This window comes from Nicotiana tabacum, chromosome 21 (genome assembly GCF_000715075.1).
Source record: "Nicotiana tabacum cultivar K326 chromosome 21, ASM71507v2, whole genome shotgun sequence".
Lineage (NCBI taxonomy): Eukaryota > Viridiplantae > Streptophyta > Magnoliopsida > Solanales > Solanaceae > Nicotiana > Nicotiana tabacum.
In genome coordinates this window covers 92,639,099-92,711,187 of record NC_134100.1, presented here as the reverse complement: position 1 = coordinate 92,711,187, position 72,089 = coordinate 92,639,099, and the positions used below count along the sequence as shown (strand labels likewise).

Here is a 72,089-nt window from a genome sequence, read left to right as displayed (position 1 = left end):
GGAATCAACCCTGCGTGAGCTAGAGTTCCAAACATTCTCAAAAACTGGGCAAGAGTCTCCTGAAGTGTATGGGTAGTAACAAGCGTCTCAGGTGCCTGCTCTCCAACTGGAGCTACTGGTGGCTCTGCTGCAGCTAAGGGTGGCAAGTGGGCCGGTCCAGGCCCGGGAGCGGCCCAGGACCGCGGGCCAAATGGGCTAAACGGGCCAGGACCGTTTGGCCTGGTTTTAGCGGGCCTAGGCCGATCTCGTGGGCCGGTCCTATAATTTGGGCCCGTCAGGCCCGGGACCGTTTAGCCCGCCAGGGCCCGGGACCGGCCCGGTCCCTTAGCGGGCCAAACGGTCCCAACGGCTATTTTTAAAAAAAAAAAATATATAGTCGTTGGGCTGTCAAAAATAGCCGTTGGCTATTTATAAAATAGCCATTTAACCCCCCCAACTTTGTTTTAATCCCAAACTTTTTATAATTATACTTTTTCCCTATTTTCAACTATAAATACCCCATCATTCTTTTATTTTTTCTTACAAAATCATCAATCTATCACAATCTCTCTCTAATTTTCTTCTATAATTGCTACTATTGCTTACTTTATTGTTACAATTTGTGAAACAATTGTGAAGTTGGTGAATTGAAGTCTTCAACGATAATCAATTTCCAACAAGTTGTTCGTCAATTCGGTAAACTCGTTCCAAATCTTAAGTTTTAATATTATAATTTTGTTTGTGTTTATTTATTTTCTATTACTTTATTAATTAAGATGGCTTCCTTAAAAAAACTTTTTGGTAAAAATAAGGGAAAATCCAAGAGTGACGAATGTAGTGCTCAATCTGTTCCTCCCCCACTGCCCCGGGCTCCCCGAACTAAACTCCATATACGTCCTACACATGCTATTCTTGATAGCGATAATAGTTTATTGCAATTTACTGAAAGTTAATTTTGCCATAATATTATGTCTGGTGAACAATTAGACCATGAATTAATGAATGCTCTTTATTCTAATCCAATTATTGATGAAAATGATGACGAGGAAATAGATTTTGATGAAACTCAACCGGATGATGATACACCAACTAGTCCTGCTCCTGATATTAACCGAACTAGTGGTAACCCTACTAATCCAAATGATGCCCCATTTGATACTCCTGTTACTACCCCTACTTTTTCTAGACAACCTAGCAAACAGACGAAAACATCTCCCGTTTGGCCATTTTTTCTCAACTAATTCTAGAAAATAAGGCTAAGTGTAAAACTTGTGGCACGGAGTTAGTTTTAAATATTTTGGATCGCGGGGGGGGGGAGGGGGGAACTTTGGCTAGACACATAATGAAACACCCTCAAGATAAAGTGAGATATCTTCGTCTGAAAGCTTTGGCCGAGGGGAAAAGTCTACCTACTCCTAGTCAGGTTGACCCTAGTACCGGTTCAAATCAATTTCAATCGGGAATTAACACTGTTATAGGTGGTATTTTATATTATGATCCAACAAAAGATCGGGAAGAATTGGCAAAAATGGTAACTGTTATGTGTTTACCCTATAGTTTTCCTTCTGATCCTAACTTTGTGCATTATATTAGAAATTTTTTTAATCCTACTTATAAAGGTTTTCCTCGCACAACCGTAAAGAGCGATATTTATAAATATAAACATGAATATGAACAATATTTGCGCTATTTATTTACTCATATAAATTATCGTGTTGCTATTACAACTGATATTGGTAGAAGTGGTAACGACTGTGATTACCTTACTGTTACCAGTCATTGGATTGATGAGGATTGGATAATGCAAAAGCGCATTATTTCTTATAGAATAATTAATTAACGTCACACAGGGCAGTTTATTGCTAGCACAGTTACAGATATTTGTAGATATTTTTGCATTAGTGATAAAATAATGTCAATTTTAATAGATAATGCTACTAGTAACACAAATGCTATAGCCTTACTTACCACTACGCTAAATCCTACATTTAGTGATATTTTTCATGTTAGATGTATTTGTCATATTTACCATTTAATTGTGGGTGATGGTATGAGAATTTTAAATATTGAAATTGAAAAGGTTAAAATGGCTCTTAACTGGCTTTTTTATTCAAAACGTAGAAGTAGACTTAGAGAATATTTTAAAAGATGCGATGAATTTGGCCTAAGAGAAAGAAAGGTTCCTAAACCTTGTCCAACTAGATGGAATTACATGTATGAAAGTTTGGTTGTTTCATATGAATATAGAAACCCCATAAACTCAACATTTAATGTACATGTAAGTGATGATGGTGAGCACCTTACAAATGGGGATTGGGCTAATGTTAGGAAGTGAATGCCGACGGTTCCTTTAATCTTTTGGAATGGTGGAAGGACAAAGAAAAATACTTTCCGATTCTTTCAAGGATGGCCTGAGACATTTTAACTATTCAAGCTTCAACAGTGGCATCAGAGAGCGCTTTCAGTCAAGCAAGACTTCAACTCGGTGATTATAGAGTATCTATGAGGGAGAGTTTGGAAAAATCAGTACTTTTCAGAGATTGGATCCAGTCGGAAAAAAGAAATTTTGGACTTGCTGAATCACAACCAGATAAAGACGAAGCTTACGAAGAAATGTTAGATGAACTTGCGGAGGATGTTGCTTCGCCAGGAAGTGGCGATGACCAAGCAACTTTTCCGCTGCCACCAACAGAAATTCCTCCGGACCTTGATAGATTTATGAAGTTTATAAGAGATACCGTGTAACTTGTATGAATAAAAATTAGTATGTATTATGTAACTTATATTTTGGCACATCTTGATTAGTTTCTTTTTCTTCTCAATGGTGGTATTAGCACCTTGTTGTGCTCATTCCATAGGGGGATGAAGACTAAGAAAGATATTGCCATATTTTTTAATGCTATAATAAAATTATAAGGCATATCTCTTTACAATATTTTTGTCTTTAGACTTAGATATTATTTTTAACATCCTTTTGTCTTTAGACTAATATATATACTATAATATACTATATATACATCTTATATATAGTATATAAGTTGTATATATAGCTTATCGAATATAGCTTTATATATATATATATATATATATACATCTTATATCGATATACTATATATACATCTTATATATATTTTATACATATATATATATATATATATATATATATATATAAGCTATATTCGATAAGCTATATATACATCTTATATACTATATATAAGATGTATATATAGTATAGTATATATATTAAATGTATATATATAGTATATAAGATATATATATAGTATATCGATATAAGATGTATATATATATATATATATATATATATATATATATATATATATATATACATCTTATATCGATATACTATATATATATCTTATATACTATATATATACATTTAATATATATACTATACTATATATACATCTTATATATAGTATATAAGATGTATATATAGCTTATATCGATATATATATATATATATATATATATATATATATATATATATATATATATATATATATATATATATATATATATCGATATACTATATATACATCTTATATACTATATATAAGATGTATATATTATAAATATTGAATATTAAAATTTAGGATGTTAAATAAAATTTAGGTCACAATTCTATAATAAAATTTACAAAGCATTACCTTAGATATTTTTTTTAACATCCTTTTGTCTCTAATATCTATTTAATTTTTTTATAAAAAAAAAAATATGTTGGGCCCACTTAGCCCGTGGGCCAGGACCGTTTAGCCCGGGACCAAACGGTCCCGATCCCGGGCCGGGCCATACAAAAAGCCCGTTTAGGCCTAGGCTCGTTTGGCCCGTTTAATTTGGGACCGGCCCACTTGCCAACCCTAGCTGCAGCAGCTCGTGCAGGTGCTATGGCTGCACCACATGGTCTTCATCGGCCTCTGGCTCGATATCTGCCCCGGCCCCGGCCTCTTACGGCTCCAACTGGGGGCATGGGTGTCTGATCATCGGATCCAGTTGTGCGTGTCATCACCATCTGTGAGAGAATAAAAAGATAAGGGTTTAGAATTTCGAAGTCAACAAATTCGCACGATAAGGAATCAAAGAAATGAACATTTTCCTAATGGTTCCATAGCCTCCCGAAGATAAGTACAAACGTCTCCGTACCGATCCGCGAGACTCTACTAAACCTGCTCGTGACTCATAACACCTATGAACCTAGAGCGCTGATACCAACTTGTCACGATCCCGAATTCACCCTCCGTAGGATGTCGTGATGGCACCTAGTCTCTAAGACTAGGTAAGCCTAACAATATTTGCGAAAATACATAAGATAAAACTGAAGCCAAATTCTTAACATATGAAATAAATATAAAACTGCAATCCAATAATTTCAACTCCCAAAACCCGGTAGAAATAAGTCACAAAGCTTCTAAGAATTTATTCTGAGTGTCTCAATACATCATAGTCTGAAGAGAAATCAGGAAGACAACATAATAAGGATAGAGGGGGACTCTGAGGTCTACGGACGCTGGCAGATATACCTTAAAGTCTTTGTGTACAGCTAGTTCACTGATACCTGGTATGACAGGAAGTATATGGATCTGCACAAAAAGATGTGCAGAAGCGTAGTATGAGTACACCACAGCGGTACCCAGTAAGTGTCAAGCCTAACCTCGGTAGAGTAGTGACAAGGTCAAGTCAGGTCATACTGAAAATAATAATAAATAAGGCAGAAATTTATAATAGGGTAATGAAGTGACTGAGAAATAAACAAAATTTACAGAAGATAACAACACAACAATTAGAGGTAAACAACAGAGGCGCTCCCGAGGCACCACCTCGTAGTCCCAAAAGTAAATCTGCAGTATATGGGATCTCCCAAGAAACCGCCTTGTAGACCCAAAAGTAAATATACAGTACAAGGGATCTCCCGAGGTTTCGCCTATTAGTCCCAAAAGTAAATATACAGTACAGAAAAATCTCCCGAGGAACCGCCTCGTAGTCCTAAAAGTAAATATGCAGTACAAGCGATCTCCCGAGGAACCGCCTCGTAGTCCCAAAAGTAAATATGCAGCAGGAAGTCGGAGGAACAACAACATTTCAGCAAGAAATCTAATAGTTAAAGATTTAAATCAAATCAAGGAAGGAGGTAATTCAGCTAAGCATGTTACACTTACTGCACGTAAGAGTTAAGGCACGTAGACATGTGATACTAGGCTAAACATGATCACTACATATACTAAATCAACTCAGTTAAAGAATTTAAAAGAAGACTACTCAGCAAGAATCGATATTTCCAAATTTAGCCCGTGTATGCACTCGTCACCTCACGTACACGACTCTCACATATCACAAAATGTTACAACAGTATCAAATCCTAAGGGAATTTTCCCCACACAGGGTTAGACAAGCCACTTACCTCGAATCTTGCTCAATCAGTCAAGTAGTGCGTCTTTCCCTCGATTTTCCAACTTCGATCGGCTCGAATCTAGTTATAATTAATTCTATTCAATCAATACAAATTATAGGAATTAATTTCATATGAAAATACAGATTTTTCAACAAAAATCCAAAATTTATCTAAAAAATTGCATGTGGGGCCCACATCTCAGAATCCGATGAAACTTACAAAATCCGATAACCCATTAAATTACGATTCCAACCATACTAGTTTCACCAAATTCCGACATCAACTCGACCTCCAAATCTCAAATTCTTATTTTAAAATCCCTAGGCCCAAATCCTCTAATTTGACCTCAAAAATATGTAATCTAGTTGAAATACTCAATGATAATACAATATTATTGACTAACAATGATCACAAGTAAGTTACCTCAAGTTTTTCTGTGAATTCTCTCTGAAAATCATCCCAAAGCCGTGTTGAAAATGTCCAAAAATGATAAAAACTCGGAACCCTCTGTTTATAAAGTACAAAAATCTGACCTCCCATTTTGCTGACCGCACATTTTTATTGCGGTCCACACATTTTCAAGTTTCGCGGCTACGGTCCAAATTGTGCGGTTGCACTATCAGGTTTTAGTAAATTAACCATAATATTTTTTACAAATGTCTAAATGATTAATGGAATACCTTTCTGGAAACTAAACGCAAAGGAATACAACTTTCGTTTTTGAATCATCTCCAAATATTTTGTAGATTAAAAGATATAAGCTTCCGAAGTCGGACCATCGAACTTGAAAATCTCCTTTCTGCGGCCGCGAGAGAAATTCAGCGGACCGCACAATATCAACTGCGGACATCACAACTTCAACTGCGGTCCGCATAATTACCACTCTCTCCGCACTTTGGGAGTTTGCGACCGCACATTCGCACTCCAAAATGTGCCCTCCGCACTTCAACGGTCCCAAAACATCATCAGAGTACCGAAATGCCCAGACTCGCTCAAAACTCACCCCGAAACATACCTGAGCCACTCGGGACCCTGTCTGAATGTATCAACAAGTCCTAAAACGTCATACAAACTTAATCAAAACCTCAAATCACATCAAACAACGCTAAAAATACGGATCATGCTCCAATTCAAGCTTAATGAAACTTAGAAATTTCAACTTCTACATTTGATACCGAAACCTATCAAATCAAGTCCGATTGACCTCAAATTTTGCATACAAGTCTTAAATGACATAACAGACCTATAAAAATTTTCAGAACTGGATTCCGACCCCGATATCAAAAAGTCAACTCCCCGATCAAACTTCCAAACATAAATTTCTATTTTAGCCATTTCATGCCTAATTTAACTACGGACTTCCAAAAATATTTTCGGACACGCTCCTAAGTCCAAAATCACCATACAGAGCTATTGGAATCATCAAAGTTCTATTTCGGGGTCGTTTACACATAAGTCAATATCCGGTCAATAATTTTCAACTTAAATTTTCATCCTTGAGACTAAGTGTCTCAATTCATTCTGAAACCTCACCGGACCCGAACTGACTATCCCGGCAAGTTACATAACAGTTATAAAGTACAGAATGAGCAGTAAATAAGGGAACGGGGCTACAACTCTCAAAACGACTGGTCGGGTCGTTACATGAGTCTTGATTCACAAGTCATCCCCAAGATGGGCAGTTTCTAGTACCTTGGGTCGGTTATACAGGGGGATGTGGAGATCAACGAGGATGTCACACACCGTATAAGGGCTGGGTGGATGAAGTGGAGGTAGCGTCTGGAGTCCTGTATGAGAAAAAAGTGTCACCGATTCTCAAAGGTAAATTTTATAGAGCGGTAGTTAGACCGGCCATGTTATATGGGGCTAAGTGTTCGCTAGTTAAGAACTCACATATCCAGAACATGAAAGTAGCTGAAATGAGGATGTTGAGGTGGATGTGCGGGCACACTAAGATAGATAAGATTAAGAATGAAGATATTCGGGAGAAGGTGGGCGTGGCCCCGTGGATGACAAGCTGCGGGAAGCAAGGCTCAGATGGTTCGGGGACATTCAGAGAGCGGCCTAAGAAGTATTGGGGAGAAGTGATCAGGCAGGACATGGCGTGGCTTCAGATTACCGAGGACATGGCTCTAGACAGGAAGTTGTGGAGGTCGATCATTAAGGTTGTAGGTTAGGAGGTAGTTGGGCATATATCTACGACGCTCTAGAGTGAGGCTAGTCTGTTAGGACTTGGTCTTAAACTGTCAGTGGTTAATGTTGAGTCCACACTACTCTTTCGTTCCTCTTAGTGCCAAGCTTTATCTACTGGTTATTGTTTTGCTTTTCATCTATTTTCAGGTTCTGGTGATGCTGTTCTTTGTTCTATGGTTTCTATTGATGGTACTGATATATTGTCTTTTTTCGTTTTCTTGAGCCGATGGTCTTTCTGATACAGCCTCTATATCCCCTAGGGATATGGGTAAGGTCTGTGTACACACTACATTCCCCAGACTGCACTAGTGGAATTTCACTGGATCGTTGTTGTTGTTGTTGTTGTATTCGTAACTGCGATTTATACATCTCATTTCTGTTGCGACTTTTCATCTCATTCACTGCTTGCACCTTTTCTATATAAAAAAAATTACGAGGTAGACAATCAGCAATAACCCAAGACTAGCAATTTGAAGAAGAAAAAGTTACAGAGTTGCTAAAGAAGGAGAAATATTGAAATCCGCTCTATTAATAGGGGAATAAGCACACAGGAGGTCAACCTGCTTGGCACTTCAAGGGTATTCTAGTAATTTCACATGAAATGGAGCAATTTAATTGGATAACAAGTCACTTTACTGTAGCTGCCATAGAGATAATTGAGTAACTAAAGACCGAATTGACCTTTGTTTTATCTCAACATACATCACCATTTAATTATCCCAAAGCTTCTTCTGAAGACGTGGGTCCCAACTAACTCTTATGTTTATCACTTTGCAAGTATACAAATCTTTGATAGACATGGGGCCCATTTGTTAGCCACGTCGCTAAAAAGTAATTACAGTTTTTATATTAGCATTGTAATTTATATATAGGTTGTTTTTGTCATACTACTACATTGATATTCCTATTTAATTTTATGGCTATTTGTGTTACTAACTTTATTTTTAATTTACATAACATAAAAAAATATAGTTTATTGTTGGCATTTGGACAAATATTTGACAAAGTTGAAAAATAAATTACTTAAAGGAAAAAAATATAATTGGAAGTTAAGTTGTGTTTGCACATAAATTCTACTATTTGAAAACAAAAAATTGAGTAATTATTATTTCAATTGAAATAATCCTCAAAAAGTGTTCAACATAACGGTTTGCCACCATCTCCATCGCACCCACTAAACTATGCAACAATATTTTAACTTGCAGCACCATTAATTACTGAAAATTGCTTGTTCAAATTTTTATTTGAATTCCTAAAATATTAATGTTTTTATACTGTTTTGTCTAGAAAATATATTTGTCATAAAAGATGGCAATCCGGATTATGCTCTTTTAATTTTTAAGAATAGAATATAAATTTGATAATATTTAAGTTAAAAGGTAAATATACAATAAAGGTTATTAGAATTTTAAAAAATATTTTAATCTTGTATATCATTTAAAAGAAAGGTAGAGAATGTGTAACAAAATATCAAAGCAACTTGGTATCCTCTTTTGACCAGATATAATCAGATAGTAACCAAAGAAACCAAATTTCAAGTAAATCAAAAGCTAACTACTGGAGAGAGAAAAACCAAGGGAAAGAAAAATAACACAAAATTCAAAATCCATCAAAAATCACAACCAAACCACTAAGAACACCAAAAAAGAAAGAATCCAAAAATCTAAATTTGAAGAAAATCAAAAGCTAACTAATGAGAAAACTAAATCCAACCCGGCCCCCTTAATAAACCCAACATCAAATAAAATCGCAAACTAACCATTTAACTCAGAAGGAAAAAATCAAGAAAGTCACATAACAAAAAAATCACAGTCTAACAAATTAAACTCAAAACGAAAAGAAATCTACAATAGGTTATAACAGGCAATTTCTCTTTTTAGTGTTGCACACGTATCAATCTTTTAACTTCTGCCTTTGCCTTGTAATTAATACGATGAATTAACACTATCTTTGAATTATGTGCTACATGTGACATTTGTACTAATTAATAAATGCATCGTTTTCGCGGTCTTTTGTTATTTTTGATAAAGGAAATTAGCATTCACTATGCAATACTAGACCATGCAACTTTGATTCAATAGGGACTAATTCAACCTATATATATATAGGCTTTTGAGGCATTACATGGTAGTTTTCATGAACTTCCCTATATATATATATAGATATAGATAGGCTTTTAAGGCATTACATGGTAGTTTTCATGGACTTCCCTATGATCAAAAATATATTTTATTTTAGCTAAATTAATTTGGCAAAAGTAATTATGACTTTGAAAATCCAAGAAGGCAATAATTAGTATTTTTTCAAACTATCCTTGAACCAATAAATGATCTACAAAATATGATGATATACAAAGACTAATTTAAAGAAGATATAAAGGATAACTGAGTTAAATAACGATTATATTAACGCTATTAAATGATTCTCTTAATGGGTGTGTCAAAACCTTAAAAACACTTATTTTGAATGATAGATAGCATCGTCTAAAAAACTATCCATAACTATTTTAATAACTTGATATTTTAAATAAAATTTTATATTACACGTGCATATAAATTAAGAAGAAAATTTACACATACTAATTAGCACAACCTAAGCATAGTGTTATGCATGGGCCGTCCCTTTCTAGTAATCAGTATAAGTCCAAAACAAACTCCTTTAACGCTAGCTGCATGCACCAAATATAAACTTTCACCAATCAGGTAAGATCAACCGTCAAAATAATCTAGAAAAAAAACTAAAAAATTTCTCTGCTTTTCTGATCTTATCAAAATATGGAAAAATGGGAGTAACAAACCGTGTTCCGTATTATTGATATATAAGTCGTATTTGTCAATTGTGATTTATAAATAACATTTAGCATTCGGTAATTATGAATTATACATCGCATTTCTGGTATGACTTTTCATCTCGCTCACTGCTTGCGCCTTTTCTATATCAAAAAGTTACGAGGTAGACAATTAACAATAACCCAAGACTAGCAATTTGGAAAATAAAATAAAATTGCGGAGTTATTAAAGAAGGAGAAGTATTGAAATAATCAGTATAACTCCAAAAACAAAAAAGCTCCTTTACGCTGGCTGCAATCAGGTAAGATCAACGGTCAAAATAATCTAGAAAATAACTACTAAAAGTTCTCTGATTTTCTAATCTATATCTATCTATACTATATTAAAAGCACGAAACCCCTTAACGGAATATTGTTCGTCTTTTTTGCCCTTTAAAAATAGGTTTCACGCTAGACAAAATAGTAATTCAATTATTTCTACAATATTTAGGACTTCAAAATTAATTAAATTTTTTGCTTATTAATTAATCTTCTTTATTTAAACTATATAGAAGGTCCTAATATTTAGGACTCTAAATTCAACTAAAATTTTATTTTAAATAATTTTTATTTCTTATTTGACCAACTTTTATAGTATGAACTTTAAAAGTGCTTTTGGAGTTTAATACGTGGCAGTTAATATATTTTTATTCTTAGTCTTTAAGGTGTATATTATTAATATCTTTCTCTCTAAATATTACCAATAATCATGATACATCAGTGATGCGCGTTTGATTTTTCTTTTAGCCTTTTAAGAGTTTTGATCTAATTTCAAGTATAAATTTCTAGAAGTTTCAACTAATATGGCAATATAAATTCAAAAAATAAATTAAGCTACAACAATACTATATAAAATTGCAATACAATTAATATTTTAAACTTTAGATAAACTAATATGTGTAAGAATTTGAAATAACTATAAATTTATTTTTTTCCTTCCTATTTTGAAAAATGATCCTTAGCAATGTGAACTCTTGAAATTTCGAAGTCGTCATTAGAACTCTTGAACGTGTCAAAAAGGGAATTAAACTTAAACTAATATGAATATAGGCAAACAAAAAATAGACAAGAAAAGGTCCGGTTAACGTGTAAACTATTATTTTGATGAACTTTTAATGAACATATAAGAATGCCTAAGTTGCGTAGAACAAATTACACATGTTAAAACCCAACATATAATACGATTCAATAAAGAGATGTTAGGTGTGGTATAACAACATAATATATTTGTATCTTTTATAATAAGATATCACTAACTACAAATACTATATAACTAATTCAGCTAATTAAATTCATCATATTTACATGTTTAGAAGATATTAAATTTAGCAATTGTTTCATGTAATAACATTCATTTTCATAAGTTAAACTAATATTATATTTAGTTTAATATCAATTGATATTTTCCAACAATATGTTGTTCTTGTATACGTTTTATATTATGTAACGAGATGTACACGTGCAATGCACGTACACTATAATTATAAGTTGCATTTGCTAATTGTCACTTGTAAGTCGCATTTTTTAATTGCAATCTATAATTCGCATTCAAAAATTGTTGTTTATAAGCCGCGTTCAGTAACTGCGATTAATACATCGGATTCTGTTGCGGCTTTTTATCTCATAAACTGCTTGCGCCTTTTCTATATCAAAAGGTTACGAGGTAGACAATTAGCAGTAACCCAAGACAATCAGCATTCAGTAATATTGCGATTTAGAACTGTGATGACCCGAAAAGTCATTTTTAAATTTAATATTTATTTCTGGGTTCTGAGACCTCAAATAGCATCATTCAACTTTCCTCGACTTGCATGCGCAGTCTGTAAATTTTTTCGGAAAAATATTTATGTGAAAAATTGATTAAAATGTAAAATAGTGCTTCAAAACTCATTTGAGTTGGCTTCAATCAACATTTTGAGCAAATAGACCCGGATTAGTGTTTTGACAGTTCCGGTAGGTCCGTATCGTGATTTGGGACTTGGGCATATGCCTGAAATTTAATTTGGAGGTCTGTAACTTGAGTTATCGCCATTTGTTGAAAATTGAAAGTTTGAAAGCTTATAGATTCCAAAGTTTGACCGCGGATTTGACTTTATTAATATCGGGGTCGGAACCCGATTCTGAAAATTTGAATAACTCCTTATGTCATTTATGACTTGTGCGCCAAATTTGAAGTCATTCGGGATTCGTTTAATACGTTTCGGCACGAATTTTGTAAATAGAAAAGTTTGAAACTCCTAAGTCTGAATCGAGGTGTGAATTATAATTTCGATGTAATTTGATGTGATTTGAGACCCCGAGTAAGTCTGTATTATGTTACGTGACTTGTTGAAATATTCAGACGAGGTCCCGAGTGGCTCGGATGAATTTCGGACGAGCCATAGACCATTTGGAATATGCTTGTCACGGCCCAATTTCCCCTCCGTATGACGTCATGACGGCACCTAATCTCTACGACTAGATAAGCCTAACATTTGCGTATTAATGAAATGAATACATAAATTTAACAACTAACTATAGCAATAGCAACATAACTGGGTACCATGCCGCTTGGCATGTACAATAACTAACTATTCAAAAATATACAAAAAACTCAAAACCCGGAATATCGTGAATCACAAACTGCAGAAGAAAACTCTAGTGTCTCTATACATCAGAGTCCAACAAAAGAAAAAATACAGAAGATAATAGGCATGGGAAAGAGTAGAAGGGGACTCTGAGGTCTGCGGACGCGACAAATATACCTTGAAGTCTCCAAAGCTGTCCCGGCTCACTGATAGTGCGGCTGATAAGGAGCACCTGGATCTGCACATGAAAATATGTGCAAAAGAGTAGCATGAGTACACCGCAATCGATACCCAGTAAGTGCCAAGCCTAACCTCGGTCGAGTAGTGACGAGGTCAGGTCAGAACCCTATTGGTATAAATAATAATAAAGCAAGGCAAGAATGAAATATCACAGTAAAATAAAGACTGAAATTTAATAAGGAAGAATTCATAGAAGGTAACAACTCGGTATACAGAAATACAACAGGGGATCTCCCGAGATACCGTCTCGTAGTCCCAAAGTAAATATGCAGTACAGGGGGATCTCCCGGAATACTGTTCCGTAGTCCCAAAGTAAATATGCAGTACAGGGGGATCTCCCGGAATACCGTTCCGTAGTCCCAAAGTAAATATGCAGTACAGGGGGATCTCCCGGAATACCGTTTCGTAGTCCCAAAGTAAATATGCAGCCAAACAATAGAATTCAATAGTTACGGCACGAAATTCTACAGTTCAACCTAAGTACCAGTTAAGGAAAGACAAGTAAATTCACTAAATATGTTGCACGTAGTTCAAGTAAATAGTTAAGGCAAGTAGTCATGTTATTCTAGTCTTGCCGGATACTACACATGCTGATGGAACTCAAATCAGAAGGAAATCAGGTTATTACTTAGTAGAAAAATTGAGTTTTTACACCATTTGCCCGTGTACGTACTCGTCACCTCACGTACACGACGCTCATGTATCAAAAACAATACAAATTCTATGGGGAGTTCCCCCACACAAGGTTAGGCAACTCACTTACTTCGAACCAAGCTTAATCAATAAGTAAGAATACCTTTTTCACGAATATCCGACTCTGAATGGCCCAAATCTAGCCAAAACAATTACATATCATAATACAACTATAATAAGCTAATCTAATTAATGAAATCAAAATTTTAATAAAAATTCTGAAATTCATCCTAAAAAGTCGACCCGGACCCACATCTCGGAATCGGGTAAAAGTCACAAAATACGAACATCCATTCACTTACGAGTCTAACCATATAAAAATTACTCAAATCCGACCACAAATCCTCTTCCAAAACTCGAAATCTTTGTTGAAGAAGTTCTTCCAATTTTTTTCCAATTTCAATCCCAAATCCGAAAATAAAGAGGAAATTAATGATGGATTAGTGGAATATAACCATAAAGGAGTTAAGAATCGTTACTCAGTCGATATCTCTGAAAATCCCTCAAATTCTCGTCCAAATCCGAGCTCCCAACTCATGTTTTTGATAAAATAGCAAACCCCCCATTTTTTTTGGAAACTTTAATACTGCCCAGTGATTCCTTAATCGCGGTCGCGGAAATAGCCTCGCGATCGCGAAGAATAACTTTGCTGCCCCAGAAATTAACTCTACGCGATCGCGTAAAACACCACGCGAACGCGATGCTCTAGCTCTCAAACTCACGTGATCGCGAACGTCCTCACGCGTTCGCGATGAGCAAAGCGCGTGGCCCAGCTTTAGCCTCTTTAACTCTACGTGAACGCGACCTTGGCCACGCGTTCACGAAGCACCACTTCACACCACTACACGTTCGCATCCTTCTGCCCGCGAACGCGATGAACAAAACTTACTTTGCCCAGCTAAGCCTACGCGATCGCGAATCACTCCACGCGATCGCGTATAAGGAAACCAGAACTCAGACACCAGAAATCTTCAGCAACCTCCTAAGTCCAAAAATCGATCCGTTGGGCATCCGAAACTCACCCGAGTCCCCCTGAACCTCAACCAAACATACCAACCAATCCTAAAATACCATACGAACTTAGTCGAGCCATCAAACCACATCAAACAACGCTAAAATCATGAATCACCCTCCAATTCAAACTTAAAGAACTTGAAACTTCAAATTTCCACAACCGATGTCGAAACCTATCAAACCATGTCCGATTGACCCCAAATTTTTCACACAAGTCATATTCAACATTACGGACCTACTCCAACTTCCGAAATTGGAATCCGACCCCGATATTAATATTTTCACTACCGGTCCAAATCTCCAAAAAATTGACTTTCGTCATTTCAAGCCTAAATAAGCTACGAACCTCTAAAACATAATTCGGACATGCCCCAAAGCCCAAAATTACCTAACGGAGCTAACGGAACTGACGAAACTCCATTCCAGAGTCATCTTCACACAGTTTCGACTACAGTCCAAATCCTAAGGCTTAAACATCCATTTAGGGACTAAGTATCCCAAAATACTTCAAAAATCAAAATGAAACCTCCCGGCAAATCACAATAGCATAAATAAATATGGGAGAAGCAGTAAATAGGGGATCATGGATATTACTCTCAAAAATACCGGTCGGGTCATTACATCTGCCCCTATTAAAACAACTGTTCGTCCTCGACTGAGTATAGAGACATACCTGAAGTGGTGAAAAGATGAAGATAACGGTTGCGCATATCCTGCTCGGTCTCCCAAGTCGCTTTCTCGACCAGCTGTCCCCTCCACTGAATCTTCACGGAAGCAATGTTCTTTGATCTTATCTTTCTGACTTGCCTGTCTAAAATAGCCACTAGCTCCTCAACATAAGATATAACCTTGTCCAATTGGACTGAGTTGAAATCCAACACATGAGACGGATCGTCGTGATACTTCCGGAGCATCGAAACATGAAATACCGGATGAACTCCTACTAGGCTGGGAGGTAAGGCAAGCTCATAAGCAACCTCCCCAACATGCCGCAACACCTCAAAAGGACCAATGAACCTTGGGCTAAGCTTGCCCTTCTTTCCGAATCTCATAACGCCCTTCATGGGCGAAATTCAGAGCAAGACCCGCTCTCCAACCATGAATGAAAAATCACGAACCTTCCGGTCCGCATAGCTCTTCTGTATGGACTAGGCTGTGTGTAGTCGATCCTGAATCACCTTAACCTTCTCCAAGGCATCCTGAACCAAGTCTGTACCAAATAATCTAACCTCGCTCGGCTTAAACCATCCCACTGGAAATCGAAACTGCCTACCATACAGAGCCTCATACGGTGCCATCTGAATGATGGACTGATAACTATTGTTGTAAGCAAACTACGCAAGTGGTAAGAACTGGTCCCAAGCACCCCCAAAATCTATCACACACGCAAAGAAGCATATCCTCTAATATCTGAATAGTGCACTCGGACTGCCCGTCCATCTGAGGGTGAAATATTGTGATCAACTCAACCCGAGTACCCAACTCATACTGTACATCTCTCCAGAACCATCATGTAAACTGTGTATCCCGGTCAGAGATAATAGATACCAGTATGCCATGAAGCTTGACGATCTCACGGATGTAGATTCGAGCTAGCTGCTCGGAAGAATAGGTAGTCATCACAGGAATAAAATGAGTCGACTTGGTCAGCCTATCCACAATCACCCAAACTACATCAAACCTCCGCTGAGTCCGTGGGAGTCCAACAACGAAATCCATAGTGATCCGCTCCCATTTCCATTCTGGAATCTCCAACCTCTGAAGCAACCCACCTAGTCATTGATACTCATACTTCATATGCTGGCAATTTAAGCACCGAGCCCCATACTCCACTATGTCCTTCTTCATTCTCCTCCACCAGTAATGCTGGCTCAAGTCCTGATACATCTTCGCGGCACCTGGATGAATAGAGTACTGTGAGCTATGAGCCTCCTGAAGAATCAACTCACGTAAACTATCTACATTAGGCACACAAAGTTTGCCCTGCATCCTCAATACGCTATCATCCCCAATAGTGACCTCCTTAGCATCACCGTGTTGAACTGTGTCCTTAAGGACAAGCAGATGGTGGTCATCATACTGACGCTCCCTGATGCGATCATAAAGAGAAGACCGAGAGACCACACAAGCCAACATTCGACTCATCTCGGAAATAACCAATCTCACAAACTGGCTGGCTAAGGCTTGAACATCCAACGCCATGGGCCTCTCTGCTACTGGTAGATATGCTAAACTCCCCAAACTCTCTGTCTGATGACTCAAAGGATCAGCCACCACATTGGCCTTCCCCGGATGGTACAACATAGTGATATCATAGTCCTTAAGTAGCTCCAACCACCTCCGCTGACGCAAGTTAAGATCTTTTTGCTTGAACAGATGCTGCAAACTCCGATGATCGGTGTAAATATCACAAGGAACACCGTACAAATAATGCCGCCAAATCTTCAAGGCATGAACAATAGCTGCTAACACAAGGTCATGGATAGGATAGTTTTTTTCATGTACCTTCAGTTGTCTGGATGCGTAGGCAATCACCCTACCGTCCTGTATCAACACCGCGCCGAGACCAATCTACGATGCATCACAATATACATTATAAGACCCCGAACTTATAGGCAATACCAATACTGGGGGTGTAGTCAAAGCTGTCTTAAGCTTCTGAAAGCTTTTCTCACATTCCTCTGTCCAACTGAACGGAGCACCGTTCTAGGTCATCCTGGTCATAGTGCTGCAATAGATGCAAATCCCTCTATAAAGCGACGGTAATACCCCGCCAAACCAAGAAAACTACAGATCTCCATAGCCAATGACGTTCTAGTCTAACTCTATACTGCTTCCACCTTCTTCGGATCCACCTTGATCACATCACTCGATACTACATGACCCAAAAATGCCACTGAGTCTAGCCAAAACTCACACTTAGAAAAATTTTCATATAACTTCTTTTCTCTCAAGGTCTGAAGCACAGTCCTCAGATGCTGCTCATGATCCTCCTGACTCCGGGAGTATACCAGAATGTCGACAATAAACACAATGATGAATGAGTCGAGATAAGGCTGGAACACACTGTGCATCAAGTGCATAAAAGTTGTTGGGGGCATTGGTCAGCCCAAATGACATCGCAAGGAACTCGTAGTGACCATACCAAGTCCTGAAAGCAGTCTTCGGGATGTCTGGCTCCCGAATCTTCAACTGATAATAGCCTGAACATAAGTCAATCTTGGAAAAACACTATGGCACCCTGTAACTGATTAAATAAGTCATCAATACGAGGCAATAGATACCTGTTCTTCATTGTGACTTTGTTCAACTGGCGGTAATCAATACATCTCCGCATAGAACCATCCTTCTTCTTCACAAATAAGACAAGAGCACCCCAAGGTGACACACTGGGCCGAATGAAGCCCTTATCAAGCAACTCCTGTAACTGCTCCTTCAACTCTTTTAACTCAGGAGGAGCCATACGGTATGGAGGAATAGAGATAGGCTGAGTGCCGGGCAACAAATCAATGCCGAAATCAATATCTATATCGGGAGGCATGCCCGGAAGATCAGCTAGGAACACATCTGGAAAGTCCCTCACTACTGGAACTGACTCAACTGTAGGGTATCAATACTGACATCTCTCACATAAGCTAGATACGCGACACATCCCTTCTCAACCATTCGTTGAGCTTTAAGAAATGAAATAACTCTGCTGGGAGTATACTTTAAGGTACCTCTCCACTCTAATCGCGGTAAACCTGGCATAGCCAGCGTCACGGTCTTAGCGTGACAATCAAGAATAACATAATGGGGCGACAACAGTCCATGCCCAAAATAATATCAAAGTCCACCATACTGAGCAATAATAAATCAGCTATGGTCTCAAAACCACTAAGAGCAATTAAATATGACCGATACACGCGGTCCACAACAAGAGAATCTCCCACATGAGTAGACATATAAACAGGGGAACTCAAGGGATCCCGAGATACGCCCAAATACGGGGCAAAATAAGAGGACACATAAGAATATGTAGAGCCTGGGTCAAATAATACTGACACATCTCTATGACAGACCGGGACAATACCTGTAATGACAAAATCAGAAGCGACTACCTCTGTACGAGCAGGAAAGGCATAATATATGTCCTGGCCTCCCCCTCTAGGGCAACCTCTACCTCCCCGACCTCCACCCCGGGCTGGCTGAGCAGGTGGGGTGGTAGCTGGTGCTGTAATCATAGCATGAGGACCTGGTGGAGCACGCTACGGCTGAGAAGTCTATGGAGGTGCACCTCTCCTAAACCCTGGGCAATCCCTCACCATATGGCGAGTGTCGCCACACTCAAAACAAGCTCTGGGAGGGAGTGGCTGATGTGACTGGCTCGGGCCAGGTCTGTTGGACTGGCCGTTGGGAACACCCCGTGTAGGAGGCACACTAGATACTGGCGGTGCATAATAAGGCTCCTAGGGCCGAGAAAGAGCTGGAACACCGCTGGCGGCTAGAAGAGCTGAATGAACGGGGCGACTCACATAACCCTTACCATGGTGAGCTATTGGGGCACGAGTACCAGAATAAGAACCACTCTCTCGAGACCTCTTGGCCTCCCTCTCCTCTCTATCCCGGGCAAGCATGCCCTCCAATCTCCTAGCAATACTCATAACTTGCTGATAAGAAATATCAATCTCCAACTCCGTGGCCATACTAATCCGGATACTGGGGTGGAGTCCCTCAATAAACCGTCGAACCCTCTCTCGAGCTCTGGCAACCAAGGCCGGTGCATGTCGGGCAAAATCACTTAAGCGAACTGCATACTCTGACACAGTCATAGATCCCTGGTGCAGCTGCTCAAACTCCGCGTGACATAAGTCCCTGAGACTCTAAGGGACATACTCTCTCAAGAACATGTCCGAGAACTGAGTCCATGTAAGTGAAGCTGCCTCAGCCGGACTACTCAACTTATAAGCATGCCACCACTGATAGGCTGATCCTCTAAGCTGGAATGCAGTAAAAGAAACCCCGCTCATCTCTGCTACGCCCATAGTACAGAGAATACGATGACACTTCTCTAGAAATTCCTAAGCATTATTTGTAGCCAATCCGCTGAAAGTAGGTGGGTGGTACTTATTGTACCTCTCAAGTCTAAGTTGCTCCACCTCAGAAGTTGTTGCCCTAACCTCGGGCTGAGCTGGAGCTACCGGCTACATTGGTACAATCTCCGGAACCTGGTCTACCTGGACCCGCTGCTCTAGAGTACCGGCAACGGGAGTCTCCGCTCCTCCCCCGGCTTGAGATATGGCAGGAGCAAGTGGAATCAATCCAGCCTGAGCTAAGGTGCTGAACATGCTCAGAAACTGGGCTAGAGTCTCCTGGAGAGCTAGTGCATAAATAGGTACCTCGGGTGTCTGGACTCCAGCTGGAGCTATAGGGAGTTCCTCTGTAGTAGCTCATGCGGGTGCTCACCACGTGGACGTCCTCGGCCTCTACCCCGGCACCAGCCTCTCACGTCTCTAGCAGGGGACGCGGGTGCGTGGTCATCAGATCCGCATGTACGTGTCCTCACCATCTGTGAGAGAATACAATACAGAAATTTAGAATTTGATGCCAATAACTCGCACGACAAGGAATCAAAAGAAGTATGATTGTTCCTAACAGTTCCATAGCCTCTCGAAGATAAGTACAGATATCTCCGTACCAATCTGCGAGACTCTAATAACCAGTTTGTGACTCACGACACCTATGAACCTAGAGCTCTGATACCAAGTTGTCACGACTCAATTTTCCCTCTGTATGATATCGTGACGGCACCTAGTCACTACGACTAGGTAATCCTAACATTTGCGGAATAATGAAATAAAAACATAAATTTAACAACTAATTGTATCAATAGCAACATAACTGGGTACCATGCCGCTTGGCATGTACAATAACTAACTATTCAAAAATACACAAAAAATCTCAAAACCCGAAACATCATGAATCACAAACTCCAGAAGGAAAATCTAGTGTCTCTATACATCAGAGTCTAACTAAAGAAAAAATACATAAGATAATGGACATGGGAAAGAGTAGAAGGGGACTCCGAGGTCTGGGAACGCGGCAGATATAACTTGAAGTCTCCAAAGTTATCCCGGCTCACTGATAGTGCGGCTGATAAGGAGTACCTGGATCTGCACACGAAAATATGTGCAAAAGAGTAGCATGAGTACACCACAATCGGTACCTAGTAAGTGCCAAGCCTAACCTCGGTCGAGTAGTGACGAGGTCAGGTCAAGACCCTGCTGGTATAAATAATAATAAAGCAAGGCAAGAATGAAATATCGCAGTAAAATAAAGACTGAAATTTAACAAGGAATAATTCATAGAAGGTAACAGCTCGGTACACAGAAATACAACAGGGGATCTCCTGAGATACCGTCTCGTAGTCCCAAACGTAAATGTGCAGAACAGGGGGATCTTCTGGAATATCGTTCCGTAGTCCCAAAGTAAATATGTAGTACAAGGGGATCTCCTGAAATACCGTTCCATAATCCCAAAGTAAATATGCAGTACAGGGGGATCTCCCGGAATACCGTTCCGTAGTCCCACAGTAAATATGCAGCCAAACAATAGAATTCAATAGTTACGGCACGAAATTCTACAGTTCAACCTAAGTACCAGTTAAGGAAAGACAGGTAAATTCACTAAACATGTTGCACGTAGTTCAAGTAAATAGTTAAGGCAAGTAGGTATGCTATTCTAGTGTAGCCGGATACTACACATGCTGATGGAACTCAAATCAGAAGGAAATCAGGTTATTACTTAGTAGAAAAATTGGGTTTTTACACCATTTACCCGTGTACGTTCTCGTCACCTCACGTACACCACGCTCATGTATCAAAACCAATATAAATTCTACGGAGAGTTCCCCCACACAAAGCTAGGCAAGCCACTTACCTCGAACCAAGCTCAATTAATCAGTAAGAATGCCTTTTCCACGAATATCCGACTCTGAATGGCCCAAATCTAGCCAAAACAATTACATATCATAATGCAACTATAATAGGCTAATCTAATTAATGAAATCAAGATTTTATAAAAAAATTCCGAAATTCGTCCTAAAAAGTCGAGTCGGGCCCACGTCTCGGAATCGGGTAAAAGTCACAAAATACGAACACCCATTCACTCACGAGTCTAACCATATAAAACTTACTCAAATCCGACCACAAATCCCCTTCCAAAACTCGAAATATTTGTTGAAGAAGTTCTTCCAATTTTTTCCCAATTTCAACCCCAAAATCCAAAATTAAAGAGGAAATTAATGATGGGTTAGTGGAATATAACCATAAAGGAGTTAAGAATCGTCACCCAATCGATATCTCTGAAAATCCTTCAAAATCTCGTCCAAATCGGAGCTCCCAACTCAAGTTTGTGATAAAATGGAAAACCCCTTATTTCTTGTGCAAACTTTAATACTGCCTAGTGATTCCTTAATTGCGATCGCGAAAATAGTCTCAAGATCACGAAGAACAACTTTGCTGCCCCAGAAATTAACTCTACGCAAACACGTAAAACACTACGCGAATGCGAACACGAATGTGATGCTCTGGCTCTCAGACTCTCGCGGTTGCCAACGTCCTCACGCGTTCGCGATGAGCAAAGCGCGTGGCCCAGCTTTAGCCTCCTTAACTCTACGCGAACGGGACCTTGGCCACGAGTTCGCATCCTTCTGCCCGCGAACATGAAGAACAAAACTTCCTCTGCCCAGCTAAGCCTAAGCGATCGCGATTCACCCCACACGATCGCGTATAAGGAAATTAGAACTGAGATACCAGAAATCTTCAGCAACCTCCTAAGTCCAAAAATCGATCCGTTGGGCATCCGAAACTCACCCGATTCCCCCGGAACCTCAACCAAACATACCAACCAATCCTAAAATACCATACGAACTTAGTCGAGCCCTCAAACCATATCAAACAACGCTAAAATCACGAATCTCCCTCCAATTCAAACTTAATGAACTTGAAGCTTCAAATTTCCACAACTGATGTCGAAACCTATCAAACCACGTCCTATTGATCCCAAATTTTGCACACAAGTCATATTCAATATTACGGACCTACTCTAGCTTCCGGAATTGGATTCTGACCCCGATATCAAAATTTCCATTACCGATCCAAATCTCCAAAAATTCGACTTTCGCCATTTCAAGCCTAAATAAGCTACGAACTGCTAAAACACAATCCGGACATACCCCTAAGCCCAAAATCACCTAACAGGGCTAACGGAACTGACAGAACTCCATTCCAGAGTCGTCTTCATACAGTTTCGACTACGGTCTAAATCCTAAGGCTTAAACCTCTATTTAGGGACTAAGTATCCCAAAACACTCCAAAAACCAAAATGAAATCTCCCGGCAAGTCACAATAGCATAAATAGATATGGGAGAAGCAATAAATAGGGGATCGGGTATATTACTCTCAAAAGACCGGCCGGGTCGTTAAAATGTTGTCCAGTGCTGGTTCTAGTGCCACATGTGCATTTTTGGCCGCAGGTGCGTGCCTGCTTCTGCGAAGAAAATGTCGCTTCTGCGACATTGAGACTGGTAAGGAAGCTTCGCTTTTGTGATGTTGAGGTTGGGAAGGAATATTCGTGTCTGCGAAGCTTTGATCGTAGGTGTGATACCGCTTATGCGGCCAGCCGATCGCAAATGCACACCTCGTCGCTTCTACGGCTCCTTCTTGCGCTTCTGCGCGGCCGCAAATGCGGCCCATTAGATGCAGAACTCGCCTGGCTGCTTGGATTTGCAAATGCGGCCCTTGTCTCGCAAATACGAGGCCATACGAGACAAGGAAGAACATTAAGGGGTCGAAAATGGCTATTTTTCTTCATTTCGTTTGAGTTTTAAAACCTTGGTTTTTGGGCGATTTGAAGGAGTTTTTCACGACTTCGAACTGGGTAAGTGTTCCTTATTATATATTGATGATATTTCATAAATCCATTTCTATATTCATCGTTTATTTCTGATTTAGATGGAAGAAATTAAAATTTTTGTAAAACTTTTGAAAAAACAAAAATTTAGGATTTGAAGGTCCATTTGACATCAGAATTTGATGATTTTTGTATGGTTGGACTCGTCTCAGAATGGGTATTCGGATTTCATAAGTTTTTTCGAGATTCTAGACGTGGGTTCCACTATTGATTTTTGAGATGAATTTCGGCATTCAATTCAGAAAATTAGAAATTTCATGTGGAATTAATTCCTACGAATCTTGTTGAGTATATTGAATTATTTGTGACTAGATTTGAAGCTTTCAGACATCAATTCGCAAAGCAAAGGTTTATTGGAATCTTGATTCAGTTGCGAAGCGAGGTAAGTGTCGTGGTTAAACTTGACTTGAGGGAGTAGGACTTATTTTTCTATTTGCTACGTGAATAAATATGCGGGTACAATGTATATGTGAGGTGACGAGTACTTATGCGTTGTGGTTGAGTCGAAGCATGCGGGTGGAATTTGTTTACTATGAATAATTGCCTATTTAATTAAGATATTCCTGCTTAAATTATTATTGTTTAATTGATCATTTTTCATGAGATTATTGCTGGTTTAATTATTGTTGAATATTTTGGAAGATGGGGTCAGTATTCTGGTATTGAACTGTTTGATAAGTGTATATCCCCGCATTTAAATACTCTTCCGAATTTATATTATTATTTTCATGGTAAGAAAGAGTATAAAAGCACGAAGAGTGATGTCGTGCCATTTATATTATTTATATTATCCTTGTCATGGTGAGAAAGAGTGTAAAAGCACGAAGGGTGATGTCATGCCATTTTCAAAGAATGTAAAAGCACGAAGGGTGATGCCGTGCCAGAAGAGAGTAAAAGCACAAAGGGTGATGTCATGCCAATCTTATTATATATTTATCAATTTATGGAAAGAAAGAGAGCTAAAGCACGAAGGGTGATGTCATGCCAATCTTATTATTTATTTATCAATTTATGGCAAGAAAGAGAGCTAAAGCACGAAGGGTGATGCTGTGCCAATCTTATTATTTATTTATAAATTTATGAAAAGAATGAGAGTAAAAGCACGAAGGGTGGTGCCGTGCCATTTTCATATTATCAACTGCTCATTTTATTGTTGATGAATTAATTGGCTGCTACTTGACACTTCTCCTGCTGAAATTTCTATATCATTCCCCTTCGCATGTTCCCTCTCAAATTTATAAATTGTTAATTATTGTATTATTGTTGCTTCGTATTTGTATATGCTTGTACAAGTGGTTTACGTACGTGTCTTGTCATAGCCTCGTCACTACTTCGTCGAGGTTAGGCTCGACACTTACGGAGTACGTGGGGTCGGTTGTACTCATACTATACTCTGCACTGCTTGTGCAGATTTTGGAGTTGGTCCCAGCGACGTACCATAGACTTGCTCGGATTCAGCTACCCAGAGGAGACTTGAGGTATAATTGTACAGCGTCCGCAGTTCTAAAGTCCCCTACTACTTATCTTAGCTGTGTATTATCTTTCAAACATCTTGAATATTAGTCAAACCTTTATTTGTATTATTCTAGTAGCTCATGCACTTGTGACACCAGATTCGGGGATGTATTTTGATGATTCGGTTGTGATGGTCTTCCGCACTTTATTTCAGTAATTGACTTCCGCTTAATTTGATTTGTTTAAAAATGGTTAAGATTATTCTAACGTTAACTTGCCTATCAAGTGAAATGTTAGGCGTCATCACGGGCCGAAGATGGAAATTTCGGGTCGTGACAAGAACCCTTCCTCTATTTCTTAAAGAAGAAAAAGGAAGAAAAAAAGTTACTAGTTCCATTGGCTGGGATTCCTCCAAACAAATTAGATTTATTTAAAAATTAAATTAATTAGTGGATGCCTTGCCGTAATATTAACAATATGTTCATGACAATTGACACACTTCCAAAATTGAATAACACTATGAGACAATGACTCATTGATATCAACTTAGCTGATATTACAAAGCAGTTGCTCGATATTATTGACATATTAATAAACCTATACGACGAGAATTCGGATTAGTCAGAGTGTTAATCTTTTTGCATAAGGCAAAAACAAACTGTTATTTAGAGAAGCTGAACAAAAAGCTCACTTTGTTCTCTCATTCTCATAAGTTTTACTTAGCAAAAAAGAAGACTTTTTGAAACATACTTATGGAGATGGAGAGAAAAGGAAGTTCTTCGGATTTAGTGAAGACTTCTGAGGATGTCTTAGATGGCAAGAAAGGTGGCCTTAAAACCATGCCTTTTATTATCGGTATGTAATTTCATATTTTTTTAGTCCTTTGGTATGAATTTTTCTGCTTGAATTAACGGTGTGTTTGGTATGACAGAAGTCATTTAAGTAAAATATTTTTTTTTGGTGAAAGAAATTTTTTTATTGATCCTCACCGGTCAAAAACACGTACAAGCAAATGACTTACAAAATCCATAATTTATCTATCTAACTCTAAAAAAAAATTGTTTATCATCAAAAGGAGGAATATGACTTCCCTAATCACTCTTAGGTGGAAGTCATTTTCCTTATAACTATCATAACGATTAATTACTACATAATTATTTACTCCAGCTAGCACTTGGACGACATTATTGATGTTCATTATTCAAAATATTCTTGAAAACACTCTCTGATATTAATGTTATCTATACATATACACACACAAACATACACATTCTTTTTCCACCTCCAACCAAACGCCGAAAAACATTTAAAAGGGCAAGGACAACTCCGTGCACAAAGTATCCTGCATTTACATAGAGTTCGGGGAAGGCTCATATCCTAAGGGGTGTGATGTAGACAGTCTGCCCTAATGTAAACATTAGTGGCTGCCATCACGGTTCGAACCCGTGACTTATATGTCACATGAAAATAACTTTACCGCTACTCTAAGACTCCCTTTCAATGGCCAAAAGACATTGTTTGGAAAAAAAAAACTTTTTTATGAAAATTGACTTCCGTCATACCAAATACGCTTTTAACTTATTTTTGTTTTTTTGACATTAAAGAATATGCTTTATGGTTTTGATGATGACAGCAAACGAGGCATTGGAGAGGCTTGCAAGTGTAGGATTAAGTGCAAATATGATCATGTACCTGAAAAATGAGTATCACTTAACTAATGCTAGAGGGCAAATCACTCTTTTTTGGTGGGGTGCAATATCCAATTTCACGCCTGTTTTTGGAGCTCTACTTTCTGATTCTTACTTGGGTCGATATTATGTGATTGCTTTAGGGACATTCATCAGCTTTCTGGTGAGTACATTTTCCCTTTTACTCTGCTAGTTCTTTGTAATACTTTTGGTTGAAATCATAGCCGAAACCAGGATTTGAAACTTACACGTTCAGAATTTTAACTATTAGGATTCTAACTCTTTAGGGGTCGTTTGGTTGGGAAATAAGTTATCACAAGATTAATTATCTCGGGATTAGTTATCCCGGGATTGTTATCTCACCTTCCCATAGGAATAAAGAAACACTACAATCCCGGAATAACTAATCCTGAGATTAGTTATACTACGATTTTACCCCCACTAAATGTGGGATAAACTCATATCAAATTTAATTCTGAAATTAATTATCCCTTATCTCTCGTACCAAACGAGCCCTTAAAGTTATTGAGTTTTAAATTAATAAGTTGTACATACAAAGCTATTAGGTTTGGCCGAATCCGTAATAGAAATTCTAGCTCCGCCCATGATGAGCATTCATTATTGAAATTCATTATCAGAGACGAATCTAGGGCAATGATGTGCATTTAACTAAACTCATTGCTTTCGAATTTGAACTCTATATAGATAAACAAAAAGAGTTAGCATCTGTATATATAATAAAAATAAAATCGGACTTATTTTGAATTCACCGACTCTAAATCCTAGATTAGCTTCTTTTCCTTATCATAATCAGATTTAACACCATATTTTCCTTGTTAGGGAATGGTGGTCCTATGGTTAACAGCTATAATAAAAGAAGCAAGGCCACATCGTTGCAAATTAGACTCAGGAAACTGTCTAAAACCAGACATTGGCCAACTTGCACTTCTCCTTTCATCATTTGCATTAATGGCCATTGGAGCTGGTGGAATTAGGCCATGTTCATTAGCCTTTGGTGCTGACCAATTTGACAATCCTGCAAATCCGACCAACGGAAGGATCTTGCAGAGTTTCTTCAATTGGTATATTTGTCACGTTAAAATCTTGGTGTACTTGTTTTACTCCCCATGTCCCAATTTATGCTATGCAGTTCATTACCATGAGTTTTTTTAGTATATAAAATTTTATTTAAAAAACATGAAGATTCTATATTCGAATTTGCGGCTAAAATTAAGTGGGCGTTGGGACATAAGAATTGTGAAATTTCGGGGAAAAAGTGGGGAAAAAAAATCAAGGAAAAATGATATTTAAAAATTAGAATTGTGTTTGGACATGAATACAATTTGGAGCTCTTTTTGATTTTTTTGTGAGTGAGTTGAAATGAAAATTTTGAAAAACAGCTTTTTGGAGTTTTTCAAATTTTCGAAAAAATTCCGAAATTCAACTTCAAGTGAAATTTGAAATTTTCATGGCCAAATACCTATTCCAAAAAAAGTAAAAAAATTCTTATGGCCAAACAGGCCCTAAGAAGTTTGATTCCGGAGATTCCAACTGCATTACATAAATTGGAACGAAGGGAGTACTTTTTATTTTTATTGTTTACTATGTGTTGACGTTCGTTCTTTAATCTATTATTTACCGTGAATATTATTTTTGTGTATTAATTCTTGTCAACAGGTATTATGCATCAGTGTGCATATCAGTGTTGATTTCAGTGACTGTTATAGTGTATATTCAGACACAATTTGGTTGGGTGGTGGGCTTTGGAGTACCTGCTGGTCTTATGTTATTAGCAACAATTTTCTTCCTTTTGGGTTTTGGACTTTTTATTAAGATGAAGGCAAAGAAGAGTTTACTTACTGGTTTTGCTCAAGTTGTTGCTGTGGCTTGGAAAACCAAACACCTTTCTCTGCTTCCTGTGGATTCTAATGGGTGGTATCATCACGAAAAGGATTCAAGATTTACTTTTCCAACCCATAAATTAAGGTACTTTATTCGGATTTATGTTGTATATATTGAAAATGTAACTATTTGGTGTTAGTTGATGGGGTATATATAGCAAGTTATTACTTTTTTTTTCAAGTTACCATATTAAAATCGCTATGAGGAATTACACTTATTGTAAATTAACTTAGGAGGCGTTTGGCCATAAATATTTTTTGCTTTTTTCCAGAATTGTTTTTTATTAAAAAAAAAAGTGTGTCCATGGAAATTTGTAAGTTTTTGAAAACTTTTTGAAACTGAGTTTTTCAAAAATCAAAAAGTGATTTTAACCACTTTTTCAAGTTTTCCAGAAAAATATTTTTTTTCCACTCACAAAGCTTCAACTTTTTTTTTAAAAGTAAAATGCATGTCTAAACACAACTTTAACTTTAAAAATTTTGTTCATATTTTTTTTGTTTCTATGGCCAAACTGAAACTCATTCTATTCACATACTACATTGACCATTTCTTTTACTTCTTGTGCATAGAGTACTTGAATATTTTATGATTAAAAATAATTAGCATTGTCTAGACGTAGAATGCCTAATATTAGTTTGTTATTTAACATGAATAACTAGATTTCTTGTTGGCGATGCCACCAAAGAACCTCTTGTCCCCTCACACGAGAACTTTAGCATAAGAAAAGGTTACAAATATATTCTAAGTGGAACAAAGATGATTAAGGACAAACAGCTAAATAATGCTATTGTTGGGTAACGCCAACCTTATGCCTATGGCAAGCCCACGAGGGGGTTAGGGTAGACTAGGTCAGAGTCATGGTCGAACATGGTGCTTGCTTGGTGGAGTTGGTTAAGAAATAAAGTTAAGCCTTTGCTATCAGCTAGTATATCTTTTGGCATGATGATAAGCGCTTGATCGTAACAGCCAATAGCGGTATAATTAAACAGACAAAGATCTTTATATCATACTCTCTTACTGATGATTGAAAATTATTTGTTAGTAGTTTCTTTGAATATTGAATGAACAAGCTTATTGATAACCAATTTTTGGTCATATTTCAAAGGTTTCTAAATAAGGCATGCATTATTAGAAACCCTGAGAAAGATTTGAATCCAAATGGAACAGCTTCAGATCAATGGAACCTTTGTACAGTTCAACAAGTAGAAGAATTCAAAGCTTTGATCAAAGTAATCCCAATGTGGTCTACAGGAATTATGATAGCAGTAACACTAAGCCAACATGCATTTCCAGTGTTACAAGCAAATACAATGGATAGACATTTGAATAGTCACTTTGAAATCCCAGCAGCTTCTTATGGTTTATTTGGGATTATTACATTGACAATATGGATAGCCATCTATGATCGAATCCTCGTCCCCTGGATCTCAAAATTCACTAAAAAACCTCGCGGATTGACTTTCAAGCAACGTATAGGGATCGGGTTGTTGTTTTCTTGTGCAGCACAAGCGGTAGCAGCATTAGTGGAAAGAGAAAGACGAGCACGAGCCCAAAATGAAGGACTAGCAAAAAATCCGTTGTCACAAGTGAATATGTCAGCATTTTGGTTAGTGCCACAACATTGTTTAACTGGTCTAGCTGAGGCATTCAATGCGATTGGACAAATAGAATTTTATTATTCCCAATTTCCTAAGAGTATGGCTAGTATTGGAGTTGCACTATTTTCACTAGGAATGGGATTTGGGAATGTTTTTGGAAGTCTAATTGTTGAAATTGTTGATCATGTTTCAAGTAAAGGAGGGAAAGTGAGTTGGGTATCAAATAACTTGAATTTAGGTCACTATGATTATTACTATTGGGTTCTTTGCTTGTTAAGTGTTGGGAATTTGTTCTACTTCATTGTGTGTGGTTGGGCTTATGGATCTGATGAAGATACAAGATTTTGGGAGGAAGATCAAGCTGAAAAGAAAGGAGAGATTGTCATGTTGTAGACAATTTTTAGTGTCAAAAGTTGTTAACATATACTCGGTGGTACTGTAAAATTCTGGATGCACCGCTATTTCATCTTCGTGTTATCTTAGAGCAGGGTTGTATATATAAGGTGGGGAAGGGTTCAAAGTAGAAAAGTTAATTTCCTGTATAAATAAGCAAATATGACATTTTAATTTTGTACAACAATATTTTTATGGAACATCTTGAAGCTGATCTTTGTACTCCAATAAAAGCAAATTAATTTTATGTTATTTTTTTGAACATTTTATTGGCCTGCTTTTTACGTGCTCTTTTTATTAAAGATGTTTTTCTTTGCCCACTAGAACAATTCCTTAGTCTGTTCTTATTTGAATTATACACTTTTCTTTAATCACCATCAAAGGGGGTGACGAGAAGTGTTTGATCCATCCATCTTTAAACAGAGTTTTTTGATTCGAGTTTTGAAAATGGACAAACTCAGCGCTTTCCTCTTAAAGAGACGCTACATGATTGTATTACTTGATACAGTGAGTTCCAGATACCAGATGATTATAAAAAGTATTACTCTAATTTAAATGACACACTTTTCTAATTAGTTTGTTCCAAAAATAAATGATACATTTATGTATTTGGAAATAATTTAACTTTAAACTTTCTATTTTATTCTTAATGAGAAGCTTTTATAGCCACACAAACGTCATGGACTCACACAGCTTTTACCCCTTAATCTTTTGGGACCAAATATTTCAAAAGTCTTCTTTTCTTTCTTAAATTTTGTACCAAATCAAATTAAGAGCATGTTTGGATTGACTTAAAAAAAGTGACTTTTCAGCACAAATAGCTTTTAAGCCAAAAAACGATAAGTTGGGATTGCCCACCTTATTGCTTTTGGTTTATTTTAAGTAATTTTTAACTTATTTTAAGCACTTTGTGACTTTGCCAAATACTGAAAAAAATTAAAAAGAGCTTCAAAGCTGATTTGACCAGCTTAAAAGCCAATCCAAACACCCTCTAAATCATCTAAATTGAAACCGAGGGAGTATATTTTTAATCAGTGCACTTTTCTGCTTCTCATTTCTCTCCGATCATCATAAGAGGGAGTACGAAATTCGTGTGGCCCCTATAGGTTTGTGTCAAAACCCAAACAAGGGATGCTAAATAAAGTATGTACACTAAACGCATGGGACAACTTAACTCACTTATTCAAGTTAATTAGGCTGTAATTATCATGTGATACTAGTTTATTAATTTGAGTAACAAAGAGCTAGATATACAATGACAAATAACAAATTAGATTCGAAAAGTAAATTAAGTGGATGCCGTAACTTTAACAATTTATGTTCATGACACTCCAGCTAGTTGTTGTACTAATTAACCAGACTTAGACAAACTTCCAAAGCCGAATATAAGACAGTGACTGATTACATCAACTTAGCTGAGATTACAAAGCAGTTACTCGATATTACGGACGTCTTAATGGACCTTACGCGGTGCAAATTACCAAATCTAGATTAGACAAGCCAGTATGTCTCAAATGCCGAGTGTATAAAGTTATAAAAGATTATATCGACATCATAAGTCATGGCATGTTATTGGCTATACTTGGCATGTTTGTCGAATTTGTGGAAATGGAATTTTTCAACCGTTTTGCATAAGGCAAAAACAAGCTGTTAAAGAGACCACTAGAAAAAAACTACTATTCTCATTAGCTTTCTCTCTATCTTTCTGAACAAAAAACCCATTTTTCCCAATCATTCTCAAAAGTTTTGTATAGCAAAAAAGACCTTTTTTTAGTTCATAGTTTTGTGGTGATGGAGAAAAAAGGAAGCTATTCAGATGACAAGAAAGGTGGCCTTAAAACCATGCCTTTTGTTATCGGTATGTAAATTCATTCTTATATTTAGTCCTTTGTTATAATGAAAAAGAATGGCTACTTTCTGTATTTGAAAATAATTTAACTTTTTTTATAGACATAGAAATGTCATGGTAGGTTCAAGACCGGTAAAAGTCTTTCTTTCTTTGTTAATTCGTGTCGAGTTAATAAATACCATCATATAAAATGAAACGGAAGAAATACGTGTTTGAATAGAAATGTTGAAACTGATAACAAGCAATTTTTCGACGTTATTGATTATGTTTCTGGTTTTGATGATAACAGCAAATGAGGCATTGGACAAGGTTGCAAGTGTAGGACTGCACGCAAATATGATATTATACCTGAAAAATGAGTATCACTTAACTAATGCTACAGGGGCAAGCATTCTTTTCTGGTGGAATGCCCTATCCAATTTCACTCCCATTTTTGGAGCTTTTCTTTCTGATTCTTACTTGGGTCGTTATTATGTTATTGCTTTAGGGACACTCATTAGCCTCATCGTGAGTACATTCTCCTTTCTATTGTTCTAGTTCTTTGTCGTTTTCATTGAAATTTATGACTAGACGCAGTTCTACGAGTTCAACTAAACATATTATCTTTTATACGAATTATTCACATAGTATGAGTTCCTCATCCATCACCATGTGGTGAGGGATCGAGTACCACCTATATGTAATGTTCCCCTTCTCAACCCCGTAATAATAATATATTTTTTTTAAAGATATCTATATATACAAAAAAATATGTGTGTGACAATATTTGGTATCTATATAGCATTTGGACTATATTTGGTCGAATATTTTTTTTTAAAAAGCATCTGAAGTTGAAATTGAAACTAAAGTATTTTAAAGTTGAAATTGTGTCTGAACATAAATTTTCACCGGAAAAAAGAAAAGTTGATGTTGTTAGGAGAAACCATTACTTTCACTTGAAAAACTCATCAAACAAACTTTTTAAGGTAGTAATTCAAATACTAAAGTTAAGTATTTGCAAATAACGAAATATTATTTACGGCTAGACATGAACTCACACTCATCCTGAACTCACTGACTTTAATCTTGAATTTACCTTTGTTCATTATCGAGATCAAATTTAACACTGTATTTTCCTGGTAGGGAATGGTGGCCCTGTGGTTAACAGCTATACTAAAAGAAGCAAGACCACATCCTTGCAAATTAGAATCAGAAAATTGTCAAAAACCAGACTTTGGCCAGTTTGCATTTCTCTTTTCATCATTTGCATTAATGGCCATAGGAGCTGGTGGAATTAGGCCATGTTCATTAGCCTTTGGTGCTGACCAATTTGACAACCCTGAGAATCCCAATAATGGAAGAATCTTGCAAAGTTTCTTCAATTGGTAATCCTGCTATCCTCTTATTATTCATGTTATTCACTGTATCTTGATATGTTCGTCAGAGGCGAACCTAAGATTTTAACATGACGGGGCAACACTATTTTGCTCAACCAGTACTCTCTAAAGATTTTAGTGTTCAGGGTACCAACTTATTTATATAATCATTTTCAAGGTATACACATATACATATACAAGATTTCTGTCGAAGTTTACGGGGTATGGTTACCCCTCAACACTATACATAGGTCCGCCTCTTATGTTCGTCCTTTATTCTCTATTACTCCCTCCGTTTCAATTAAGATGAGTTAGTTTGACTCGGTACGGAATTTAAGAAAGAAAAAAAGAAGACTTTTGAAACTTGTGGTCTTAAAAGCTTAAGGAGTAAAAGTTTTATGGGGTCATGGCATTTGTGTGGTTATAAAGCTTCTCATTAAAGGTAAAATGAAGAGTTTAAAGTTGAATTATTTTCAATTGTACAAATATGTCATTCTTTTTTTTAACGAATTAATAAAAAAAGTGTGTCATCTAATTTGAAACAGATGGAATATTAATTATGAATATTCTCGGAATCCAGAATTTTAAAATATCATGTGAATAGTATTGATGAGATTCATACAGCTAACCCCACTATCTGACTGTTGAGACATAATTATTATTATTGTTATTTATCCTGAATATTATTTTTATGTGTTATTTTCGCAACAGGTATTACGCATCAGTGGGGATATCAATATTGATTTCAGTGACAGTTATAGTGTATATTCAGACAAAATTTGGTTGGGTGGTGGGTTTTGGAGTGCCTGCAGGACTTATGTTTTTGGCAACTATTATGTTCCTTTTGGGTTCTGCACTTTTCATTAGGATAAAAGCAAACAAGAGTTTGCTTACTGGTTTTGCTCAAGTTGTTGTTGTTGCCTGGAAAAACAAACACCTTTCTTTGCCTCCTGTGGATTCTAATGGGTGGTATCATCATATCAAGGATTCAAGATTTACTTTTCCAACCCATAAACTAAGGTACATTATTCGGATTTAAGTTACATACACTATAATTTTATAATTTTTTGTCATATTCCATAGGTTTCTAAATAAGGCGTGTATCGTTAGAAATCCTGAGAAAGATTTGAATCCAAATGGAACAACTTCAGATCAATGGAACCTTTGTACAGTTCAACAAGTAGAAGAATTCAAAGCTTTGATCAAAGTAATCCCAATGTGGTCTACAGGAATTATGATAGCAGTAACACTAAGCCAACATGCATTTCCAGTGTTACAAGCAAATACAATGGACAGACATTTAATAAAAGGTAGTAACTTCAAAATTCCAGCAGGTTCCTATGGTGCATTTGGGATTCTCACATTAACAATATGGATAGCCATCTATGACCGAATCCTCGTCCCCTGGATTTCAAAATTCACTAAGAAACCTCGCGGCCTGAGCTTCAAGCAACGTATGGGGATCGGGTTGTTACTTTCTTGTGCATCTCAGGGAGCTGCAGCGTTAGTGGAGAGAGAAAGGCGAGCACGAGCCCTTAACGAAGGACTCGCGAACCATCCCTTGTCACAAGTGGATATGTCAGCAATGTGGCTAGTACCGCAACATTGTTTAACTGGTCTAGCTGAGGCATTCAACGCGATTGGACAAATAGAATTTTACTATTCACAATTTCCTAAGAGCATGGCTAGTATTGGAGTGGCACTATTTGCACTAGGAATGGGATTTGGGAATGTTTTTGGAAGTCTAATTGTTGAAATTGTTGATCACGCTTCAAGTAGAGGAGGGAAAGTGAGTTGGGTGTCAAATAACTTGAATTTAGGACACTATGATTATTACTATTGGATTCTTTGCTTATTGAGTGTAGGGAATTTGTTCTACTTCATTTTGTGTGGTTGGGCTTATGGATCTGATGAAGATACAAGAATTTGGGAGGAAGATCAAGCTGCAAAGAAAGGAGAGATTGTCATGTTATAGACAATTTTTAGAAGTCGAATTTGTTAAATAGCTGGCCACATTCACTGAATCACTGTTTACTTTTTCTATCGGTATACATCGATTATATATTGGTTATACACTGTTATACACTTATTCTATATATGTTATACATTCGCCAGTTACTTTTAGTTTAAGTGGTTGGGTGTGCAGTTATTATACTTTGTTGCAAACTTTGTTATTTTCACACTTTCATGCCTATTTTATGGTCAGAGTCATAAACAAAAGTTTAATTCTGTCCATAGGTATAATTAAAAGAAATCGTTAAAAGGTCTAAGCATAAGTTTAGTGAAGAATTTGTTCTTAATTGTGAAGGTAAGGTAAACATGCTCCCTCCAGATGCTAATATTCTTCTCTTACATAGAGCTTTATAAGTTTTGAGTGAAGAATTTTAATGTCTTCGACTTGACTTCCGTACATATAGTTAAGCAATTTTTAAAGAACTATTACATGGAGTACTATATTGAGTGTATGTAATGGTACTTTACACTCCTTTATAGTTGTGGAGCTACCTCTGGCCAACTATAAAAAAATGTAGCTCTTAAAATATCTTGCTGATTGAGCAGTATGGAATTTCAATCCTTTTAAATTACTGAATTTTAAATTAACAAATTTCAATTCACATTAATATTATTATACTTAAGAAAGCAATTCTGATTCATTGACAACATGGGGTGGTGGCGCAGTTGGCTAGCGCGTAGGTCTCATAGCTAAAGAGTTATCCTGAGGTCGAGAGTTCGAGCCTCTCTCACCCCATCATTTGTTTTATGTTTTTCTTATATTCGCCATTTCTGCGTCCTCTCGCAATGTATATCGGAAGTTTCATTTGTTTATTTGTAATGAGAAAAATAGACACAAAGCTACAAATACTTATGAATTTTCGAGTTACTCGGACTTTTTTTTCTTTTGAAAATTATACAAATTTTAAAAAAATATATTTATAATTTCTGCTTTATTCTTAATTAAAAAAAACTATGATAAGTAATATGCTATTATTCCTCTAGTAAGTGGAGCCATGATTTTCAGAATAGAAAAAAATAAACACACGAGAAAGGGGATTTTAATATAAAATATATATTTTAAAAAAAAACCTATCTACACAATATAATTTACGGACGAAAAAGATATCAACAAAGGTGGTTCTACCACTCTAATTGAAAAATTACTTTGACAATTGCTCTAACATATCCTCCCATTTCCTGCTAATTTTTAAGTTGCTCAAAGTTACTGGTTGCAAAATGGATTTAAAAAAAGTAGTTGTTCATATGTATTATCCACTTAAAAATTGATTGGACAATGAACTTTTTAAAAATAGCTCAAATATGGATAAGGACAAGAGTGGATTGCTATAGTGGTAAGCACTCTCCACTTCCAACCAAGAGGCTGTAAGTTCGAGTCACCCCAAGAGCAAGGTGTGGAGTTCTTGGAGGGAGGGAGCCGAGGGTCTATCGGAAACAACCTCTCTACCCCAAGGTAGGGGTAAGGTCTGCGTACACACTACCCTCCTCAGACCCCACTAGTGGGATTATACTGGGTTGTTGTTGTTGTTGAGGTATTTAAGCAGGCAGGTTATACTTAAAAAAAATGAATAACCAATGAGTTTAACTTTTATATTTTTTACAAAGACTAATTGGAGGTTTCTCAAGTTTGGAAGACTAAGAATTCTCTCAAGTGATTACATGTAAGAAACCATGGATAATATGGATATCTGACGGTTAACTCATTTTCTATTCGTATTATATATGGATCGGATCGAATATTTTATTCTTTTTTTGCATTATCCGTTTTCGACCAACCTATATCCTACCCAACGGCATGTTTGCCACCCAACTCAAGGTCTTCCATTATGCCAAAGACTTGCTAGTTGGATCATATATATCGTGGCAAATTTGAACTTCAGCAGTTAAGATCCTGAGTGCCAATTCAGCATCTTACAAACTTTTGTGCCTAAAAAATATTCAAATGATGATATCCACTCAAACTAGCACTCTTATCTTCTCTCTTTTGTCATGTTCCAAAAATGCTAAATATTCTACCAATGAACCATGTGTTTTCGTCCTTTATTTGCTTTTTCGTCTTATTTTTTATAAACTTTAAACTTCAAGTTGTTGGTACTATGACACTTTTGACAATTAGGAGAGAGTTCTTGTTTTGGCTTCGAAAGATCTTTTACTTTCAAGGTTTTATATTTTATCTTCATTTGAGAACAGCTAGTTAGCACTGGTTGAGCCAACAATTTGTTTGCGGTTCAGTAGAATTCAGTTCTTCGAAATCGATCTTATAAATGTTTAAAGACAAGTATGTATAAAGTTAGATATATATTTTAAAACTCATTTTCTCATATAAGAAGCCACAATGTATAAATTCTGAACTCGACACTGTTGAATGGTAATTTTAGTCATGAAGATATTAACACATAGACAGTGTTAAAGGCATGCTACAAAAATACTACTGATTTTTTGGTTATTAAATAATTATCTCAGTAGGTTTCTTGCTAGTCTGCAAGATTTTGTTGTCCCTTTACTTCAATCCTTTTATTTTGCCCACCCCCAAAACACCTACTACCTCCGGGTTAATTGATTTTTTTTTTTATATTTTCACAAAAATTCACTTTTTAATATTAATTAATAATAAATTGACCATATTAATCTTAATTTGTTCATTGAAAAATACAATAAATATGTCTAGGCTCTTTACTCGAAGGATAACTTTAAAAAAAAAAATCCTTCTTAATATCTGAAAAAATTAAATATTATAAACCAAAAAAAGAATATCAAAAATCAATTAAAATGGACCGAAGGGAGTAGCTCGGTACCATTATTAGATTTTCTCAGTATAACAAAGAGGCGAATCACATCAAATTATTAAATTTTTCCACCTCTACCCGGTGCGGACCTAGAGCATTGAATATGGGTTCCTGGGAACCCAATAAATTATGCGTAGATCATGTATTTAAATTAAGAAATTACTAAATATTTATAAATATCTAATTGTGAACCCAGTTATTATTATATATTAATTTAAAATTACGGTAGAAACTCATAAATCTGGTATCATGAATCCGCCTATGCCTCTGCCCATCTTCTCATTCTTTGACATTCACCATTTAATTTCCTTTTCCCATAATATACTACAGTAAATTTGTCATGTCACTTAAAAACAAGAAACACGTGGAAGTACAATAATACATTCATATGCTTTGTAGGTTGTGATAAAGACTAATAAGAGTCTGGTACTTTTCCTCACAAAAGCTTTTGAAAATCACACGGTACACAGTACAGTTAGGAGGTACTAATAAAAATATAGTATTGGATTTATAATGTGACAAATCTTGGGTAGGGAACACACAGCATTGGCTTCTTATTCGGAGATAGTGCCCGAAAATTGTACTGCGTATTTTTATGTATATATATAACTAGTTGTATTCACTTTATATAAAGAAAACTTTTAATGTTGTATTTTTTGAATCCCTTCGTTATTTTTGACTCCGTCTCTAAGCTAAGACAGTTCGTAATCACAAATTTACTTAGAATAATAAAAAGGATAGTCCAATGCACAAAATATAATGCATTGAAGCTCTATACCGACAAGAGATGCACTTTTAAGCACTGTGATGGGCCACCAACTTCATTGAAAACATTGAAGAATGAAGACTTGAGAAAATGTTACATCCACGTAAATTTTATCACATTATCTAAGAGAGATTTCCTTAGTCTGATGGAAGTTAAAGAGAAACAGGAAGTTCTGAACAATAGTTTAGAATTTAAATTCTGGATCCGTATCTTAACATAAACTGCTAGGAGTTATGAAGAGTCGAGAAAATATAACTTGGCATTATTTCTCGGCAGAGGTGGATCTAGAGTGTGTTTGTGGGTTCTACTCAATTATCTTCGGCTTGCACTATGTATACACAGATAAAGAAAAAATTTATATACATAAATTATAGTAAGATAATAGTTATTCTGAACTGTCCATAAATTATAAATTTTCCTCTATTTTTATTAGTCATTGGCTATCAGGAAAAGTATTAGTCTTGTATTTTCTTATTCGTAGATTTCTATTATTATTTGTTGTTTCTTCCGCTTCGATTTTCATGTTGAATTATTGGTGCCACTGCTGTTACTGCTTGTTTTTGTTTTTCTTGAACCGGAGGTCTACTGAAAATGACCTATCTATCTTTTCAAGGTAGGGATAAGGTCTGCGTAAACACTAATACCTCTCTTTGTTTGATTACACTAGGTTTATTGTTGATGTTATAGACTTTATTTCAAGTTTAATTTAGAATTGGACAATTTTCTTTGGCAAATACTTTGAAGTAGCATGGCGGCTATGTCCAAATTCAGTTGATCAACTGCTCGGTTCAAATAACTTTTGTAGATCAAATCATGGGATAGTTGAACATCAGAGCTGTGAAGCAATAATTGTGGCACTTTCAATTGCTTTAACATTCCAATAGTGTCCTCCACTAGCAATCTTCTTGCTAGATATTTCCAAATTGCTATGACAATTTCTTATTATTAAAAGTGTATTTTATCAAACAACTGAGGAGTCGCGTCGGAAGATAAGTTATCTCAAGATTAATTATTTTTGGATGATAAATCTTTCTCATAATATGGAGTGTGAGGATTGTTATCGCACTCTTTCATAGGGATAAAAATTACACTATAATTTCGGGATAACTAATTCGGATATCAATTATACTGTAATTTTATCTCAACCAAACGTGAAATAAACTCATCTCAAATTTAATTTTAAAATTAATTATTCCTTATCGCTCGTGCCAAACGAGCCCCTAAGCTTTATCATACTACTATTGAACAGTAATATAGGCTAGTAAACGCGGATGCCTTGTCACTTTCCACGAGTAAAATAAATAAATCAATGGTAACTAGGAGAACTAGCGAGACAATTACAATGACTTCGTTTTAATGCCAAATTAGTTGAGGTTGGATGTATAAAACTTCAAATTAATAAATTTTATATAGAAAATTCAGGTCTAGGATAAAGGTTAGCTAGACTTTTGGGTCCGCCCCTGATTATAGTATTTGATGTTGGAATCCATACACTTCAATTCCTCTTTGATTCTGCGTAAAATATTTTATAAATATAAAAAATTCTGATTTAGGATAAAAGTTAGCTATACTTATAGATCCGCCTATAATTGTAGTATTTGTTATAGGAAATAGAAATCCATAGACTTTAGATCTTGCATCGGCGTTTGTCGACGACCACTTCGATTCAGCACAAAACATCTTGTAAATAGCTAGATTTGGACGCGATATACTTGCATGATCGTGGTCTCTAGATTCTGTGTGCGCGCGTATATCTAAAGTTAGGATTCTTCATTGTTTAATCATATCTCAACTGGGTCAATTCATGTTGTTTCAAGATTCATCTTGTCCCCCCTGTTTTTAACTACCTAAAGTCTTCCCCTACGAGGCTATGAATATGACATCCATTTTTCACACACACTCTATGGCTGGTAGTTTTAGCACCACTTGCAGTATCTTTGGATCATTGTTACTCATCGTTTTATATGTTTATCCGAAAAATAGATAGAGTTAAATTTGTACGTAGTTCTAAGAATATATGATATAACTTAATACAAACCGTAGGGATAAATAGAAATATCAAATATGGATTGTAAATAATGCAAAATAAACAAGATAGGAAAGAAGATGATTTTTAGGACTCAGCACAATTGATCAATTAATGAAACTTAAAAGAATAATTCTTGAATATAGGAGAGTATGGTGCTTGAATTACAATGTAAGCAAAAAACTGCCTTGTACAGAAATGTAATCATCCTCTTTATAATGGAGGATCCTACTTTAGATATAATTAAAAATATATAGTGGAGCCCCTATGATAAATCAGTTTTTTCCTTAATCCCGCCGAGATTCTCTCCCTTAGTGTGTTTGCAATGGCTCTTGTCTGTGGGCTCGAGCTCGATCGGCCTCGGTGCCGGTCGGTAGTGCTTCTAGAGCTCGATATGGACTCGGGATCAGGTGATGATTCGGACTCGATCCCGGTTGGCCTCTGCCCTATAAGCTCAAAATTATCTCATCATAGTTCGATCCGGACCCGAGCTCGATGATGACTTCGAACTCGGTATTTGACCTATACCTGGAATCCGAAGCTTGTTTGTACCATCTTCGGGACCCATCTCGATATTACGAAGTCTTTCTTCGATCCATTATATTTCGACCTTGATCAATCGTACGAAGGCCGAAATCTATTTCGATCGTATACAGATAGTCCCCTCGTTTCTCAGGAAGGATGTGGTGAGAAACGATATGATTCCTCCATGGCTCGATTGGATTATAAGCTGACGTTCACATTAGGCTCAATCATGACGCACGTAATAGTTGTCCCGTCGATTTAGATTTTCAAGGCATTTAATGTATGTCATACGGTGGTCGGCCACCGCTGACATTGAACCGCCATTGCTTTAATCTATAAATAGCCCTTCCTTTCACCATTTACCCCTTTTACATCTTCAATCTTCCAAATTTCCCAAGTTCTTTTTCGTACCCTCTGAGTTTATTCGCAAATCTGTGATTCCTCTTTGCAAAAGCCCTTCTTCAAAATTACCAAATCTTTGTCAATTTCTTCTATTCTTGACTTTTAAATTCGAAAATGGCGAAAACATCACAAACCATTCCTTAGAAAGAGAAAGCTTCATCTTCACAATTTGCCGCCGCCGAAACACCGGTAGAGCCACAGCCTGAGGAGTGCGTTCCTGGGGCGTGTGTTCTTACCTCTGATTTTAAGGTCGATAAAGGCTCGTCGGTTCCCAACCGATGTGAGCCAGTATCAATGTACATGTGTTCGATAACCGAGAGACACCTCAAACAACTGAAAAAAGATTGCAATTGGGAGGGTAAAGAAATAATAATCCCTTCTTCTGACGAAGATATCACCACTTATGTGAAAGAGTTTTTAAGTGTGTATACTTACCCTATCACGTTAGGTCCCATCGATTCTGTTATTATTGACTTCTGTCGTCAATACCAAATAACCCTAGGTCAGGTTCATCCTTTTTTTTGGCAGATCGTTATTTTGATTCGATACTTTGTGAACAAAATTGAGGGGATGCCGTTCACCCTCGACCATCTCATCCGATTGTACCGTCCTCACCTTTTTCGAGGAGGGTTAATAAAACTTCAGCGTCGGGCTACCAAGGCCCTGTTCTCGAGCATTGACAAGGATAGGGATCGAGGATGGATGGGCAGGTTCATTTGAGTAAGGACTTCGGACCTGATTTCGACTGAAAAGATGCATTTTCCCGAGGAGTGGAATATGAAACGTAAGCGTGATTCTGCTGTTACTTCCTTCTATTTTGCCCTTTCATTTCTTCTCTCACCGATATTCCTATTTCTATGATGCAGCGGTTCCCTGGATGCCCGGAGCAGTTCCCGATCTCAAGAACTGGGTACGAGCTTTGGCTTCGACCTCCACATACTTTGAGCGCTCATGGCGTGATTTGTCAAAGAGCCGATGGGAGGCAAATAATCATGGTAGGCCCCTTTCTCGTACCTTTTAGTAGTTCAAACGAGACGTTTTTTATATACTTTAATAAAATTTTCGATATGTAGGTGTGGGCAAAGATGCGGTTTTGAGGCCCTCGTCTATCGAGGAAGAGGCTTCGGCCTCTGTCCCAAAGCCGGTGAAAGATAATAAGAGGAAAAGAGCCTCCATTCCCGAAGATCCAAAACCGAAGAAGAGGATGGCGCGTAAGCCGAACAAGAATACCATTTCTTTGATCGTAGAATCAGTTATGCGTCTAAGGGATGAAGACGAAGAAGAAGAAGAAGAAGAAGAAGAAGAAGAAGAAGAAGAAGAAGAAGAAGAAGAAGAAGAAGAAGAAGAAGAAGAAGAAGAAGAAGAAGAAGAAGAAGAAAATGATAGGTCCGCGCTGGCGGCCCGAACGAAGAAGACCACCGACGTTCCACAGGCAGCTGGATCGATGGTGGTTCATAAGGCTCCGCCTCGAACTGAGGATATATCATAGAAGGATTCGTGAAGAGTCCCTGAATTGTTGGAGATCGAAGATGCTTCCCATCGAAGCCAACAGATGGGGGATATGTCTGAAGGGGCTCTCCTCGAATCTCTTCGAACCGAAGAGAATGCTCCAAATGATTCACTTGGGGTAGTAGCAATCGAAGACTCGCCCACCTTCCCTGCTTTTTTCGCAGGGGCGATTAGGGAAGCCCAAGATTTGGGGGCCCTCGAACTAGATAGGCCTCATGATGGAGAGGATCCTTTTCATGACCTGTTTACCAGTGTCGAGGACGTTGCCGGTACTAGTGATGCATCGGACCTTTTTCACGGGGTGCAGCAAGCTTTGAATTAGGTAAGCCTTAAATTATTTTGTTGGTATTATTTTAATGTTTGCTTTTATTTTCTAACTTCGTTTCTTCTTTCTTTGCAGGCCGCGACAGTTCATCGAGAAGCATATTTTTGGTCCCGAGCCGAGCTACGTCGATATGAGGCCGTTCTTCAACGGGTTACTGAGGAGAGGAACTCCCTTAAACTCCTCTTAGGGCAAAGGGCAGAGGAAATAAAAGACCTTCGAGTCGAGTTGGCCAAGGCTCACCAAGATCATACCGATCTGTCCGAGCAGGTAATGATACTTTTAAAAGCCTATGGGCTCGATACCAGAACAATGGCTAATTTTTCGGTCTTACAGCTGTAGTAGAAAATTGAGATGATCGGGAAACTCCGTGAGGAGGTCGATGTGATAAAAGCGGAGTCCTTGAAGTGGAAAGAAGGTATGGACCTCTTTGCTGCAGAGAAAGAAGCTGCTCGAACTCAATTATAAGCAGCCGAAAACTAACTTCAAAGTATGAAGGAGAAAGTCTCGGTTCAAGCAAGAACAATAAAGGAGCTCGAGGCTCGGTTGGCCTCCGAACTTGCCAAGGTCGAATCTGATGCTGAAAAGGCAAAGGCCGATGCAAATGCACTCGTGGCCATCTATCGGGTCGATGCTGAAGCTGCCCAGGTCCAAGCAAGAGAAGCAGCCGAGACCGCCGATACTTGAGCACATTGGTGCTGAACTTGCTAAGTGCCGATCTCGGAGGGAGACCCTCGAGGTGATCCATGCTCGAGGTTTCGACCTCGCTGAAGAGATAAAAAGGGCCAAAGAACTCGAAGCTGATGTTGAAGCCTTGGTTTTCGATGACGATGATGTTGATAATGATGATGATAATGATGATGATGATGATGGGAATAATGGTGGATCCAAGAACGGGGGGGGAGCCCGATGGAGAAGATACCGCTCCCGGAGATAGCCGAGAAACTTAGCCCTTAGTTTCTATGCTATACTCAATCATGTAAACAATATTGTATATAAAATATCTTTTTGTTTTACCGACTTGCTTCTGTTTTGTTTCCTGCCTTATGAATATTTTATTCATGCCTTATGAATATTTTCATAAGAATTTAGGCAATTTTATCGGATTTGGACCTCGTAGCCTTTATAACCGAGTGGACGTTTACTCAAGCTTGAAATAAGGTAGCCCATACGCTTAGTAGTCGAGTTGAGTGATTTTTCGAACTTGCAGTATGATATAGCCCTTAGGCTTAGTAGTCGAGTGAGTGATTCGAACTCATAGTAAGAATAGCCCGTAGGCTTATTAGTCGAGTGAATGTTTTGAACTCGAAGTAATGTAGCGTGTAGGTGTAATGGTCGAGTGAGTGCTTGCTCGAACTCGATATAAGGATAGCCCGTAGGCTTATTAGTCGAGTGAATGTTTCGAACTCGAAGTAATATAGCACGTAGGCATAATGGTCGAGCGAGTGCTTGCTCGAATTCGAAATAAGAATAGCCCGTAGGCTTATTAGTCGAGTGAATGTTTCGAACTCGAAGAAATGTAGCCTGTAGGCGTAATGGTCGAGTGAGTGCTTACTCGAACTCGAAATAAGAATAGCCCATAGGCTTATTAGTCGAGTGAATGTTTCGAACTCGAAGTAATGTAGCCCGTAGGCGTAATGGTCAAGTGAGTGCTTGCTCGAACTCGAAATAAGAATAGCCCATAGGCTTATTAGTCGAGTGAATGTTTCGAACTCGAAGTAATGTAGCCCATAAGCGTAATGGTCTAGTGAGTGCTTGCTCGAACTCGGAGATTTATCTCAATCCTGTTTGCATAATAAATCTCGAAATAGAGGAATTTTTCTTGGATATAAGATATCGGTAAAGAGGATAACTTTCTTTGCAAGTCATTACACATGTGTTCATGTAACGACCCGACTTGTTGTTTTAAGAATTTAAGCCCCGTCTGGCGGCATAAGGCCCTGAGCAGCTTCTTATTATGTGTATTGACTTGCATGCGTGGTTGAATTCAGTTACTGGACGATTTGGAGTGATTAGGGACACTTGGTCCCCAAAACGGAAGCTTAAGTCTTAGGATTTTTACCGTAGTCGGAACTGTGTGAAGACGACTCCGGAATGGAATTTTGATGATGTTAATAGCTCCGTATGGTGATTATGGACTTAGGAGCATGTCCAGAAAATTATTTGGAGGTCTGTAAAGGAATTTGGCTTGAAATGGCGAAAGATGAATTTTTGGGAAGTTTGACCGGGGGGTTGACTTTTTGATATTAGGGCCGGAATCCAATTCTGGAAATTTGAATAGCTTTGTTATGTCAATTATGACTTGTGTGCAAAATTTGAAGTCATTCCAGATTGATTTGATGTGTTCCGGCACAAGATATAAAATTTAAAATTTCAAAGTTCATTAGGCTTGAATTGAGGTATGATTCGTGGCTTTGATATTGTTTGATGTGATTTGAAGCCTCGATCAGGTTCGTGTTATGTATTGGGACTGGTTGGTACGATTGGACGGGGTCCCGGGGGCCTCGGGTTTGATTCGGGGGTTGTTTCGGACCAAGTTTGGGTGTTTTGATGCTGCTGGTTGTTGGTTCTGGTGTTGTTCTTCGCGTTCGCGAGGAGCCTCTCGCGTTCGCGAAGAAGGATTTTGCTGTTGGGATTTTGTTCTTCGCGTTCGCGAAGAGGTTCTCGCGTTCGCGAAGAAGGAAATTTTGTTGTTTGTCGTCTGACTTTAGAGGCTCATATCTCGCAATCTATAAGGAATTTGGAGATGATCCAAAAATAAAAATTGTATCCCTTGATGTCTAGTTTTTCGAAAATTAAACCATTTGTCATTTGGAGTTGTGTACAAAAAGTTATGGTGGATATACTATGGGCTGTCTGGGAAGAGTTTGGAAATCTCTGTTGCACAGGGCTGACTTTGGAAACTTTTATCTAGAAATTTATAAGGATTTGGGAGATGAGAAAAAAAAATGAAAGTTATAGCCCTTGGTGTCTAGTTTTCAGAATATTAAACCATTTGCAACTTGAAATTTTGTACAAAACGTTATGATCATTATACTAGAGGCTGTCTGGAAGAGTTCGGGGAGTTTATTCTTCGCGATCGCGATTGGTTTTCCGCGATCGCGAAGAGCAATTTTGGGGCTGAAAATTTTTATGCTTCGCGATCGCGAAGTATTTTCCGTGATCGCGAAGAGTAAATACCTGGGGCAGTAGCGAAATTTTGAGATTTCAGCCATTTTTGACATATTTGGAGCTATGGAGCTCGGATTTAAGCGATTTTTTAGGCGATTTTTACCATATGGATTAGGGTAAGTGTTCTATATCCTAAAGTGTTTATATTTCATGAATCTATGATTATATTCATCGTTTAATTCAGATTTTAATTGAAGAAATGAAGATTTTTATAAAATCTTCCAAAAACGAAAATTTAAGATTTAGAGGTCGAGTTGTTATTGGAATTCAATAAAATTGGTATGGTTGAACTCGTATCGGAATGGGTATTCGGATTTTATGAAAATTATGTCGGGTTTCTGAGAGGCGGGTCCCGCGTTGACTTTTGTTGACTTTTTGGAATAAATTTTTAAGTCAACGTATTATTATCCGGAATTGTTTCTGTCGTATTTTAATGGAGTTATACAATTAATTTGGATATATTTGAGTCTTATGTGCTATTTGTGAAATGTGAAAAGCCGTGTACGCGAGGGTGACGAGTACGTACTCGGGCTTATACGTGCAAAATTTATTGAATTAAAGTCTTAGGTATTATTGTGTAGTAAATTAGAAAATTGTGGAAAATTATTAAATCATCTGTTTGCCATGCCTAAATCCTTATTGTTGAATTTGTTTTTATATGATAATTTGATGTGATTGTTACTAGAAATATTTATGAAATTTTGTGAGTATTTTTGATTTAATATTTCTTGGAAATTAATTCCAATATGAATTTTCTTATGCAAATAATTAATTTAAGTGAGCTTAAGAATAAGTGTTAATATAATTATCTAAATTTGCATTAATGAAGGTTTTGCTTTATGCTGAGTAATTTCTATCTTTATTGATTATTTTTGGGTGTTATATACATTGTATGAAGCCTTGGGCTATTTGTTGTGAATTTAATTAATTTTTGTTATATCTTTGGAATTTGGTTGTGGCCATTGGGCAAATTGTGATATGAATTGATTTTATTATGTTGCCGTATTAATTTATCGTGTAAATTGTTGTGTTGTGTGAGTTATTATTTTGGGGAGATAAGGGTGGCATTTTACTATTGATATTATGTGAGTATAAGGGTGGCATTTCACTGTTGTTGTGCTTGTTGGAATATTGTCTCGGCGGAGCAATAAGGGTGGTTATAAGAGCGATAAGGGTGGCAATAGGAATGATAAGGGTGGCTATTGATATTGTCGGGGCGGAGCGATAAGGGTGGCTATAGGAGTGATAAGGGTGGCAATAGGAGCGATAAAGGGTGGCTATTGTCAGGGGCGATATGTGATGATGTGGGGTTGTGGTGTTGATAATTTTCATGTGATGTTGTGATTTTCTTGGGTTTACTTTTATACCTTGTACAATTTGTCTTGTTGTTGGTAAATTGATAACAATCTGATTTATGTTGAAATTGAGAGCATGTGGCTATTGCGAGGCGGATTATAAATTGAAATGTGGGCACGAGGTACCGTGAGTAAATAATGAGAATATTTGGCACGTGAATTGTCTGTGCAGTTGTGATATAAAATGTGGGCACGAGGTGCTGTGATGAAATGATGATGATAATTGGCACGTGAATTGTCCATGCAGCTGTGATATGATTTAATTATGGGCACGAGGTGCCGTGGAAATATGAAAATGGGATGAGACCCGTATTTTTTATGATTATGAAATGAGGTGTCACATGGTGACTTTTTAATTGAAAGAATTATATTCAAAATATTTATTTGGAAGGATTTTTATTCAAAAAGAATTATATGAAAGAATTGTATCTGAAAGATATTTATTTGAGAAAACTACATTTAAAAGAGAGTTATTTGGAAGAATTATATATGAAGGATATTTATTTGAAAAACTTGAATTAATTGGGCGTACATGTATTTATTAATTGTTGAGTGATATTTATGGTATTCTTATTGTCTTGCTGCGTATACCACTAGCTGTTTTATCCTACCCTTATTGCTATATGTTTTCTAGTATTTTGTATATTATATTGCACAGGTTATTAGACTAGTGAGTGTCTAGATTGTACCTCGTCTCTACCCCATTGAGGTTAGTCTTGATACTTACTGGGTACCGACCGTGGTGTACTCATACTACACTTCTGTACATTTTTTGTGCAGAGCCAAGTATTGGAGATATCGAACCTGAGTAGAGTTAAAGCGGGATCGTAAGAATTCAGAGCTGTTTGGCCGTCACAGTCCCTTGGAGTCTTTTCATTTCATTGTACTAATAATTTGTAATCAAACAGTATTGTATATTCGGTCCTCGTGATCATTCCATGTATTCAGTTAGAATTCGTGACTCAGTACTACCAGTCTTGGGAAGGTTGCTATATTTAATTATTTCCGCTGTTAGTTTCAAAAAAAATGGCTTCAAAAGGTAATTGAAATCGGCTTACCTAGTCTTAGAGACTAGGTGCCATCACGATGCCTGTGGTGGGATTTTGGGTCGTGACAAGTTGGTATCAGAGCTCTTAGTTTATAGGTCCTACGAGTCACGAACGAGTCTAGTAGAGTCTTACAGATCGGTACGAAGACGCCTGTACTGATCTTCGAGAGGCTACAAAACTATTAGAAAATTTCCATTTCTTTCATTCCTATCGTGCGAAATTTGTTGAATTTGGAATTTGAACCTTTGTATCTCCGTTCTCTTGCAAATAGTGAGGACACATGCTACTGGGTTAGCTGAGCAGGCATCCGCACATACTGCTAGGGCTGCAAGAGGTCGGGGCCGAAGTTGAGGCCGAGGTAGAGGTCGAGGAAGGGCACGTGCTTCATCTAGAGCCCCTGTCAGAACAACAGTTGAGGAGCCACTAGTAGCTCCAGTTGGGGGACAGTTACGAGAAGCACTTGTTGTTATCCCCGGACTTCAGGAGACTTTAGCACAATTCATGAGTATGTTTGGTACATTAACTCAGGCGGGATTGATCTCTGTTGCATCAAACATTCCGCAAATTGGGGGAGTAGCTCAGACTCCTATCTCAACTCCATAGCAGCAGGTTCACATTGGTCAGGCTCCGGGTGTAGTACCGGTACAACCTATTATTCCGGTTCGACCTGAGGTCAGGCCCGAGGCATCAGAAGAAGAAAAAAAGAGACTTGAAAGGTTTAAGAGGTATAGTCCACTTACTTTCAGTGGCACAGCTACAGAGGATGCCCAAGAGTTTCTAGAAAATTGTCATTGTATTCTCCGTACCATGGGTATTGTGGAGGTGAGCGGAGTTGCCTTTACTACATTTCAACTGTCAGGCGTAGCGTATCGGTGATGGAAAATCTATAAAGAAGGTAGACCAGCCGATGCCACACCACCAACTTGGGCTCAATTTTCGGAAATGTTCTTGAAAGAGTGTGTTCCCCAGACTCTCAGAGATGCATGGCGCACAGAGTTTGAACGGTTGCGTCAGGGCACTATGATAGTGTCAGAATATGCTATCAGGTTTATTGAGTTAGCCCGTCATGCATCTATCTTGGTTCCTACAATCAGCGAGTGGGTCCGAAGATTCATTGAGGGGCTCGAATATGATATTAAAATATGCATGGCTCGAGAATTGCAAACTGATACTCCATTTCAACAAGTAGTAGAGATTGCAAGGAAGATTAAGTGTGTTTTAGGCGAGGAAAGGGAGTCTAAGGAGGCCAAAAGGTCTCGAAGATCTGGAGGGTTCAGTGGATTTTACTCTTCAGCTAGAACCCATTATAGCAGAGGCTCGAGCAGTCGGTCAGCTCAGTCCGCACATCAGATTACTCGGAGTGCTCCAGTTTACAGTGCACCACCGACACGAGATTCTTATAGTGGTTATTCTAGTTATCCGGCACAGACTCAGTACGAGCAGTCGTGATCTCAGAGGGGTTGTTATGAGTGTGATGATACTAGGCATATCATGAGAGATTGTCCCAGACTTGGGAGGGGTGGATTTCATCAAAACACTCCAGCTACAAGCTTTATTCCAGTTGATACTCCACGTGCACAGTCAGCTAGAGGTGGAGGACAGGCGGGTAGTGGGCTCCTAAGAGGTGGAGGCTCGACCCATTGATTTAATCACTATGATTTGGCTGAGGCCAATACACCAGATGGTGTCGTAACAGGTACGATCCTGATTTTTATTATAAAAGGATATTTTCCTTAATTTGATTCGGTTCTGAATATTGAGGTGAGTCCTCCTATTATGCTCCACTTATGGGTGAGCTTCGTAAATTTGTGACCCACTTATATGTTTATCCCTGTTGGGAGATTTGAAGGTGTGAGCCCGTGTCTGTCATTTATTTTTGTACACTATTGAGGGCTCTAAGTCCAAAAGTAATTTTTATTATTCATTACAGTGGGTTTAATGTGTTATAGAATAATTGATTCCAATTTTTATGAATTATACGCCCTACCGGTATGAGGTTTCATTATGTGTTGTGAAAACTGTTTATGAAATATATTGAAATGAAGAAAGAAAGAAAATTGAAATTTCAGTTGGCACAATGTGTAAAATACTTGTGATTCGGAGTTGAGGACGAGATCCTCGCATTTTATATATGATGTGAAATATTTAAACCGGGCCACAAGTCACAGTGAAAGTTATATAAGGACGAGGCCCTTGTGATGAAATATTTATGAGTTTAAAATTCTCCCTTTGTGAAATGTAATTTGTGCAATAATATTAATAAGGAGTCATGCCTGTTAGGCTTATCTGATAATTCTTGTATATTTTATGTGCATATTCAGCCATTTTCGTGCTATAAACATTGAGTTTTAACCTATAAGATGAGTGCTCAGGTAGCGTTAAATGTGACTCATTAAATCAGGCAAATAGTTATGAGGTCTTCATGCCTCACATTATGTTTTCAGTGTTGTGAAAAATTGGAAACGAGGTACTGGTTAATATGAGATTAATTGATGATGCTGGAATTAATTATGAACAACTTTTAAGACCTGAGATGTGGTGATGAACGTACATATGATGTACTTCATGTCCTGATATTATAATGATAATGCAATGCTTGTAATGTTGACATTAGTGTTATTGATATATACCTTGTGGATGTGTTTTTAGGAGACATTTTGGTGTTACTCTGGCAGGTGGATAGGCCCATTTACAGGGGAGACTCTGCCGACATTTTCTGAAACATTTGAGAGTTAAAAAAAACCTTGGGAGATTGATATATGTGAAAGAAGAGATAAATTATGTTATGTGTTTGAGGATGAATGATCCTAAGCGGGGAAGAATGTAATACCCCAGAAAATTTTTGAAGTACTTCATCACTATCAAGAAAGTTCATGTGTGCGTAGGCACGAGTTGCTACAACTAGTTGAGACTAATACCGTGCGTTGATGAAAAATCGAACTTTCTGAAATGTATAGAGTGTAAGAAATTGGTCTTAAGGTTCACAAACATGGATAAAAGAAATAATCTCAAATGAGATGGTGTTGCCGGACTTACCTCCAATGCAGTAACGTGGGACCAACCGTGAGTATATGTATAAAAGTAAAAATCATCAATTCGGTAACCTTAGAATAATTATTAGCACGTTCGAGGACGAACGTTTGTTTAAGAGGTGGAGAATATAACTACCCGACTTGTCGTTTTTAAACTTTAAGCTCCGTCTGGCGGCATAAGGCCATGAGCATCTTCTTATTATATGTATTGAGTTGCGTGCGTGGTTGAATTCAGTTACCGGATGATTTGGAGTGATTTGGGATACTTGGTACCCAAAATGGAAGCTTAAGTCTTAGGATTTTTACCATAGTCGGAACTGTGTGAAGACGACTCTGGAATGGAATTTTGATGATGTCAATAGCTCAGTATGGTGATTATGGACTTAGGAGCGTGTCCAGAAAATTATTTGGAGGTCTGTAGAGGAATTTGGCTTGAAATGGCGAAAGATGAATTTTTGGAAAGTTTGACCGGGGGATTGACTTTTTGATATCGGGGCTGGAATCCGATTCTGAAAATTTGAATAGCTTTGTTATGTCAATTATGACTTGTGTGCAAAATTTGAAGTCATTCCAGATTGATTTGATGTGTTCTGGCACAAGATATAGAATTTAAAATTTCAAAGTTCATTAGGCTTGAATTGGGGTATGATTCGTGGCTTTGATGTTGTTTGATGTGATTTGAGGTCTCGATCAGGTTCGTGTTATGTATTGGGACTGGTTGGTACGATTGGACGGGGTCCCGGGGGCCTCAGGTTTGATTCGTGATGGTTCCGGACCAAGATTGGGTGTTTTGATGCTGCTGGTTCGCGAGGAGCCTCTCGCGTTCGCGAAGAAGGATTTTGCTGTTGGGATTTTGTTCTTCGCGTTCGCGAAGAAGGAAATTTTATTGTTTGTCGTCTGACTTTGGAGGCTCATATTTCGCAATCTATAAGGAATTTGAAGACGATCCAAAAATAAAAGTTGTAGCCCTTGATGTCTAGTTTACAGAAAATTAAACCATTTATCATTTAGAGTTGTGTACAAAAAGGTATGGTAGATACACTATAGGCTATCTGGGAAGAGTTTGGAAATCTATGTTGCACAAGGCTGACTTTGGAAGCTTTTTTATAGAAATATATAAGAATTGAGAGATGAGAAACAAATGAAAGTTAAAGCTCTTGGTGTCTAGTTTTCAGAAAATTAAACCATTTGCGATTTGAAATTTTGTACAAAAAGTTATGATCATTATACTAGAGGTTGTCTGGAAGAGTTGGGGGAGTTTGTTCTTCGCGATCGCGATTGGTTTTCCGCGATCGCGAAGAGCAATTTTGGGGCTGAAAAGTTTTGTGCTTCGCAATCGCGAAGAGTAAATACCCGGGCAGTAGCGAAATTTTGAGGTTTCAGCCAATTTTGACATATTTGGAGCTATGGAGCTCGGATTGAAGCGATTTTTGAGGCAATTTTCACCATATGGATTAGGGTAAGTGTAGTATATACTAAAGTATTTATATTTCATGAATCTATGATTATATTCATCTTTTAATTCAAATTTTAATGGAAGAAATCAAGATTTTTGTAAAATCTTCCAAAAACGAAAATTTAAGATTTGGAGGTAGAGTTGTTATTGGAATTCTATAAAATTGGTATGGTTAAACTCGTATCGGAATGGGTGTTCGGATTTTATAAAAATTATGTCGAGTTCCGAGAGGCGAGTCCCGCATTGACTTTTGTTGACTTTTTAGAATAAATTTTTAAGTCGACGTATTATTATCCGGAATTATTTTCGATGAATTTTAATGAAGTTATAAAATTAATTTGGATAGATTTGAGCTGTCCGGAGGTCAATTCAAGCAAGAAGGCTATTTTGGAATATCGGCCTAACTTCAAAAAGGTAAGTGTCTTGCTTAACCTCGAGTGGGGGAATTACCCTTTAGGCATTGGGTCTTATGTGCCATTTGTAAAATGTGAAAAGCCGTGTACGTGAGGTGACGAGTACATACTCGGGCTTATACGTGCAAAATTCATTGAATTAAAGACTTAGGCATTATTGTGTAGTAAATTGGAAAATTGTGAAAAATTATTAAATCATATGTTTGACATGCCTAAATCCTTATTGTTGAATTTATTTTTTTATGATAATTTGATGTGATTGTTACTTGAAATATTTATGAAATTTTGTGAGTATTCTTGGTTTAATATTTCTTGAAAATTAATTCCAATATGAATTTTCTTATGCAAATAATTAATTTAAGTGAGCTTAAGAATAAGTGTTAATATAATTATCTAAATTTGCATTAATGAAGGTTTTTCTTTATGTTGAGTAATTTCTATCTCTATTGATTGTTTTTGGGTGTTATATACATTGTGTGGAGCCTTGGGCTATTTGTTGTGAATTTAATTAATTTTTGTTATATCTTTGGAATTTGGTTGTGACCATTGGGCAAATTGTGATATGAATTGATTTTATTATGTTGCCGTATTAATTTTCCGTGTAAATTATCGTGTTATGTGAGTTATTATTTTGGGGAGATAAGGGTGGCATTTCACCGTTGATATTATGTGGGTATAAGGGTGGCATTTCACTGTTGTTGTGTTTGTTGGAATATTGTCTGGGCAGAGCGATAAGGGTGGCTATAAGAGCGATAAGGGTGGCAATAGGAGCGATAAGGATGGCTATTGATATTGTCAGGACGGAACGATAAGGGTGGCTATATGAGTGATAAGGGTGGCAATAGGAGCGATAATGGTGGCTATTGTCAGGGACGATATATGATGATGTGGGGTTGTGATGTTGATAATTTTCATGTGATGTAGTGATTTTCTTGTGTTTATTTTTATACCTTGTACAATTTGTCTTGTTGTTGGTAAATTGATAACAATCTTATTTATGTTGAAATTGAGAACCTGTGGCTATTGCGAGGCGGATTATAAATTAAAATGTGGGCACGAGGTGTCGTGAGTAAATAATGAGGATATTTGACACGTGAATTGTCCGTGCAGTTGTGATATCAAATGTGGGCACGAGGTGCTGTGATGAAATGATGATGATAATTGGCACGTGAATTATCCGTGCAGTTGTGATATGATTTAATTATGGGCACGAGGTGCTGTGAAAATATGAAAATGGGCTAAGACCCGTGTTTACGAAAAATATGAAAATGGGATGAGACCCGTATTTTTTATGATTATGAAATGAGGTGTAACATGGTAACTTTTTAATTGAAAGAATTATATTCAAAATATTTATTTGAAAGGATTTTTATTCAAAAAGAATTATATGAAAGAATTGTATCTGAAAGATATTTATTTGAGAAAACTACATTTAAAAGAGAGTTATTTGGAAGAATTATATATGAAGGATATTTATTTGAAAAACTTGAATTAATTGGGTGTACATGTATTTATTAATTGTTGAGTGATATTTATGGTATTCTTGTTGTCTTGCTGCGCATACCACTAGTTGTTTTATCCTACCCTTATTGCTATATGTTTCCTAGTATTTTGTATATTATATTGCACAGGTTATTAGACTAGTGAGTGTCTGGATTGTACCTCGTCTCTACTCCATTGAGGTTATTCTTGATACTTACTGGGTACCGACCATGGTGTACTCATACTACACTTCTGCATATTTTTTGTGCAGAGCAAGGCATTGAGATATCGAACCTGAGTAGAGTTAAAGCGGGATCGTAAAGATTCAAGGTAGAGCTGCTTGGCCGCCGCAGTCCCTTGGAGTCTTTTCATTTCATTGTACTGTTAATTTGTAATCAAACAATATTGTATAGTCAGTCCTCATGATCATTCCATGTATTCAATTAGAGTTCGTGACTCAGTACTATCAGTCTTGGGAGGTTATATATTGTAATTATTTTCGTTGTTAGTTTTTAAAAAAATGGCTTCAAAAGGTAATTGAAATCGGCTTACCTAGTCTTAGAGACTAGGTACCATCACGACGCCTGTGGTGGGATTTTGGGTAGTGACAGTTCATGTTTTGCATCAAGGCTCGGGCCAAATATACGAGCATGGTTCGTTTTGACCATTTGGCTCTTACAACTTTTCCTATTGGAACCCTGTTGTTACGAAATAACCTTCTTACATCAGAACTTGATATATTTGAGGGCTAATGCCCCCCCCCAGTATTCGAGGTCGATTGTAAAGAGGCCTCGGATACTGTCAAATTGTTTCCAAGTACAGCACGATCATTGGTTGCCTCATTAAAAACCTTGCCGAAAAGCCCATTTGGAATAAAATCGGTCTAAGGGAAACAAAGTGCAACACGTGCTTTCAGACGTAGGGCTTCGTATTGAAGGATCCATCCTAGCTCCTGATCGGGACTCCTGCAGGTGTTAGTTTTGAAATGTAAATGAATATGGGAGGGTCGTACCTTAACAGTAATATCGTTTTAGGTGTGACACATTCCAATTCCTTGATAGTTGTTTGTCGTTTATAATACCGAGCTAATATGATCCCTTTCCGACGTTTTCGAGAACCTGATACGATCCTTCCTAGTTCGGTCCTAGTTTTCCTTCGTTTGGATTTCGGGTACTGAGGGTGACTTTCCTTAGCACTAAGTCCCCGGGTATAAAATGGCGAAGCTTGGTTCTTCGATTATAGTATCTTTCGATTCGTTGCTTTTGGGCGGCCAATTGGATGAGAGCAGCTTCTCTTTTTTCATCCGATAATTCGAGGCTAGTGTTCATAGCCTCGTCATTTGACTCTTCTGTTGTATATCGAAACCTGGCACTGGGTTCTCCGACTGGTATCAAGGTTTTGGAGCCATATACTAAGGAGAACGGGGTTTCCCCCGTACTAGATTTTGATGTTGTTCGATATGCCCAAAGGACTTCGGGTAGGATTTATCTCCATTTTCCTTTAGCGTCGTTCAGCCTCTTCTTTAGGTTTTGAATGATAGTTTTGTTCGTTGACTCGGCATGTCCGTTCCCACTGGGGTGATATGGTGTTGATAATATCCTTTTTATTTTGTGGTCTTCGAAGAATTTTGTCACTTTGTTGCCGACGAACATTATCACAGACTATTTCGGTGGGTATCCTGAATCGACAAACGATATGATCCCAGATAAAGTCTATAACCTCTTTCTCTCTTACTTTCATGAATGCATGTGCTTCAACCTATTTAGAGAAATAGTCAGTCATAAATAAAATGAACTTAGCTTTACTTGGGGCCGATGGCAGAGGGCCGACGATATCCATTCCCCGATTCATGAATGGCCATGGGGATAGGACTGAGTGAAGTTGCTCTCCGGGCTGATGGATTATTTGTGCAAACCTTTAACATTTGTCACATTTTCGAACAAACTCATTTTCATCTTTGCCCATATCGATCCAATAATATCTTGCCCTGATTATTTTTCGGACTAATGAATAGGCTCCGGAGTGATTTCCACGGGTGCCCTCGTGTACATCACGTAGGATGTAATCATGTCTCCTAGACCTAAGCATACTGTCAATGGTCCATCGATGTCTCATGTACCTAAGCATATTGCCAATGGTCCATCGAATGTCCTCCGGTATAGCGTTCTATCTGTAGCTAATATGAACCGAGCAGCTTCGGTCCGTAGGGCCCTCGAAGTTTTAGGGTCCGATGGGAGCTTCCCATTCTTTAAGTATTCAGTATACTTATTCCTCCAATCTTAGGTTAAGCTCGTAGAATTTATCTCGGCATGACCTTCTTCGATTACGAATCTCGAGAGTTGAACGACAGTCCCCGAGCTTATCTCGCTTTCCTCGACCGATGATCCCAAATTTGCGAGTGCATCAGCCTCACCGTTTTGCTCTCATGGAATATGATGTAAAGTCTATTCTTTGAAATGGTGTAAAGTGACATGTAGTTTGTCCAAATACCTTTCATTCTATCTTCTCGAATTTCGAAGGTTTTGTTTACTTGATTTACCACCAATAAAGAGTCACACTTGGCTTCAATGACTTCTGCTCCCAAGCTTTTAGCTAGCTCGAGACCTGCAATCATGGCCTCATACTTGGCCTCGTTGTTAGTCAACCTGGTAGTTTTGATAGATTGCCTAATAGTGTTACCCGTGGGTTTCCTAAAAACGATGCCTAGCCCGGACCCCTTCACGTTCGAAGCCCCGTCCGTAAAAAGGGTCCATACCCCCGATGACCTACCCGATTTCAATAAGAGTTCTTTTTCGACTTCGGGTACGAGAGTCGAAGTGAAATCGGCCACGAATTCTGCTAAAATTTGAGGCTTGATGGCCGTACGGGGTTGATATTCGATATCGTACCCACTGAGTTCGACTGCCCATTTGGCCAATCGGCTTGATAGGTCAGGCTTGTGCAAAATATTACGAAGCGGGTAAGTGGTTAATACGCATATGGGGTGACATTGAAATTACGGTCTTAACTTTCTAGAGGCGCTTATCAGTGCAAGTGCCAATTTTTCTAGGTGCGGATATCTAGTTTCTGCTTCTCCTAAGGTTCGACTTATATAATAAACGGGAAATTGCGTACCTTGATCTTCTCGAACTAGGACACCGCTTACCGCGATTTCTGATACTGCCAAGTACAAGCAAAGTTTTTCGTCTGTTTTTGGAGTATGAAGTAGTGGTGGGTTCGATAAATATCGTTTTAATTCCTCTAATGCTTGTTAGCATTCCGGGGTCCAAGCGAAATCGTTCTTCTTTTTTAGTAGAGAGAAAAATTTGTGACATCGATCTGATGATCTAGAAATGAATCGGCCTAAGGCTGCAATCCGTCCCGTTAGCCTATGTATGGATTTCACGCTGTCCACGATGGTGATGTCTTCGACGGCCTTGATTTTATCGGGGTTAATCTCGATCCCCCGATTTGACACCATGAAGCCGAGGAACTTGCCCGACCCGACCCCGTAAGCATATTTCTCGGGGTTGAGCTTCATGTTGTATTTCCTTAAAATCTCGAATGTTTCCTGCAAATGGGTCAAATGGTCCTCTGCGCGCAGGGACTTAACTAGCATGCCGTCAATATAAACTTTCATTGATTTACCTATTTGTTCCTCGAACATTTATTTACTAGGCGTTGGTAAGTAGCTACTGCATTTTTAGCCCGAATAGCATCACATTATAATAATATGTTCCATATTTGGTGACAAATGAAGTCTTTTCCTGGTCTTCCAGGTTCATTTGGATTTGATTATACCCGGAATAGGCATCGAGAAAAGTAAGAATCTCGTGGTCGGCTGTGGCATCGATCATGCGATCGATGTTGGGCAGCGGAAAGGGATCTTTGGGGCATGCTTTGTTCAAATCCTTATAATCCACAAACATTCTAAGTTTGTTCCCTTTTTTTAGGCACTACAACTACATTGGCTAACCATTCGGGATATTTCACCTCCCGAATGGACCCTATCTTGAGAAGTTTGGTTACCTCATCCTTTATGAATGCGTGCTTTACCTCGGACTGGGGTCTTCTCTTTTGCTTCACCGGTCTGAACCTAGGGTCCAAGCTTAGCCGATGCGTCGTTATGTCCGGTGGGATCCCTGTTATATCTAAATGGGACCAGGCAAAGCAATCAATGTTATCGATAAGAAATTGAATAAGTTGTTTCCTGAGTTCGAGGGTCAACCCCATTCCCAGGTATACCTTCCGTTCGGGCCAGTGCTCGATTAGTGTGACTTGCTCCAATTCCTCAATCGTTGATTTGGTAGCATCGGAATCATCAGGAATCACGAAGGATCGAGGGATCCTCTGATTATCATCTTCTTCGTTCTTCTGATTATCTGGTCGGGTTAAAGCCGATGTCTGTGATTGCTATTTGGTATCTCGTTCCCCTTTTGAGCTTGATCCCTTTACTGGCAAAGGAGAGGATATTGGATTCACTTCCTCGACGGCAAACATTTCTCTTGCGGCCGATTGTTCTCCGTACACTGTTTTGACTCCTCTCGATGTTGGGAATTTAAGGACCTGGTGTAGGGTCGAAGGTACAGCTCTCATGTTGTGGATCCATGGCCTTCCAAAAAGGGCATTGTACCTCATGTCGCCTTCGATTACGTGGAACTTTGTTTCCTGGATGGTCCCGACCATGTTTGTCGGTAGAACTATCTCGCCTTTAGTGGTTTCACATGCCATATTGAATCCGTTTAGAACCAGGGTTGCAGGTACAACCTGGTCCTGTAAACCGAGCTGTTCTACGACCTTCAATCTAATGATGTTGGCCGAGCTACTTGGATCAATTAACACACGCTTAACTTTAGTTTTATTCATAAGTACAGATTTTACCAGTGCATCGTTATGAGGTTGTATGACTCCTTCTGCATCTTCATCATTGAAGGACAAAGTTCCTATGGGTGTGTAATCCTAAGTTCGAGATCGTTTTTCTCTCATAATCGATGTCTTAGTGCGTTTAAGCACTGGTCCTTAAGGGGTATCGGTGTCGCCGATGATCATGTGAATGACGTGCTGTGGTTCTTCTTGTTCATTTTGCTTGCCGAAATCCTTGTTTTTAAAATGGTTCTTCACCCTATCGCTTAGAAATTCTCAAAGGTGACCTTTGTTGAATTACCGGGCTACCTCCTCTCTTAGTTGCCTACAATCTTCCGTTCTGTGGCCATGGGTGCCATGATATTCGCACATTTGATTGGGATTCCTATGGGCAGGATCGGTCTGCATGGGTCGAGGCCATTTAGTGTCTTTGATGCGTCCGATTGCCGACACGATGGCGGACGCATCGATGCTGAAGTTGTACTCCGATAACCGAGGCGCTTCCTTAGATCCGGCAGGCCTTTCGAACCTACCTATGTTCATCAGCCCTTGAGATCCTTGACCTCGATCACTTCTTTTGTTATTTTTTCCGGGGTTATGTCTCGATTCATCGATTCTGTGGTTTTTGTTATATGGACAGTATCGATCCCTGATCGAACCTTGTTCTCGATTAATATCCCTTCGAGCAGCGGGTTTCGACCCCAACTGATCATCTTCAACCCTAATTTTTGATTGGTACCGATTGTGCACGTCGGCCCACGTGATGGATAGGTATCAATTAGATTATTCTTCAACCTCCGTGAAGCCGTCGAACTTCGTTCGTTCAAACCTTGAGTAAAAGCCTGAACAGCCCAATCGTTTGTGACTGGTGGCAGATCCATTCGTTCCATTTGAAAACGAGATACGAACTCCCTCAGCATCTCGTTATCCTTTTGTCTTACCTTGAAGAGGTCTGATTTCCTTGTTGTGACTTTTATGGTGCCGTCATGTGCTTTCACAAAAGAATCTGCTAACATGGCGAACGAGTCGATGAAATTTGGTGGTAGGTTGTGATGCCGAATCATTGCTCCCTTCGAGAGGATCTCTCCGAATTATTTTAACAACACAGATTCGATTTCATCGTCTTCTAAATTATTGCCCTTGATGGCACAAGTGTAAGAAGTGACGTGCTCATTGGGGTCGGTCGTTCCGTTATATTTGGGAATTTCGGGCATACGGAATTTTTTGGGGATTGGTTTTGGGGCTGCGCTCGAGGGGAAAGGATTTTGCATGACTTTTTTGGAATCCAACCCTTTTATCATTGGCGGAGCTCCCAGGATCTGATCGACCCTGGAGTTATATGTTTCTACTTTTTTATCGTTGGCTTCGACTTGCTTTGTGAGCTCCTCGAGTAATTTAGCAATTTCGGGAGTAGTCCCCGATTCTTGCTCATTTGACCTCACTATGGTTGGCTCCGTTCTGTGGGCGATTTCTCGAGGTGGATTGGGCTTCGTCCTGCTCTGTAGCTGGGTTTGGCTCTGCAACTGATCTATTGCTGCTTGTTGAGCTTGTAACATTTCGAAAATCATATGCAAGCTGACGACGTTTTCCTCGACGTTATGGGTATCTCGAACTGCAGACCGAGTGCCATCATGAATGTTATTTTCGGGTTTAGAATGTAGGTTCGCCTCAATGTCCACATTCAAATTGATATCTATCGGCACTTCGATTCGAGCTCCAACGGTGTTGACAAGTGGTATTTCGGTAGTGTCACGTTATTGTTCTCATCTTGAAGACCGGCTTCGTTGTCGATAGGTGAGGCCATTTGATTGGTAGTTAGTCGCTGCTAATCTGAAATCCAAGATATTTTCGGAAACAAGTGCAAAACACAATAGTGTGTTTTTGCAGATTCGTATCAAATAACTACTGTTATCCTTAGCCCCACGGTGTGTGCCAAACTGTTTACCCGAAAAACGGATAGAGTTGAATTTGTACGTAGTTCTAAGGATATATGATATAACCTGATACAAACCGTAGGGATAAATAGAAATATCAAATATGGATTGTAAAGAATGCAAAATAAACAAGGTAGGAAAGAAGATGATTTTTGGACTCAGCACAATGAATCAATTAATGAAGCTTAAAAGAATAATTCTTGAATATAAGAGAGTATGGTGCTTGAATTACAATGTAAGCAAAAAACTGTCTTGTACAGAAATGTAGCCATCCTCTTTATAGTGGAGGATCCTACTTTAGATATAACTAAAAATATATAGTGGAGGCTCCATGATAAATCAGTTTTTCCCTTAATCCCGCCGAGATTCTCTCCCTTAGTGTGTTTGCAACGGCTCTTGTCTATGGGCTCGAGCTCGATCGGCCTCGGTGCCGGTTGGTAGTGCTTCTATAGCTCGATACGGACTCGGGATCAGGTGATGATTCGGACTCGGTCTCGGTTGGCCTCTGCCCTTTAAGCTTGAAATCATCTCATCATAGTTCGATCCGGACCCGAGCTCGATGATGACTTCGAACTCGGTGTTTGACCTATACCTGGAATCTGAAACTTGTTTGTATCATCTTCAGGACCCATCTCAATATTACGAAATCTTTCTTCGATCCATTATATTTCGACCTTGATCAATCGTACGAAGGCCGAAATCTATTTCGACCGTATACATTATAATGTATTGTATTGTATTATATTGCATTGTATTGTTTTATGGATATATAATATTTGAATAGATTGTATCATTTGTTGTTGTTAATTAATATTTTTTATTTGTTTGTTTGATTATATTGTATTGTACTGTACTGTAACTAATAAATTCACTAAAATACCCTCAATTATTTTAAATAAAAGTTATCAAGATTTACACATAAAAATAATTTAAGAAAATCTCTTTCTACTAATTTATCATTAATTACGTAGCTTGGAAACAAGAGCAAAAACCTAGGAAAAGAAAGATGGAAAGAGACAAAGAATCGAACGGGGACTTGGATAAAAAGAACGGGGCAAAACCGAAGACAGATTATAGCCAAAACCGAGGGCAATGATCCCGCTTGTCATTGGAGAGAATGATACTCATAAAGACAAAATAAATGCTGACATCCAGTAGCATTCAATGAAGAATATTTTACAACATTAAGTGCATGATCCGTTATAAAGAATATGACATTCTCTGTCCACCGTTACACATTCTTCAATGGCCCTCATAATTGTTATTAAAGAGGAGCTTAATCCTAGGACCTTGTTCCTTGCGTATAACTATAAATAGTGAGCTCCATCATCATTGTAAGGACATAATTTTTCTGACAGGCATATATTATACTTCATCACAAGCTCAAATAATATTTTACTTTCTTGCTTATTTGCATTGTTCTTATTTCTCCCGGTAGCTCTGTGCCCGGAACCAAGATATCTGTCGTTTCTTCTAATTTTAAGTCTAAGTCTTATATTTCTATCTAATTCATCTGTTATTTTTGGATCAAATTAATTCACTTGTCTATAAACCACGTATAAATTTAACTGTACTATTTTACGGATAAACAGTTTGGCGCCCACCATGGGGAATAGACAGCTGTGTAATTAAATTGATCCCTGCATCTATTACTAACTTGTTTGATTCATTCTCCTTAGAAAAAAACATTAAAAATGACAGATAATGGTGTTAACAACACACACAAAATTGAGGCCCAAGGAAATCAGCCTTAGCATGAAGATTCTATCAGAGATACCCGCAACGAGGGGAACGAGGTCACGCCGATCCACAACGGCCGATATCCGTGACATGTTCAGGAGGCGACTCCTAATGATGCTGAAGAAGAGCATGTCGTCGAAGCAGTCAGGGTCTTGCAGGAGCAACAGGAGGCCATTATAGGCCATATCACACGGCATGATAAGGTCATGACGGAGCTGAAGTAGGCGTTGTCGGGCGCTTCCAACAACGTGAATGGACGAGGTCCAGTTCTTCCCGGTTCTCCCACAAATCAAATAACGCAGAAGGTCGACAATAATACCCTAATGGTAAGGTCGGCTCCGATGGGGATGGGGGGAGCGGATCCGGTCATAACAACGAGAGTGATCTCTTTAAAATCAAACTCATACGGTTTATGAGGAAAGTAAACACCCGAATGGATCAAATTCCGGACACACTACCACTGTTGAAGGGGCCGAACTCAAAGAAGTATACGCAATTGTCGTACAAACCAAGTGCGACACCAGAATTAATCCCGAAGTGGTTTAAAATGCCAGACGTGCTGATGTATGATGGGACTTCAGATCCTCAGGAGCATATCACCACCTATACAATAACGGTGAAGTGGAACGACATAGCTCCCCAAGAGATTGAGTCAGTTTTGCTCAAGAAATTCGGGGAGACTCTTATGAAGGGAGCCCTAACGTAGTATTCGCATTTGCCCGAGCATTCCATAGACTCCTCTGAGATGCTCGCGGACTCTTTCATCAAGGCCCATGTCGGGGTTAGAAATGTACAGGCCCGAAAGGATGATATATTCATGATTGTGCATGGAGAGTCTGAGTTGCTGCGGAAGTTTGTAACCAGATTCGAGAAGGAAAGGATGGTTCTACCGGCTGTACCGGAAGAATTGGTAGCTGAAGCATTCACCAAAGGTCTGAATATGAGAAGCTCTGACACTTCCCGATAATTAAAAGAAAGTTTGCTCGAGTTCCAGGAAACAACATGGGTGGATGTTCACAATCGGTACGAGTCAAAGATAAGGATTGAGGATGATCAGCTCTGTTTCCCGGCATCGGTTAAGGGCCGGGACCGGGAGAACAATAAACAGAAATCGAAAAACCATTTCGACACAGATCGACAGTTTTCGATGAGTCATTTTTTGCCCTATGAACAGGCCGAAGGACGTTGTAGAGGTTTTCGATTGGCGGATAGATTCGCTACCAATAGTAGAGCTGATCGCGACCGAAATAAGAGGTCGTTACAGGACACGGAAACGTCAGGTTCTCAAGATTCTTCCTACCCCAGGCTTTCTGAATATAACTTCAACGTCAGCGTGGTGGAGCATGTTTCGGCTATGATGAACATTAAAGAAGCTCGGTTTTCGAAGCCAATGAGATCTTATCGCAGCTAGAGAAATCTTAATTTGTGGTGCGAATACCACGGGACAAACGGTCATCGGACTAGGGACTGTCGGCATCTGCGCGAAGAGGTGGCGACATTGCTTAAAAACGACCATCTCAGGGAATTTTTATGTGACTTTTCTAAACACAACTACAGTCACAATCATGATAGGAGCCTTTGAAAGCAGGGGAAGATCCTCTGCGTCTGACGATCAACATGATTTTCAGGGAGAACGAGATTAACGGGGTTACATTCTCGGCGGCAAAAAAGACAAAGGTGTTAGTGACCCACAACAAGAGACTCCGGGAAGTCGATGAGGACAATATTACTTTTACGGAGAAAGACACAGATGGACTGTTGCTACTGCATAACGACGCCCTGGAAATCTCTCTAAATGTCTTAGATTTTAAAATTAAACGTATTCTGGTGGATCAAGGAAGTTCGGCCAACATCATACAAAGGAGGGTGTTGGAGCAAGCCAAGCTCACCAGAAGCATCATTCCAGCCACAAAGCCCCCGTTAGGTTCAACATAACAAGTGTGACAACCCTAGGAGAGATCCTGCTGCCCACGAATGTTGAAGGGGTGATGAAGATGCCCCTTTTAGAGGTCGTGGACGGCGATATGGGCTACAATATTATCCTAGGTAGACTGTGGCTGCACGATATGAAGGTTGTACCATCCACATATCACCAGTTGTTGAAATTCCCAACTCCCGAGGGAATTAAACAAATAAGAGGTGACCAACCAACAGTAAGGGAGATGAATGCAATCTCAGTCTCCAGTAGCAAAGGGAAGGAGCATGTGGCATAGCAATTACAGGAATCGACACTTGTTCCCGTACCGAGTGAAGTCAACTAGGGTGAAGAGTCACCGGAATCCTATCAGGTGCTAAGGTATTTCCAGGTACCATAAGAGACGGACGCAACAAAGTTCACAGCAGAAGAACTTGAGCAAGTCGCATTATTCAAAAAGTTATTGGAGAGGAAGTTCCACTTGGGGACAGAACTGCACCCCAAACTTAGGTCTGGGTTTATTGAATTCCTTAAATTTAATTTCGATTATTTTGTGTGGTCACATGCGGATATGATAGGTATTCCTCCAGAAGTGGCCGTATACAAACTAAGCTTGGATTCCATCATCCCTCCGAAAAGGCAAAAAAAAGGCCCTATTGCCGAGACCAAAAAGAAAATTTGTCAAAGAAGAGGTAACTCGTTTGCTTGATATCGGTTCAATTCGAGAGATAAAGTACCCTGACTGTCTAGCTAAAGTTGTAGTAGTTCCAAAGAAGAATAATAAATTTCGTATGTGTGTAGATTATAAGGGCTTAAATAAGGCGTGCCCAAAAGACTCGTTCCCATTGCCAAACATTGATCAAATGATTAATGCAACAACCGGGCATGAGTTAATGAGTTTACTCGATGCTTACTCTAGGAACAAGTAAATCAAAATGAACCCGGAGGATCAGGAAAAAACTTTGTTTATCAAGAATTTCGGCACAAATTAGTACAATGTGATGCCCTCCGGGCTAAAGAACGTCGGATCCACTTATCAACGGCCCGTGAACAAGATGTTTAAAAAAAAAATAGGGAAAATCATGGAAGTTTACATAGATGATATGTTTGTTAAGTCTTTGAATGCAGGTGATCATCTTAAACACTTGCAAGAAACTTTTGACATCCTAAGGAAGCATAACATGAAACTTAACCTTGAGAAGTGTGCGTTCGGGGTCAATTCTAGTAAGTTCATGTAGTTCTTGGTGTCACAGAGGTGGATCAAGGTTAACCCTGATAAAATCAAAGCCATCAAAGACATCCTGGACCAGCTGTCAAGCGTAAAGGAAGTTCAACGGCTACGGGGAGATTGGCTGCTTTGACTAGATTCATTTCCCGATCTTCAAATAAATGCCATTATTTCTTTGCACTTTTCAAAAAGAAGAATAATTTTGAGTGGACATCGGAATGCCAGCAGGCTTTGAAGGATCTGAAAAGGTATTTGTAAAGTCCTTCGTTATTGTCAAAATCGGAGGAAGGCGAACAACTATTCATATACTTAGCGGTCTCGGAGGTTGCGGTACGCGCCGTTTTAGTCTTTGAGGATGAAGGTACGCAATATCCTATTTACTATATTAGTAAAATTTTAATGGGAGAAAAAACTCGCTATCCACATCTGAAAAAATTAGCCTTATCCCTCATAGTCATCGCTCGAAAGCTAAGGCCTTATTTTCAATATCATCTGATATTTGTGGTGATCACGTTTCCCCTGCGAAATATTCTTCATAAGCTTGAAATCTTAGGTAGGCTGGCCAAATGGACCGCCGAAATGAGAAAATTTGATATAGAATATAAACCTAGGACTGCAATTAAGTCACAGGTTTTGGCTGACTTTATGGCCGATTTCAATCCAGGACATCAAGAGTTCGGGAGAAACCTTAAGGCAGGCCATAAGAACTGTTCCTCTGACTAATAATGTAGCGGAGTATGAAGCTTTGATCGCAGGGCTTGAAAATGCCCGGGGACTGGACTCTAAGGTCATAGAAATCAAATGTGGTTCCTAGTTGGTGGTAAATCGGGCCTACAGGATCTTCGAAGCCAAGGAGGAACGCATGAAACAATAGGTAATGAAGGTTCAGGCTCTACTCGCTCGGTTCTGGGAGTGGTCAATCATGCATATCCCGAGGGAAAAAATGCAAAAGCAGATGCATGGGCTAACCTTGGCTCATCTACGGAAATGAAAGCATTGTACTCTGGCATGGCCGTACAGCTTATGCACTTGGTATTGGACGCAAATAGCTATTGCGAGGTAAACACGACTAATTTGGTCTGGGATTGGAGAAATGAAATTATTGACTAACTCGAACACGGGAGACTACCTGAAAATCCTAAGGCATCTCGGGCACTGCACTCTAAAGCAGCTAGATATAGTTTCAAGGGGGGTCAACTATACAGAAAATCTTTCCAAGGCCCGTTGGCCCAAAGTTTGGGAGCCTACGAAGTTAATTATGTTATGCGAAAAGTCCACAAAGGGATCTGCGAAAATCACTCAGGCGCAGATTCCTTAGTACTAAAATTAATAAGGGCATGATACTAATTGGCCCCGGATGGAACAAGACGCCAAAGCTTATGTTCAAAAATGTGATAAATGTCAATGCTACGCACCGTTGGTACATTAACCAGCAGAACCATTGCTCTCGGTTCTATCACCATGGTCATTCATGAAGTGGGGAATGGATATCGTCGGACCACTGCCCCCTGCCCCCGGTAATGTAAAATTTCTTTTGATTTTAATTGACTATTTTTCGAAGTGGATTGAAGCAGGTCCTTAATAGAAGATCGACGAACGTGAAGTGGTAGATTTCTTGTGGGAGAACATTATTTGCAGATTTGGGATACCAAAGGAGATAGCCTGCGACAACGCACCACAATTTATAAGCACAAAGGTCACAAAGTTCCTCAAAGACATGAAAATCAAAAGAATCACATTTTCACCCTATCATCTGAGCACAAACGGCTAGGCAGAATCAACGAACAAGGTGATCATACAAAATCTCAAAACAAAATTAGAAGCGGCTAAAGGTAAATGGCCCAAAGAGCTACCAAGTGCACTATGGGCGTACCGAACAACGGCAAAATCGAGTACGGGGGAGACTCTTTTCTCTCTTGTGTACGGGGAAGAAGCCCTAATCCCGGTGGAAATAGGTGAACCTACCATGAGGTATTTCTGGTAAAACGAGAAAGCAAACAATAAAGCAATGTTAGTCAATTTTGAGCTGCTCGACGAACGCAGGGACTTGGCACATATAAGGATGGCAGCCCAAAAACAGAGAATAGAGATATATTATAATCAAAGAGCCAACCTCCATTATTTCAAAGTAGGAGAGTTGGTTTCAAGGAAAGTAACTCAGAATACCCAGGAACTCAATACGGGGAAGCTAGGTCCAACATGGGAAGGCCCCAACCGGGTTTCAGCTATCACCGGGAAAGGGTCATACGAGTTAGAGAATCAAGATGGAGAAAAATTTCTAAGCAACTGGAACTTGGCACACCTTAAGAGATACTATTGCTGATGAACATCATATGTACTGAAAGTATGTGATGCACTCTTTTTGCCTTCGTCCAATTTTTGTCCCAATTAGGTTTTTCCGACAAGATTTTTAACAAGGCAGCAATGGAAAGCATACTATAAACAAAGCTTCAGCAATAAGACATTTAAATGACAAGGCACATAAGCAAAGAACCACTACAAAGCGGTTAGATAGTCTTTTGCTCGATAGCAAATTTCCTACCGGAAAGAAAAGTTTGCTGCCGAACAAAGATTACCCGACCATTCACAAGTGCAAGCCACTAGGGGATTATTAGATAATATTTGGCTCGATAGCATAAATTCCTAAGGGGAAGCAAAGTTTGTTATTGAACTGAAGATTATCTAGCAATTCACTAGTGGAATCCTCGAAGGTATAAAACTTCTAGTATTCAAATTTGCATTCTTCGCATTTAAACACTAGGGAGAATGATATGAGGATACAGCAACAACGACTGCCACTTCTACCAAAATATGAAACCCGGAAACATAATTGTGTCATCGGGACCGAGGACTGCACGGCCAACCCCGTAGAAACAAGTTGTACAAGTTAGCCACAAAAAATGGCAATTCCATTTTAGCACAACGAATGCTTATGTACTTTTGAAAATGGAAGGAATAAAGTAAAGTTCTTTTGTTTCTATCTTGTTTCTTGTCTGAACAATGAATTGATTTTATCATTTGAAAGTTAAACAAGTACTTCAAATGTTAGTGCCTTAATGAATAGGAGACGTCCTCTTCAAGAGCACCGTAAACACAAGAGGGCCATCTCCTATGAAAAACTTCACGATAAAGGGTTGACTTCGAAAGAACTTGTGCCTGAAAGCCAAAAGTTTTGGGGGAAAATACACCCAAAGATTTGCATAATTAGATGCAAAAAGTAAAACCTACGCAAATACTTAAACGAAAAAAGATGCAAAGAACAAACTTGCGCAAATGCTTAAACAAAAGTACGCAGAAAGAAAAACTAATATGATACTTGAACGAAAAAGTATGTTTATTTATAATAAACGTGCCAAATAGCACAAGTACAAAAGTTTGAAAAGGAAAGCAAAAATTAAGTTGTTGCATCTCCGGTACCCGGAGGAAGAGAAGCATCTACACCCCCAGGAGAAGTGGGTGGATCCGCCGTCGGTTCGATATTTTGGCCGTCGTCATTTTGGCCTTCAGCATCGTCGCCTTCTGTTTCCTTTTCAGTTCCCGAGAACTCATAACCGGAACTAGAAGAATCGGTAGCATCAGGATGGGCCGGAAGATGCCTTTTTGCAGCTAACTCCAGCTCACGGGCCTTAGCGATTTTGGCATCAAAGTCAATGACACATGCTTTGGCCTCTTCCAAGCTTTTTCTCCTCATGCTATACATAACATATGTTTTTCAACAATGAGGGAAGCCGCTCAGCGCTAAAGTTCTTCTTTAAGCTGGCTGACCTCAGCAAAAAGGTTTTCCCACGTGCATCTAATGGACCAAAGGCTGACATCGAGGTTACAGACAGTGGAGTTTAAAATTCTATTATGCTCAATGGTCCTCTTATGCTTTTCTTCCAATTGGGCATACTTCGCCCCAGCAGCAACAAGCTTTTCAGCTTTGGAGTTTAAAGCCGCCTCCAAATTATTCAATCTTTCAGTGGAGGCAGCCTCACTATCGGATGCAGCAAGAACGACGTTATGAATTTC

The 72,089-nt window shown here is 38.4% G+C and overlaps 2 protein-coding genes and 1 non-coding gene across 4 annotated transcripts; all 3 read left to right on the top strand.

The window, feature by feature from the left end:
* Positions 1-25,963: 25,963 nt before the first annotated feature.
* LOC107775119 (protein NRT1/ PTR FAMILY 1.1-like) lies at positions 25,964-31,138 on the top strand. The gene is made up of 5 exons (XM_075242252.1): positions 25,964-26,182; positions 26,961-27,178; positions 27,856-28,097; positions 28,693-29,001; positions 30,023-31,138. Exons 1-5 carry the CDS (start codon positions 26,080-26,082, stop codon positions 30,906-30,908), a joined length of 1,758 nt encoding a protein of 585 aa, XP_075098353.1. The 5' UTR covers positions 25,964-26,079; the 3' UTR covers positions 30,909-31,138.
* Positions 31,139-32,403: 1,265 nt separating this feature from the next.
* Positions 32,404-36,250, top strand: LOC107775120 (protein NRT1/ PTR FAMILY 1.2-like). 2 transcript variants are annotated; one of them, XM_075242175.1, is made up of 5 exons: positions 32,404-32,766; positions 33,047-33,264; positions 33,880-34,121; positions 34,824-35,132; positions 35,223-36,250. In XM_075242175.1, the coding sequence occupies exons 1-5, from the start codon at positions 32,700-32,702 to the stop codon at positions 36,085-36,087; spliced, it is 1,701 nt and encodes a 566-aa protein (XP_075098276.1). In that variant the 5' UTR covers positions 32,404-32,699; the 3' UTR covers positions 36,088-36,250. The 2 variants fall into 2 exon arrangements, with proteins under 2 accessions (XP_075098276.1, XP_075098275.1); XM_075242174.1 differs by having other exon boundaries at positions 35,196-36,250.
* Positions 36,251-36,776: 526 nt separating this feature from the next.
* TRNAM-CAU (transfer RNA methionine (anticodon CAU)) lies at positions 36,777-36,861 on the top strand. Its single transcript is given in 2 exon segments — positions 36,777-36,814; positions 36,826-36,861. It is a non-coding gene; the product is annotated as a tRNA-Met (tRNA).
* Positions 36,862-72,089: the final 35,228 nt, after the last annotated feature.

Excerpts from the sequence above, each read along its gene's own strand:
- LOC107775119 (XM_075242252.1), top strand. The coding sequence starts at position 26,080 with ATGGAGATGGAGAGAAAAGGAAGTTCTTCGGATTTAGTGAAGACTTCT. Across the intron at positions 27,179-27,855 it reads GGACATTCATCAGCTTTCTG|GGAATGGTGGTCCTATGGTT; the intron begins GTGAGTACATTT and ends TTTCCTTGTTAG. Across the intron at positions 29,002-30,022 it reads TTTCCAACCCATAAATTAAG|GTTTCTAAATAAGGCATGCA; the intron begins GTACTTTATTCG and ends CATATTTCAAAG.
- LOC107775120 (XM_075242174.1), top strand. The coding sequence starts at position 32,700 with ATGGAGAAAAAAGGAAGCTATTCAGATGACAAGAAAGGTGGCCTTAAA. Across the intron at positions 32,767-33,046 it reads AACCATGCCTTTTGTTATCG|CAAATGAGGCATTGGACAAG; the intron begins GTATGTAAATTC and ends TGATGATAACAG. Across the intron at positions 35,133-35,195 it reads TTTCCAACCCATAAACTAAG|GTTTCTAAATAAGGCGTGTA; the intron begins GTACATTATTCG and ends CATATTCCATAG.